This window comes from Onychomys torridus, chromosome 2 (genome assembly GCF_903995425.1).
Source record: "Onychomys torridus chromosome 2, mOncTor1.1, whole genome shotgun sequence".
Classification (NCBI taxonomy): domain Eukaryota; kingdom Metazoa; phylum Chordata; class Mammalia; order Rodentia; family Cricetidae; genus Onychomys; species Onychomys torridus.
Genome location: NC_050444.1, coordinates 151,865,822 through 151,937,262, shown reverse-complemented (window position 1 = coordinate 151,937,262; position 71,441 = coordinate 151,865,822). Strand labels below are relative to the sequence as shown.

The 71,441-nt window shown below is 48.6% G+C and overlaps 2 protein-coding genes across 2 annotated transcripts; both read left to right on the top strand.

Moving 5' to 3' along the window:
* The first annotated feature begins 4,055 nt into the window (after positions 1-4,055).
* Fam43b (family with sequence similarity 43 member B) lies at positions 4,056-6,514 on the top strand. The gene has a single exon (XM_036178434.1). The coding sequence runs from the start codon at positions 4,569-4,571 to the stop codon at positions 5,559-5,561; it is 993 nt and encodes a 330-aa protein (XP_036034327.1). The 5' UTR covers positions 4,056-4,568; the 3' UTR covers positions 5,562-6,514.
* A 29,975-nt stretch (positions 6,515-36,489) lies between these two features.
* Cda (cytidine deaminase) lies at positions 36,490-60,610 on the top strand. The gene is made up of 4 exons (XM_036180161.1): positions 36,490-36,843; positions 47,945-48,056; positions 55,974-56,031; positions 60,129-60,610. Exons 1-4 carry the CDS (start codon positions 36,690-36,692, stop codon positions 60,243-60,245), a joined length of 441 nt encoding a protein of 146 aa, XP_036036054.1. The 5' UTR covers positions 36,490-36,689; the 3' UTR covers positions 60,246-60,610.
* The last annotated feature ends 10,831 nt before the right edge of the window (positions 60,611-71,441 follow it).

The following is a 71,441-nucleotide window of genomic DNA, read 5'->3' as shown; positions in this document are numbered from 1 at the left end:
AACTTCCGGCCTCAAAATACATCTGCACTTGATTATACACACACATACCACAACACACACACACACACACACACACACACACACACACACACACACACCAAAATGCTGAAAGAAAGTAATGATATAAATTAACAAAAAGACATCCTGTGTTTATAGGCTGAAGACTTAGTACTGTCAAGAGGTCAACACTATTTGGAGCAATCTACAGATTAAATGGGAGCTCTATCAAAATGCCAATGGATGCCAAACAGCAAAAGGAGGACAGTGCAGCAGTGGTGGTGCACGCCTTTAATCCCAGCACTCAGGAGGCAGAGGCAGTAGAGCTCTGTGAGTTCGAGGCCAGCCTGGGCTACAGAGTGAGTTCCAGGACAGCCAAAGCTATTGCACAGAAAAATCCTGTCTTAAACACACACACACACACACACACACACACACACACACACACACACACACAAAGTTGTCCAACAAGAGAAAAAGCATCACTGCACACACTGGGACTCTGCTTTGAACATTATTTACCTTATTATCATTAAACACTAGCTACCAGTACATACAACACAACAAAATGTTCTAACTAGTATAAGACAGGGGCTGAAGAGATAGCTCAGTCTGCAAAATGCTTTCACAGCAACCCCTTGGAGACATCATTTCCATCCCTAGAACCCACACAAAAGAGCCAGGTGCTGTGGCAAATTGCTTATAATCCAAGCAATGGGGAAGGGAAAGACAGAGGACCCCTGAGGCTCACTGTCCAGCTGACCTAGAGTGAGCTCCAGCTCAGTCAGAGACCCTGTCTCAAAAATAAACACAAGCCAGGCATGATCGCCTTAATCCCAGAACTTGGGGAGACAGAGGCAGGAGGATCACTATGAGTTCCAAGTCAGCCTGGTCTAAACAGTGAGACCCTGTCTAATTAATTAATGAAAGATGGAAAGTTCCTGAAACAGGTTGTCCTCTGGCCTCTACACACATGCACACTCACCTGTGCTGGGACACACACATGCACACACAAACAAAGAGAGAGAGGGAAAGGTGAAATAAGGAGGTGGTGAATGATGATCTTAAAACAGCATAGTCAAGTTAGAAATGTTATTTAGAAATGGAAGCCGATAGGTATGATTATACATGTGTTTGGTTTTTTGTTTTGTTTTGTTTTTGTTTTTGTTTTTTGGGTTTTTGTTTTGTTTTGTTTTGGTTTGGTTTGGTTTTGGTTTTTCCAGACAGGGTTTCTCTGTGTAGCTTTGCGAGGTCCCTGGAACTCACAGAGATCCGCCTGCCTCTGCCTCCTGAGTGCTGGGATTAAAGGCGTGCGCCACCACCGCCTGGCATACTTGCCTTTAATACCAGCTTTTAGGCCACAGGTAGGTCCCTGTGAGTTCAAGGACAGCCTGATCTACATAGAGAAGTCCAAGTCAGCCAGGACTACATAGAGAGACCCTGTATTAGTTTGGGTTATTATTACTATGATGAAACATCATAACCAAAAGCAAGAAAGGGTTTGTTTGGTTTACCCTTCTGCATCCATAGTCCATCTGAAGGCAGTCAGAACAGGAGCTCACATAGAGCAGGAACCTGGAGGAAGGAGCTAATACAGAGACCATGAAGAGAGGGGGATCCCCATCCTGATTAGAGGCTTGGTCCCCACCTCTTGCTCAGACTGCTTTCTTATAGAACCCAGGACCACCTTCCAGAGATCACACCTCCCAATGGGCTGACTGCACACCTGTCTATGAAGCAATGGTGACTAGCTCTGGGAGCTCTTCCCTGAAACAGAAGCTTCTGAAAGCCCCAAGATCTGCTTTCGTTAATGGCGTTTCCTTGTATGTGAATGGACATGAGGTTGTGTCTGCAGCAGCTGACTCTTCCAAAACCATGAGCAGAGGGAGAACTGCAGAACGTTCAAGATCATTGAGCACTGTAAAGAGTCTACGGAGGAGCCTAGGGAGACAGGGAACTGAGTAGGGAGAATCCAGGCATTGTAAAGGGTCTAAGGAGGAGCCTGGGGAGACAGGAAACTGAGTAGGGAGAATCCAGGCATTGTAAAGGGTCTGAGGAGGAGTCTGAGGAGACAGGGAACTGAGTAGGGAGAATCCAGGCATTGTAAAGGGTCTAAGGAGGAGCCTGGGGAGACAGGAAACTGAGTAGGGAGAATCCAGGCATTGTAAGGGGTCAAGGAGGAGCCTGAGAGGACAAGATGGAGTAGGGAGACCCTGGAGGCTGGATGAGTTGCTATCCATGTGCACAGGATTAGCAAGTATTAATAGAATAATTGGCAATACCAAATGTTACCTGTGGGATGGAAAGATGGCTCAGTGGTTAAGAGCACATACAACTCTTGCAGAGGACCCGGACTTAGTTCCCAGCTCCAACCTTGGGTCACTTAGAATCACCTGTAACCCAAGCTTCCATGGGAAACTGAGGTCCTCCTCGGGCCTCCAAGAGCACTGCATCCAAGACACATACCCACAGGTGAATACGCGTAATTAAAATCTTTTTTTATATTTTTTTCAGTATTGCATTTGCTGTGTTTTCATATGGTCCCAGATGGGCACATCCTAGGATATGTTTTAAAGGGGGTGGGAACAGAAGCCACACCCCAAGCATGAAGAAAGGTGAGCCAGACTGGGAATGGAATGGGGGCTCTCCAAGTGCAACTCGTCTTAAATTCTCTGGTAGGAGGAGCTGCCAGGCAAAAGGCGAGGACAATCGGGGCATTCTTTTTTCTTTTCTTCTTCCTCCCTCTCCCCAACCACCTATCCTTTCTCTGAGGCAGGAGCTTACTATGGAGTCCAGGCTGGCCTCATACTCACAGAGATCAGCCTGCCTCTGCCTCCCTAGTGCTGGGATTACAGGCGTGCACTACCTTGCCCTGGCCATTCAACACACACACACACACACACACACACACACACACACACACACACACGGACTCAGTCTTGTCACTGTGCCTACATACATTCCACGGGAGTTTGGCTTGGTTTTGAACTCAGCCAGACTCAGCTGGAGCTCATTTGGGATCTGGAGGGTACCTCCGTGTGACCTGTCCCCAGACCCAATGGAAAACTGTGTTGACAGTAGGAAGCCTAAGGCAATGGGCTCTTGGACCCACGTGGGAGCCCTCCAGGAATTCTGGAAGCCTGAGAATTCAGGCTTAACAAACTCAGAAAAAGGGAATACCTATCTTGCCTAGTAGGGCTGTTTTCTAGTACTCTAGACCATCTCCCCAGTAAGAACCAGTCACTCCCCAGGGGATGGAGCTGAGTGCCTAGATCCTTTGCAGCAGAGGGACAAAGGTTGTAGGGAAGGACCAGCTCTGGGGTCACTGGGGTCTAAAGGGACCCATCTCCTTCCAGCCTTGTGACCCTGGACTATCTGTCTGGAGGATTTGAAGAGACAATGAGTGCTGAACACCTGGGACCTCAGAAGGCATCTCTGCAGATAGGACATTCATTATCAGTTTAATCTTCAGAGAGCCCGAGGCTGCACTTTGACCAAGGGAAGAGCTTTTCTGCTGCAATTCCCACAGACTCAGATCTGCCCTGGGAAACCCCTCCCCACCACTAAAAATCCTCTCCTCGCTTCTGACCTGACCACTAGCCGCTGGTGTTGCGGTATGACCAGTCCCTCAGCTCAGGGGAAGCGGCCTGGCCCACGACCTTGGAGGAACCTGGGAGAAAGCTTCACCAAACGACAGTACTTTTCCACTGCACTGCGCGGCCACCTCAGCAGGCTTTGTGCTGTGCAGAGAAGAGGCAAAGGGCACCAGGCCGGCCCCCGCAGGAACCCACCCCAAATCTCCGCTCTCAGACATGGGAGTAGTAGGGTCGCTCTGTGGGTGAGGGGCAGCAGGCAGGAATCCTAGAAAGAGGAGGGGCTCTCCCTGGGAGCCCGGAGCCCACGAGTGAGGCTGGAGAAATTTGCATCCGTAAATCCCTCCGCAATGTTTTGGGGGATTCCCACTCCGTAGCTACCCTTCATCCTTACAAAGATAAAGCTTAAAACAGTTCCAGGCCGCCTGTGCTGGGAAGCTCGAGTCTGCGTGCGTGGGGGTGGGGTGGGGGGAAGAAAGGGAGGGGACAAGAGAGCTAGCGGTCCCGCCCGGTGATGTAGGCAGCCCAGGGAGGTGGAGCCGCGACGCCTGAAGGAGTTCCCACCGCAGCCGTGCTCTTGGTCTACCTCATCCACCAGCAGCCCCGGCTCCAGAGACGTCCCTGCCGCCGCCCGATGGGCGGTAGGGACCGTGGCAACCCCACCCACCCCCATATTCGGACCTGGGGGACATCCATGCTCCAGACCCCTATCCCTTCTTGCTTCCCAGACGGCTGGAATCATTCCTGGGGGAAGCTGTTTCGGGCCGATCAGCCGCCGTACGGGCATCTCGGCGGCCAGCCCGGCTGGGCACCGGGCATCTACGAAGCCAGCCCTGCCGGACACTGGACATCTCGCAACGACTGTCTCCGGCCTCCACCCAGCTTGTCGCGAGTCCTGGGCAGTGGGCTTCTGAGCTCCTTTGGCCTCCCCAGGACGCGGGTGAGCTCCCCGCGATCCCAGCCCTTGGGGCCGCCGCGATGCTGCCCTGGAGACGGAACAAATTTGTGCTGGTGGAGGACGAGGCCAAGCGCAAGGCGAAGAGCCTGAGCCCCGGGCTCACCTACACGTCGCTGCTCTCCAGCTTCCTGCGCTCCTGCCCGGACCTGCTACCGGACTGGCCCCTGGAGCGTCTGGGCCGCGTGTTCCGCAGCCGGCGCCAGAAAGTGGAGCTTAACAAGGAGGACCCCACCTACACCGTGTGGTACCTGGGCAACGCCGTCACCCTGCACGCCAAGGGCGACGGCTGCACCGACGACGCCGTGGGCAGGATCTGGGCGCGCTGCGGGCCGGGAGGGGGCACGAAGATGAAACTGACGCTGGGCCCGCACGGCATCCGCATGCAGCCGAGCGAGCGCAGTACCGGGGGTTCGGGGGGTCGCAGGCCGACGCACGCCTACCTGCTGCCGCGCATCACCTACTGCGCGGCGGACGGGCGCCACCCGCGCGTCTTCGCCTGGGTCTACCGCCACCAGGCGCGCCACAAGGCCGTGGTGCTGCGCTGCCACGCCGTGCTGCTGGCGCGGGCTCACAAGGCGCGCTCCCTGGCTCGGCTGCTCCGCCAGACCGCGCTGGCGGCCTTCAGCGACTTCAAGCGGCTGCAGCGGCAGAGCGACGCGCGCCACGTGCGGCAGCAGCACCTCCGCGCGGGGGGCGCCGCCGCCTCGGTACCCCGCGCCCCATTGCGCCGCCTGCTCAACGCCAAGTGCGCCTACCGGCCTCCGCCGAGCGAGCGCGGCCGTGGGGCTCCGCGGCTCAGCAGCATCCAGGAGGAGGACGAGGAGGAGGATGCGGAGGAGGAGGATTCCCGGGACAGCGAGGGAGGACCCCTGCAGCGCGAGCGGCCCGAGGTGCTCAGCCTAGCCCGGGAGCTGAGGACGTGCAGCCTGCGGGGCGCCCCGGCGCCTCCGCCGCCCGCTCAGCCCCGCCGCTGGAAGGCAGGCTCCAGGGAGCGGGCGGCCCAGGCTCGCTGAGAGCGCAGGGCTAGGACTCGGGCCCTAGACCCGGCCCAACAGACTGACCAGGACTCTAACCCGGCCCTGCCCGCTTCCGCCCCCCTGGTCCCTGGCCTGCCGCCCTTGCGGTCTCCGTAGTGGTCGCCTTGCTTCTCATCCTAGCTCAGGGTGAAGCCGGATATGCCCTTGATTATTAGGGGTGGAGAGAAGTCCACACCTCCCCACACTGGGAGTTTCCCTGGTCCTCCATTGTGGAATTGCCCCCCACGCTTTATGCCAGGTCTCCCCATAGACCAACTTGCTCTCCTCCAAAACAGCGTCTCAGGAGAAAGGGGGAAATGTTTGCGTAACCCTGGAGGGTGGACTTTGAACCCAGGACCGGTCTAGAGTAGGGGTAATGGCCCTGCCCTTGGTCTCTTCTTACCTGTGATAAGAACACCCTGGGGAGATTTCAGATAAGGAAGAGAATGGAGTGGGTGGGAAAAATTGAGGAGAGCCCCACCTGGGACCATACACACAAGGAGGAATTCTTGGTCATACTCTTTACCCTTTGGAAGGCTCCTGACACTTCACTGCTCTGCCTGGGAAAGGGACTGGGATGGTCCTGTCTACTTGCAAAAGACAGTGGGACAGTCTACCAGCCCTACACTAGGTATCTATCCAAGCCTCTGCCTTGGCATTCCTACAGGGCTTCACTCATCCCCTGTCTTGCAGACAGATAACTGGTCTACCTAGGTACCCTGGACCAAGATGGAACCTCCAAAGGTGGTAAGGACACATGCCCCAAACAAGCCAAGGCTTTCAGGCCAAGCAGGTCCTGACCACAGCTGTACTTCCATGCAGGATGAGGGAGGAAGAGGTGTGAACATAGGGGAAGGGAGTTCCTGCCCGGGTATCTCCACAAGGCCATCAAAACCCAAAGATCTATGTCATCTACTGATCGATGTAAATAAAGTGGATATGCTTTTTCAGCTCTGTCACCCCTCCTGTGTTGTGTTTGCCAGGCCTGCAGCGGGGAGACTTGTCCCGAACCCCAAGGACAGAAGGGCCCAGAAAATAGCCCTCTTTAGCATCTGCAGCCACCTCCCATGATCCCCCGGGTTGGGGATCGCTGCCTGGAAGCTGTTCCCGGAATGTCAGGGGAGGAGGCAGTCACATATGCTTTGTCTGAAAACTGCACTAGCCAAGTCCCAGAGGAGCAGCCCCTGTCTATCCATCTGTCTGTCTCTGCCTCCCACAATGTCTGTACACCAAGGCATTCAGATGCAAGTCTCTGGGGTATTTGACAGGGTGTGTGTATGTGTGTGTGTGTGTGTGTGTGTGTGTGTGTGTGTGTGTGTGTGTGCTGAGTTAGGGGGCTTCTCTTTAGCCATGTTATGTGTCATAGCCTGTGGTATAGACCATGGCCACACCAGGTGGTTCAGGGATGAGAGGAAGGCAGAGGATAGAGGAGGATGAGCCGCCCAGATTTCTTTTGAAAGACTGGAGAAATGTGCCCAGCCCCTGTGACAGTGAGGCTTGCTTGAGCTCTGGTAGCTTCAGCCCTGGGCTGAGCTGGGCACTGATCCCAGAGCTGCTGAGAGCCTACACAAGTAGTCTGGACTGTGGCTGGTGTTCAAAATGACTCTTTCCCAGAGCTACTGGAACAGAGGGTACAGCGGCCACCGCACTATGGCTGAACCCTTATAGGGTCAAAGGTCAGAGAAAGTCAGAGCTGGCTCTTCCCATCAGGCTGACAATGACCAACGAGGCAAAGATGTCCCATCTGCTGCTTCTCTTGTACAACTAGTCAAGGCTTCTGCTGGTGTTTTTCCCCTATAAACAAAAGAAGCATGACATGTTACCCATGGAGAGGTCTGTGGGTTTCAGGGGAAGCGCTGGAGTTGGTTAAGACAGCCTCACCAAGTAACAAGGTCACAAGCAAGCCCTTCTGAACCCAAATGGTAAAGCAGATATTCCTAAATGTGTCCCAGCCATGGGTACCAGGGCTAGGTGCTGTGGCTGCTGGCGCCCTCTCCTGAAGTTGGGATACTCTCACTCAAAGTGCTTAGAACTAAAGGAGCAGGCACTGGATGATAAAAATTTACAGGCTTGCTCCCAGCCTCTGGCTCCCTCTCCCACTCTCCTCTGGCAACCTCCCAACACCAAAGGCATATGCACACACACTTGTACAGCACTCAAGCGGTGCTTTCCAGACCTGGAATGAAAAGGCCTGGGAGTGGTTTTCCTCCCTTTCCAATATGTGTAGTGGAAGGAGGATTTGACCAACATCTATCCTCCACTAGTAAAGGATGAGGTAGGACACCACAGGCTAGTTAGCATGGCTCCAGCTGCCACCTGGCCAGGATCAGGCCTTTGGGGCTGCCCCAGAACCCTGGCAGCCCTGCTATCCACAGAGGGGGTGTGTCCTGAAACCACACCCACTTCTCTGATCTACCCCAGCAGTCCAGCAGCCTGATGCTCTAGTATCTTTGTAAATCAGGAGTAGGTTAAACCAGCCTAGAACTCACTAGATAGCCTAAACTGACTTAGAACTGACAGCAAATCTTCATGTCTCAAGCCTCTTAAGTGCCTAGATTATATGATGGTACACACCTTTAATCCCAGCATTCAAGGAGGAAGAGCCAGTAGAACTTGGTGAGTTCACCGGCAGCCTGGTCTACATAGCAAGCTCCAGGCTAGCCAAGGCAACATGAGACCCTATCTCAAAAACAAACAGTGGGGGTTGGGGATTAGCTCAGTGGTAGAGCGCTTGCCTAGCAAGCGCAAGGCCCTGGGTTCGATCCTCAGCTCCAAAAACAAACAAACAAACAAACAAACAAACAAACAGTGGCGGAGCAGTGGTGCTACATGCCTTTAATCCCAGCACTTGGGAGGTGAAGGCAGGTGGATCTCTATGAGCTCAAGGCCAGCCTGATCTACAGAGTGAGTTCCAGGAAAGGTGCCAAAGCTACACAGAGAAACCCTGTCTTCAAAAACAAAAAACAGTGTAAGCCACCACACCCACTGGACTATCGGTTTATTTTATTTTATTTTTTTTATTTTATGTGCATTAGTGTTTTGCCATGGGAAGTTTCCCCTGAAACTAGAGTTACAGACAATTGTGAGCTGCCATGTGGGTGTTGGGAGTTGAATCCAGGTCCTCTGGAAGATCAGTCAGTGCTCTTAACAGCTGAGCCGTCTCTCCAGCCCTGGACTATCCATTTGTAAAACACACTTTTCCAGTCTTAGATCTGTTCCAGGTGCACGGGAGCAAAGGGGCTGATAGAATGTGGGGTCCTCCCCATCCTGCTCTAACTACAACAGTGCGCACTTGTGTAAGCACCCCCTCCCTTTTTTTTGGCTGGGGTAGGCTCAAACATATTAAGGCATCACTCTACCACTGAGCCTGTATTTGGTGTGGTCTCGGTGATATGAGTCTAGGATTTTTAAAAATTGATTTATTTTAAAACAAGATCTCACCATGTTAGTGCTGGCTGGCTTGAAACTCACTACATAGACCAGGCTACCCTACCCTCAAACTCATCAAGATCTGCCTGCTCTGAGTGCTGGGATTAAAGACGTGTACCACCACACCAGGCTGTGTGTGTGTGTGTGTGTGTGTGTGTGTGTGTGTGTGTGTGTGTGTGTGTGTGTGTGTTGAGAAAGAGAGAGAGACAGAGAGAGAGTTTTGTGTTTTGTTTTGTTTTTTTGAGACAGAACCTCTCTATGTAGTCCTGGCTGATCTAGCTCTCACTATGTAGACCAGGCTGGCCTTGAATTCACAAATCCTCATGTCTCTGCCTCCCAAGTGTTGGGATTATAGATGGTTGTGAATCACCATGTGGTTGCTGGGAATTGAACTCAGGATCTCTAGAAGAACAGCCAGTGCTCTTAACCTCTGAGCCATCTCTCCAGCCTTGGATTTCTCTCTCTCTCTCTCTCTCTCTCTCTCTCTCTCTCTTTCTTTTTTTTTAAGATTTATTTATTTTTGTTTTGTTTTGTTTTTTTGTTTTGTTTTTTGAGACAGGGTTTCTCTGTGCAGCTTTGCGCCTTTCCAGGAACTCACTCTGTAGCCCAGGCTGGCCTCGAACTCACAGAGATCCGCCTGGCTCTGCCTCCCGAGTGCTGGGATTAAAGGCGTGTGCCACCACAGCCCAGCTATTTATTTATTATGTACACAGAAGAGGGTGCCAGATCTCATTACAGATGAGGTTGTGAACCATCATATGGGTGCTGGGAATTGAACTCAGGACCTCTGGAAGAGTAGTCGGTGCTCTTAACCTCTGAGCCATCTCTCCAGCCCTGTTTTTTTTTCTCTCTCTTTTTAAGTAATTAGAGGTCCTCTGAACTTTCTAGCCTGAGATTTGGGCTTGTTGGCTGACTTGGCCTAAGATATACTATCAGAGCACTTTAGAGGTTCTCAGACACAGCAATGGTAGGTGGGAAGTGTGGCCTGAAACTTGAGGATGGGTACCAAAACTCTCCTGAGAACTCTGGAGCCTAAATCCATCTCTCCTGATGTCTCCTGAGGGACTGATCAGTGTGATGTACCACATATATAGGTCAATGTATATACCAGCCAACCGTCTTGGCTCCCCAGTGTGTGTCTCCATACTGCTCCCCGGTTTCCCAGATATCATGGTCCATTCTACCTCTAGGCCTTTACACATGCTGTTCATGTGAGTGGGGATGGTTTTCACTTTGGCTGATGTTTTCAATCCTACCCATCCTTCAAGGTTCAGCCCCACCTACTGGAAAATTTCCTTAATGTATACTCTCTACTCCTGCCTCTCTAGGGAGGATCTCTGCCCTCAAACTTAACCCAGGGCTTGGTATCTGCTTTCCCCACGGTCCTTGAACTACTGCAACCAAATGTCTCATCCCTCCTGCTCATCCGCCTTCAATTCTGCAGTTCCTTGTATATGCATACCTTGTTCACCATTGGGCAGAGAGTTGGTAGCGCTCAGTAATTACCTGTTGAATGAACACATGAATGAATGAGCCAGATGGAGGAGCCATCATAGGCCAGGAAACCAAGTGGGTGGAGGCACAGTCCCTTTGCCGAGCTTCTGCTGGGAGATATCAAAAGGAGAACTATCCTCAGATGCCCTGTTCAGACGGACGGTGCCTGGGGAGATCCACAGTCTAAGTGAAGCCTCTGCTCACATGTCTGCTCAGCTCTCTAAAGCCCTAGGTTGGGGTTCTCTCCCTCTCTGAGCTGGGCTCTCCCCCATGCCGGAGCTGACCTTTCCCAGAGCAGGCCCTGGTGATGGCAACTGGCCTTCCAGACACACTGGCTGAGATTGGTACTTGGGTGGGTGGAGGAATGACCACCTAGCCAGATGAAGTCTCTTGATTAATACACAGGCAGCAGATCTCAGCTCAGACTGGGTGAGACAAGGTGAGCACCAGCCTGGTGGACTTGAGAGCTGTGTGACTTCAGACAGGTTCCTCAAGGCTTCTGGAGCCTTGGTTTCCCATCTCTAGGTAAGCTGACGTCTTAGATGGCTGGAGGGTAATGTAGCTTGTGTAACAGAATACCTCTAAGTGTGAGGCAGCTATTGGCATTACCATTTTACCTGGAACTCTCCTAAGGCAGAATTCAATATGGGTTAATTTAAAGGTAAGAGCTAGCTAGTAATAAGTCTAAGCCATTGGCCAAGCACTTATAATACAAGCCTCTGAGTGGTAATTTGGGGAGTGACTGCCAGGTATAATCAGATGTAGAGGACAGAAAACTCCACCTCCAGCTACAGCCTTGTCTCCGGAACACCACAGTGTCAGATCCAATACCTTAGACCTTTTTCATGTGTCTGTATGTGTGATGTTAGTGTGCCTGTGTGCGTGTGTGTGTGTGTGTGTGTGTGTGTGTGTGTGTATGGATGTGTGTGTGTGTGTGTGTGTGTATGGATGTGTGTATATGGATGTGTGTGTGTGTGTGTGTGTGTGTGTGTGTATGGATGTGCGTGTGTAGGCCTGATGCTGATGACAGGAATCCTCTTTCATCCCTCTCTCACCTTATCCTTTAAGTCAGGGTCTCTCAGTTGAACCCAGAGTTTTCCATGCCTTAGGGATCCCCTGTCTCTGCCCTCCAAGGCTGGAGTTACACGTAGGTTATCACACCCAGCTGACATTTATGTGGGATCTAGGGATCTGAACTCTGGTCCTTACACTTTCACAGCAAGTATGTTAACAACAGAGTCATTTCCAGAGCCCTTGCCTGTCTGTCTCATTTTAGTACCCAGGACAAAGCCAGATTCGTAGTAAACACTCAGAGGTAAGTGAATGAAGGAATGAATGAGTATGTGCTCGGGCAGCAATGCTGATTCACAAACTCCCCAGTCAAGGTATGATGGTGCAACTGGCCTGGCAGAAATGAAAATATTCTAGAGACACTTGTGTCTCTCAATCTGACTGTCAGGCATTTGAAACAATGGATTCCAAAGAGATGGGAATTTTTTGCAGGAATCTCAGGCTGGCAGAAGGGAAGGGAACTAGCCAAAGGGAGTCCTCGCCTCAGGAAAGAGACAACTTGTCAAACCACCTGACAGGATGAGACTAAAGCCACAACAGTGACCGGCGATGCCTTAGCCAGGCCGCTTAGTTATGCAAGTCTTTCCCTCCTGTTTACACGGTACATCATTTCAGGGTCAGGAACATTGTTGGGGAGAGCCATTGCATCTTGTTCTGGTTAGTTTTGTGTCAACGTGACCCAAGTTAGAGTCATTTGAGAAGATGGACTCCCTTTTGTTTGGAGGGGTGATGGGGAGGTTCAAGACAGGGTTTTTCTGTGTAACCCTGGCTGTCCTAGAACTTGCTCTGTAGACCAGGCTGGCCTTGAACTCAGAGATCTGCCCCCCTCTGCCTCCAGAGTGCTGGAACTAAAGGCGTGTGCCACCTCTACCACCACCACCCAGAGAGAAGATGGACTCCTAATTGAGGAAATGGTGTATAGGCAAGTCTGTAGGGATTTTTTTTTTTTTGATTGATTGATGTGGGAGGACCCAGCTCACTGTGGGTGGTGCCACTGCCTCTGGGAAGTTTGTCCTGGGGTGTATAAGAAAGCAAGCTGAGCCAGCCATAAGAACGCCAGATAGCTATAGCGTTTCCTGCCTTGAGTTCCTGCCCCGACTGCCCTCAGTGATGGATGTGACCCGAGAGTTGTGACCTGAAATAAACCCTTTCCTAAGTTGCTTTTAGGTCATGGTTTTTTATCACAGCGATAGAAACCTGCCCTGACCTCTTTGTCCCTGTTCCTCATGTGGTCATAGAATATACATCTCTTTTTTCTGCTTCTGCTTTTCACTATCAACTTGTCTCTTTTGATTGGCTTATTGAGAACTGGACTTGTTGGCCAGGCTGTGTGGTGGTATGAATGAGAATTCCCGTATAGGCACAGATGTTTGAATACTCAATCCCCATGTGTTGGCGCCATTATGGTAGGTTTAGGAGGTGAAGCTTTGTTGGGGGAAATCTTTGAGGTTTCAAAACCCTGTGTCATTACCAGTGTGTTCTCTCTGCTTTGTGCCTGAGGTTGAAGATGTGAGCTCTCAGGACCCAGATTCTGTCACCATGCCTGCTGCTTGCTACCATGCTCCTCTGACATGACAGACTCTTATCCCTCTGGAACCGTAAGCCAAATAAACCCTTTTGGTGGCTTGAAGGAGAACGCCCCACACAGGCTTCATGTTTGAATACTTGGCCACCAGGTGGCAGAACTCTTTGGGAAGGGTTAGGAGGTGTGGCATTGCTGGAGGAGGTGTGTCACTATGGGCAGGGCTTGGAGGTTTCAGAAGACTCATGCCACTCTGAAGAGGGAGTTTTTTGTCAGACCACTGGCTCCCAGATGCACAGAGACTTATTAATTATAAATGCTCAGGTGATAGCTTAGGCTTGTTACTAACTAGGTCTTACAACTTAAATTAACCCATATTTCTTTTCTACGCCTTACCACATGGCAGTACCTTTTCAGCACAGCATGTTCATCTCCTGCTTCCTCTGTGTCTGCTGGTGAAATCCCATGACTCCGCCCTTCTTCCCTGCGCCCTCTCAGTCTGGCTCTCTCACCTAACCTCTTCCTGCCTAGCTATTGGCCAGTCAGCTCCTTTATTAAACCAATCAGAAGGCACCTTGGCAAAGACACATCTTTACAGTGTACAAAAAGATTATTCCATAACACATTCTAGTGTGTTTCTCTGCCTTGTGCTTGTGGGTCAAGATGTGCGCTCTCAGCTACTGCTCCAGCTCCATGCCTGCCTGCTGCCATGCTCCCCATCATAACAGCCATGGACTCCAACCCTCTGAAACCTTGAGTCCCAAATTAAACACACTTATTTATTTATTTTTATGTTTTTGTTTTTTCAAGATAGGGTTTCTCTGTGTTACAGCTCTGGCTGTCCTGGAACCAGCTTTGTAGACCAGGCTGGCCTCAAACTCACTGAGATTTGTCTGCCTCTGCCTGCCAAGTGCTGGTATTAAAGGTGTGTGCCACCACCACCCAGCAAACACTTTCTTTTATAAATTGCCTTGGTCATGGTATTTTTATCACAGAAATAAAAAGATAACTTTATGGGCTATAACTGCCATATTTAGTAACAGTTAATTTTGATTGCCAACTTAACTAGATTAAGAAATGCACAGGGTGTTGGAGAAGCACACCTCTGGGTATGTCTGTGGTTTGATGGATATGATGATTACAGGGACAATTAGATCCTTTGGGATCTGATCTAATCAGTGAATGCACTGGTGGTGCCATTAGGAGGTGGCGAAAGTCCGGAGAGGGGACCTGACTGGAGGAAAGAGGTCACGAGAGGTGTCCTTAGAGCTGCGCCTCACTCTGACTCCTTCCTGTATCATCCCCCTGCTGTCTATTGCCTAAACCACCATGAAGTGAACTGCCGCACTCTGCCATACCCTCCCCACCATGACAGACACAACCCTTCAAAACCGTGAGCTAAAATAAGTCCTCCCTCCCTCAGTCTGTTTTTGTTAGGTCTGCTGTTCACACAGGTGAAAGAAATTCCCCAGTGCACAAATGCTTCAGAGGCAAAAGGAAGTGTCAGGGAGAGGTGAGGATCATAGCTGTCATCAAGGTGACCCTAGCTAGGAAGATGAGGCCGACACTGTTGCATGCTGGGAATCCTTGAGAAAGAAGACCAAGTGTCCTGGCTTTAACAGGAAGTGTGGGCAGACCCCTGTTTGACCGCCCAGCATCATCCCTTTCTGTTCTGTAGTAGAAGGTGTGGCTGCTTCTTCCGAAACCCACAGATAAAATCTGTCTCCAGCTTCCCCTCTACTTGGATGTGATCATGTGGCTGCATTAGGCCGCTAGACCAGTGTGTGCAACTCTTGGACCTGGATCCTAGGTGTGTGTAAATGGTAGTTATCTCCTTCCCATGACCGCCTGCTAGGCACCTTCACCCAGGGTGTCCTTGGAAACCACACAACAAGCATGGCAGAGACTCTCTAGCCAGGCCCCTCCCACCCTCCCCTGTGCCCACCACCACCAAGAACAGAATTAGTTTTTATCATGTAATGTCACAGACATGTGGGGCTTGCTTTGTTTTGTTTGAGACAGTGTCTCACTGTGTCATTAGATAGCCCTAGCTAGCCTCCAGCTCGCTATACAGACCAGGCTAGCCTCAAACTCAGAGAACAATGTGCCTCTGCCTCTCAAGAGCTAAGATTAAAGGCATGTGCCACCAGACCCACTGAGCCTTGTTTAATGAAGTCTGTAGCTGACTGGCTAAGGAGAGCCAGCTCTTACCCTCCAACCAGCTGCCAGGGTGTCTTTGATGAGGCCAGTCTTCCTGCAGCCTCAGACCCTGTGGCTCCAGGGAGCTGACTCTCCATGGGTTCCAGAGGAAGATGTGCCGTCTCCTCTGGGCAGTCAATGTGTTTAAATCTCAATGTTGGTTCAGGAAAGGGCCAGTGTACTAGTCACTTTTGGCATTGCTGTGACCAAATCCCTAACAAGAAGCAGTTTGAGGAGGAAAGGTTTATTTGTCTAACAGTTAGAGAGGACACAGTCCATTATGGGGGAGGCTCTGTGAGTATGGGAGCATGGACTGTAACTTCTCATTTCTTTACATCTCAGTGGAACAGAAAGCAGAGACTGGACAGGAAACAGGGTCAGGGTGTAAACCTAAGGCCCGTACTTCCCGCCCCACCCACCCACCCCCACTACCCAATGACCCACTTCCTCCAGTCAGGCTCTGTCTCCTAAAAGTTCCACAACCTCAGGCTGGGGGGGAAGGGGGGGACAATGCCTTTAATCCCAGCACTGGGGGGGGGGGCAATGCCTTTAATCCCAGCACTCGGGAGGCAGAGGCAGGTGGATCTCTGTGAGTTCAAGGCCAGCCAGGGCTACCAAGTGAGTTCCAGGAAAGGTGCAAAGCTACACAGAGAAACCCTGTCTCGAAAAACAAAACAAAACAAACAAACAAACAAAAAGTTTCACAACCTCATGAGACAGAGCTGCCCAGCTGGGGACCAAATGTTCAAACAGATGAACCTATGGTGAACACTTCCCACTCAAACCGGAATAGCATGTGGTCACATTCAGCACCCAGGGGACTTAGTCCTGGGACTTTTGTTGAAACTGTTGGGAAAAGAGATGTTCACTTTCTGCTAGAGTTGCTGAGAGGGTGGAAGATATGTCTGGTGCCTTTGGTAGCCACCTTGCTACCATGAAGAGGAAAGAGAACTTAGACACAAAGGACGCACAGGGAAAAGCAGATGGGACACAGAACACAATACCAGGTCCTGTGGCAGCCCTGGGTCTCACCAATCCTGTTCAAGTCCAAAGTTCTCTGTTCCTTAAGACAATAAATTCCCGCACACCTTTAATCCCAGCACTTGGGAGGCAGAGCCAGGCAGATCTCTGTGAGTTCGAGGCCAGCCTGGGCTACCAAGTGAGTTCCAGGAAAGGTGCAAAGCTACACAGAGAAACCCTGTCTCAAAAAAACAAAAAACAAACAAACAAACAAAAAAAGACAATAAGTTCCATTACCCCTGCGCCCCACCTCCCATCAGTATGAGTTAGACTTTCTGTCTCCCATGTCTAGGAGAGTCCAGGTCCCATCCACCATTGCTGTTATCATCCAATGGCACTTTTGGAAAAGGAAGATTGCCAAAGCACTCAACTATAGAATATCCAGCCAGTCATAGGCTCTAGGAGTCCCAGACCCCTTCTCTACCTGAGGCTACCTGGCCTTCCATCCCAGCTGCCTCTCATCTACCTAGACCAGCTTCCTTTGCTGTGTTAGTTACTTTCTCGTCACTATGACAACTCCAGGGAGAGAGCGCAGTCCATCATGGCGTGGGAGCTCTGGGAGCGGGCGAGATGGCAGCTGGTCACCTTACATCAGAAGTCAGAGAGAGAGAGAAATACCAACACTGTCCAGCCACCTCTGTTGTATTCAGTCCCAGCCTCAGCGCATGACATGGTCTACCCACGGTCTACCCACCTCAACTGATCCAATCTGGAGACTCCCTCACGGACATGATCAGAGGTTTGTCTTCATGGGGATTTCAGATCCTGCCAAGCTGACTATCAATAGTGACTGTCACAGGTGTTCACAGCACCCGCCACTCGTATTTTGACAGCACCTCCCCCACATCTCCTGCACACACAGTCCGTCACCCCATCACAGCCTCTAACCTCCATCTGGATGCAAGAACACCTGTGGTCACAGCTCTGGACAGCCACCGTCATCCATTCTGTGATGGCTGCAGGGCGAGCACTGGGTGTTCGCCTGGCTGGGGAAGTCATTCTCAGTCTACATGAATTCCTGGTGCTAGGGTGCCTCAGGACAGGAGCAGAGCAAGCCAATCTTCCTACCCAAGCCTTGGAACCTTGTACCCTTCCCAGCCATGGGCTATTCAGTGGCTCCCTACTGGGAGGCAATGGCCTCAGCAGCTTGACTTTAGAAGTGTCTGGACAGGCCACACAATGGGCTGGCCTACGAGAGGACTTGAAAACAGCTCTAAGACAAGACAGCTGAGCTAGGCATGATGGCTCAGGCCTATAGTCCTGACACTTCTGAGCTAAAGGCAGGAAGATGAGGCCTTCAAGGCTATCCTCAGCTATACAGTGACTTTGAGGCCACACTTGGCTACAGGAGACCCTGTCTCAAAAACTAAAGACATAAATAAATCAAAGAAAGCTGGAGTGAGGTCAGCCGGTACCACCCTGGACTGAAGGGTTTTCTATCTGCTGGACAGAACTCGCCCACATAGGAAATGAGTCAGACTTGCAGAGGGGGTGGAAATAGACATAGCAGGGTTTTCCTGGAGAAGAGAAATGGAAAACCAGGAAAAGGAAATCTCACTCTAAACCACCCCTGCCCCCACCACTGCCCCATCCCTTCTGGCCACAACAGGCTGGTGGGGTGGGCATCTATTTCTGCAGCTTTCTACAATATGAGAAATGGCCCAGTACACCCCTGGGAAGGGCCCCAGCTACCTCTGAACCTGAGAGTGGGAAAGGTTTCATCATATGGGATAGTCTGCCTCCCAAATATAGTCTGCCTGTGATCTCCTGTCCTTTGGGGACCAAATGGGATCCTCCAGCAGCCTTGAGAATCAGACAGATGCTGGGGATCAAAGAGAACACTCTCCTATACCTCTCTGCCTTGCTCAGTCCCCAGACCACAGAAGACCCAGAGATTTCACTACCACATCAGCCAAGACCACACCCCGTTGCCTAGAGACCCTTCTCCCCACTTTGCAGGCTCAGATAGTGGTGGGTCCTGGGAATCTGTAAACAGGACCTCCATGGGGTAAGCACCACTCAGGAGGCAGCCTAGGCCCTTGGTAGAGACTGAATGCCTGTCTGCCAGGATGCAGCCTCAGACGTTAGACTCCTTAGAGATCTATTAAATTTCATTAAATTCCTCTCCCAAGATCATAAAAGCAACATGTTTTTATTTGAAACCAGAAAATAGCAAATACATAAGAAAAAGTGAATACCCTGCCTCTCGGGCACAGCTGATGTCCCATCCCCCATACCTCAGCACGCACACACCTACATAGTTGATATTACAGCCTGAACCACCCTCCTCCCTGCTCATGAACATAATACAGGTTTTGCAGTTTACTTTCACGAAAACAGAGTCCTTCTTTGACATTATCCTGCAAGGAGTTGTGTTTACACTTACCTCATGCTTGGCCCTGTAGCTTCCTGGATTTAAGTCTAGCTCATTCTTTAAATAGCTGCCAGTGTATTCGACCCTTCCTGTTTAGTATGCTGGGGCATCACTGTTTGAAAAGGTGTCTAGTAAGTGTCTGCTGCATGTAGATCATCAGAACACACTTGGGCTCTAGAGATGGTCAACACTTAAGAGCACTGACTGCTCTTCCAGAGGGCCCAGAGTCAATTCCAAGTAGCGACACCATGTCTTGCAACAGGGGGCTCTGATGCCCTCTTCTGGCCTCTAAGGGTACTGCACACAACTGGCACACAGACATATGCCAGCCAAACATACACATAAAATAAAATAAGTCAGGTATAGTGGTGCACCCCTTTAATCTCAGCCCTCAGGAAGCAGAGGTAGCAAGATCACAGTGAGTTCCAGGCTGCCCAGGGTGACATAGTGAGACCCTGTCTCTAGATAGATAGATAGATAGATAGATAGATAGATTTATTCTTCGGTTTCATAGCAAGCATGAGTCTATTCTATCCCACATGAGAGCAGAAAGTGGAGAAATGCAAATGTCTAGAGAAATTACCACAAATGTGAATGGTAATTATTAGGGTAACTGCTAAAAGAAGACCAAGAAATAATTTTCACGTTTTTTGATTATATGTTTTAATCATTTATATGTGAATAATAGGGAGGAGGCTGCTTGTGACAGCCTGCAGGTAGATTTCAAAGGATGGTTTTGTAAAACTGCATGCAAGAGGCCTTGGCAGGTTTGAGCCAAGGTGCCCCACAGCAGGCAGTGGTGTGGCCGGTGTAAAGTTACACCATGCAGACGTCATGTCCACGTGGGAAGGTTTATTATTAAAAGGGGAGGGGAGAGGGATAGTGAGGAGAGAGAGCCGGGTGGTGGTGATGCACGCCTATGATCCCAGCACTCAGGAGGCAGAGCCAGGCAGATCTCTGTGAGTTCGAGGCCAGCCTGGTCTACAGAGCGAGTTCCAGGACAGGCACCAAAGCTACACAGAGAAACCCTGTCTCAAAAACCCAAAAAAAGAGAGGGGGAGAGAGGGGCAGAGAGAGACAGGTGGGGAGGGGACAGGGGAAGAGAGAAGGGGAGAGTGGGAAGAGAGAGGGAGAGAGAGAAAGAGGGAAAGCAGAGGTGTGTACTACCTCCTGGTGAGAAAGGGAGGAAGAAGAACAGGGGAGGGGTTTTCTCTTGAAGGAGCCCTTAAGTAAGATGACATCAGGATGCTGGACGGTTCCCCAAGGGGTGGATCATAATGCTAGCAGCTCTATGGAATGGATCCACCTCCACACAAGTTTTAGGGATTGAGCCTCAGGTTACCACGGTTCTGAAACAAGCGCATTCACCTGCCAAGCCATCTCATTGACCAGAAAATGATAATTTTCAAATAAGCTATTGAAAAATATGTCCATTTCATAAAAAGAAAGACAACGTGGCAGCGAGGCATTTCAGGGAACAGGGCTCCGCTGCAGATCCCAGTCTACCCAGCAGGCGCAGAGGGGCCGGTGCATCGCTGCAATGAGGTTGGCTGTAGATGCATCAGGAAGGCTAAGAAGTAGACTGGTACTGAGCTACCGAGAACAGCTCTAGACCCTGGTGCAGAACCACCAGACAGGAGAGCTGCCACCACAGCCACTGACTCCAAACCTCGCTGCCCAGGACAGCTGCCAGGACATGAATCCATCCACCAATGCCCTTCACCACAGTAAGAAGCCAGGACCAAGCTGGCACCAGGGCCTGCCTCTCTGCAGCTGCCACAAAAGAACCAGAACATGTCTGCCACAGTGCACCTGGAAGAACCCAGGGCCACCTCAGCCTGGTACTCAAATCCCTTTCCCTTTCTGATTTATCTGCTCTTCTGAACAGAAGCCACATTGAGCAGAAGTCCTAGCTGCCTGGGTGCCAGGGAAGTGCCTTCTCTGGGCCTCAAGGCTCTAGAGCACAAGAAACCATGACGGCAGACAGCTGGCAGGGCACCGAGCAGGGGCATCTTTGGTATCTCTGGCCCACTCATCACTTAACCTCCATTTCCACCCCACTTCCCCTTTCTAGACCTCCAGGAAAATACCATAAAGCGGTGTCACCCAACCTAAGGTAAACCATGCCCATCAAATAAGAACTGTTTGAAACTGGGTGTTGCCAAGCACGCCTTTAATCCCAGCACTTGGGAGGCAGAGGCAGGAGGATCTCTGAGTTGGAAACCAGCCTGGCTTACATAGTGAGTTCCAGGGCAGCCAGGCCTATGTACAAAGAGCCTATCTTGAAATATATATATTAGAAGTTTTATTCTTTGCGCCTAAAGGATCATTCACCATCCCATTGATTGCTGCATCCCACTCCTGCATGGGGGATCCAGGGTGAGATCCCTGTCTCCATGTGAGTCGCAGATCCATCATGGTAATCTATATTTATGCACTGAATTGTAAAGTTTACTACCCAAAAATCTCCCCACCAAAAATGGCAAAGAATGAAATAAAGGGTTAACACCAGCAAAAAAAAAAAAAAAAAAAAAATTGAGCATGACAGGTCAAGAAGCGAGAATACAGATAAATTCTGGGGTGCTGGCCTCTGTAATGCATGCCTTGAAGCATGCAAGCATCCTCCCCCGCCCCTGCTCCTCACTCAGTGGCCTTGGCCTTCAGCATGCCACTTGAACAAGCCAAGGTTTGCCATCACGAATCACCCACACTTCACTCAGGAGGGAGCTGAGGCAGGCAGGAGCCATTCATGCTGAGCTGATGTCATCCTCTATTAACTTTTACAAGTGGCCAAGGAGGTTGAAAGCACTCAGGGAGTTTCAGAGCGTCCAGAGACAGATTTCTCTGTGTTTTCATGTGGAAGAATTGGTTACTATGCCAACCTAAAACTTATCTCAGAGCTATTCATTCTCTCTCTCTCTCTCTCTCTCTCTCTCTCTCTCTCTCTCTCTCTCTCCCTCTCCCTCTCCCTCTCCCTCTCCCTCTCTCTCTCTTCAACCAAGCATAAAAAATAAGGAATATGCAATTGCCAGACGTGAGTCTCAACTTCCAAACCAGTGGCTTTTTGTGGGGTACCCTGATGGAAACATAATTCCTTGACCACTAGAACCTCTAAAGAAGCAGAGACCATGGTCTTGAGAAGCGGGACACCCCAGTTCCACTTCTGTTTCTGTGATAAAATACCACCATAAGGGTTGGGGATTTAGCTCAGTGGTAGGGCGCTTGCTTAGCAAGCACAAGGCCCTAGGTTCGGTCCTCAGCTCTGGGAAAAAAAAAAAAAAAGAAAGAAAAGAAAAGAAATACCACCATAAAAAAGCAACTTAGCAGAGAAGGGGCTTGTTTGGCTTCCTACTCAGGTTATAGCCCATTGTTTCGGGAACTGAAGTAGCTGGTCACATCGGAGTCCCAGTCGAGAGCAGAGAGAAGTGAATGCATGCACGCTCGCTGCCCAGCTCTTTCTCTGCACTTCTCCAGTCCAAGCCCCAAACACAGAGACAGTGGTGTCCACAGCAGGATGGGTCTTCCCACCTCAAGAAACCCAATTAAAAAGAATTCCCTCACACACAGGCCAACCTGAGCTAGACAACAATGGGCATCTGTCACTGAGACCCTCGTCTCCAGTGATTCTGGACTGTGGCAAGTTGACAGTTAAAGCCGACCATTACAGACAACCAAGGTTTATGTTCCCTGAGCCATGGATTATGGAAGAGAAGTGTCTCCTCACACTGGATTCTGGCGAGAACATATGCCAAATTCTTCATTCCAGATACATTTGAGGTTGTCTTCTAGCTGATACTAAGCAAGTCTCAGTAGGTCGCGTCACTGACCTGGAAAGCCAGGGGACTCTGGTGGCGAGCGTGGGAAAAACCAAATGGGGCTTCTGTTCAGAAGCAATGCTGTTTGGATACCATGACACTAGATATTTGTTAATCTCCCCTGAGATCACTGGCCGAAGAATGGCAGGCAGAGGTAGAGTAAATGTCTGCTCCCTTGGGGACCTATCTGGGTAACTTCCATGAACTGGTTCCAGTGTGACCAGCCAGCCACCAGATGGCAGACTGGCCCTCTCAGGCCCTGGTAGCATGTTGAAGGTTGAGTTACTCTTCTTGGCAGTTGGACACTTAGCTGTGGTGGAGAGACTAAGGTTAGACACTAACTGCTAGACATCTCTGTAAGATAATCCTCATTTTATTCAGGGCACCCACATTCTCTGCCCAAAGAGTCTTCTCTGGCTTCTTTGCTACTAGAGAAAAGCTTATTTTAAGTTTGGTCAATGAGATGTAAATGATGGCACATCCTTCTTACCATTCCCCCCACATTTCCTTCCTGCTCCTCAGAATGAGTCTGTGAAGACCAGCACTTCAGTGGCCATCTTGGAGCTTGAGATGAATTTGGGGAAGGTGTGCCAGGGTACACAAGGGGAAGTCTCTTCTTTTCTTCTGCCATATGTGTTCCTGGGCTCAAATTCAGGGCATCGAACTTGGCAGCAAGTGCCTTTACCACTGAGCCATCTTACCAACTGTAAGATGAATTTGGAGATGGAAGGCAGAGGCTTAGAATGTGGAAACTGAGTCCCTGAAAACTGTGGGCACTAGGCTGGAGGAGAAATAAAGTTATATTTGATATAAACCAAGCTGGGCATGGTGGTGCACACCTTCAATCCTTGCATACCAGAGGCAGAAGCAGGATTGCTTCAGGTTAATAATAATAATAAAACCATTATTTGGAATTTTCTGTAATATAAGTTGTTTCAGGGCTTCTATTGCTGTGAAGAGACACCATGACCATGGCAACTCTTACAAAGAAAAATATTTAGTTGGGGTGGCTCACTTACAGTTCAGAGGCTCAGTCCATTATCATCATGGTGGGACATGGTGGTGTGCAGACAGATATGGTGCTAGAGAAGGAGCTGAGAGTTCTACATTTTGATCTGCAGGCAGCAGATGGAGTCTATGTCCACACTAGTCTATGTCCACATAGCTTGATCATAAGAGACCTCACAGCCCACTCCCACAGTGACATACTTCCTCCAACAAGGCTACTCCTACTCCAACAAGGCCACACCCCCTAAGAGTGCCACTCTCTGAGATTATGGGGGACAGTTACATTCAAACTACCAATTATTCACCCCAGTACTAACACGTAATAAATCATATGTCAGAAGAGAAATTCAAAATGTAGCAGTAACTGGACATGAGGGCCATCTGGCAACTTCTGTCACCAGGGTAGATTCAACTCATCTGGCTTGCTAGGCAGGTGTCTCTTTCCTCCCCGAGGCTCCGTGTTTGTCCCTCTCAATTCTGTGTGCTTGGTTGAAGAAAATGACTTTGAAGGAGGAGGGCTATTCTTCACTCCAGGATTTACAGCATCCACTCCAGAGTTTATGGAGTCCACTCCAGGGTTTACAGGCTCTCTCTGGGGTTTACTGCAGCTCCACTCTTGGTTGTGAGAATCTCAAAATACAGCAGCAATGCCAATAAATGTAAAAGGAATGAGGCAGCGAGGCATAGGCTTGGAATCCCAGCTACTCAGGAGGCTGAGGCAGGAGGAATGTGAGTTTGAGGTCCACCTGGCTTCAGAGTGAGTTCAAGGTCAACTGAGCTCAGCTCAGATGATGAGGACAAATGGCTAGCTCAAAGGCAGATACTGGTCTAGCACATACAAGGCTCTTAGTTCAATGTCCGGTGCCGAGAACAAAAGGATTAAGGGATTACATGTCTAATTAAAAGACATATTTCAGGATTTCTTTTCAATTTTCAATTTTTTTTTAAATTTTATGTGTATGAGCATTTGCCTGTATGTGTTTGTGCACTGTGCATGCCTGCTACCCATACAAGCCAGAGGAGGGTGTTCAATCGTCTGGAACTGGAGTTAGAGATAGTTGTGAGGTACCATGTGAGTGTTGAGAACTGAACCCTGGTCCTTTGCGAGAGTAGCTGGTGCTCTTCACCACTGAGACATTCTCCTGCTCTGCTTTGTGTGTTTGGAGACAAGCTCTCAGTACTTAACTCAGTCTGGCCTGGAGCTGGCTATGTAGACCAGGCTGGCCTAGAACTTGCTATGTAGACCAGGCTGGCCTAGAACTGACTATGTAGACCAGGCTGGCCTGGAACTGGTTTTGCAGACCAGGCTAGCCTGGAACTGGCTATGTAGACCAGGCTGGCCTAGAACTGGCTATATAGACCAGGCTGGCCTGGAACTGGCTATGTAGATCAGGCTGACCTGGAACTGTTTTTGCAGACCAGGCTAGCCTGGAACTGGCTATGTAGACCAGGCTGGCCTGGAACTGGCTATGTAGATCAGGCTGGCCTGGAACTAGCAATGTTAGACCAGGCTGGCATGTCCTTGCCTCCACCTCTCCAGAGCTGGGCTTAAAGGGTACTCTACCAGTTATTTTTATTTTTAAGATCAAAAGACTGAAAATAAGAACAAAGCTTCTCATCTTGGGACCCATCCGATCTATGACTTTGGAAAGAAAAATTTACTAACTAACAAACTTCTACCTATCATTTTATAAATTCGGGCAACAACTGGCATCATTATCAGTTCCAACGACTTTGACCCCAATACAAATTCTGTTTCCATGTCACTTTATTACACTGATTAAATTATTGACTGATAAGTATTTTTTATTCTGATTGTTCCTTCAATGTAGATGTAATGGTCTTATTAAATAAGAAACACAGAGTTAAAAGCCCAAGGGGTCAGAGCAGTAGCTAAGAGCTGAGACTTAAAACCACCTTCTTACCCTTCGCTGCCACTGTCGTCCTTCCCCTCAGAAAGAGACCTACTTCCTGTGTATCTGTCTTTTTATTGACTTTCTGTTCTGCCTTCTCATTGGTTGTAAACCTAACCACATGACCTCCTTGTCACTGCCTGTCTATACAGACCTCCAGGTCTTCTATGGTTGGTATTGAGATTAAAGGCATGTGTGGTGTCCTTGAACACACAGAGATCTGCCTGTCATGTGATCAGGATTAAGGGCATGTGCTACCACTACCAGACTTCTGCTATGGCTTGCTATTAGCTCTGACCCCTAGGTAACTTTATTTATTAACATACAAATAAAATCACATTTCAGCACAAATAAAATATCACCATATTTCAAAGAAATTAATAAGCCTATTTCAAGATCTTGCTATTTGGTGCATTCATTAAAATGTATATATATTAGCTGGGGTATGATGGTACAAACATTTCATCCCAGCACTTTGGCAAGTGAATCTCCGTCATTTTGAAGCCAGCCTGGTCTACAGAGTGAGTTCCAGGCTACCACAGGATATATAACAAGACCATGTATAAAACAATTATATACACTAATGCCACAAGTATTTTAACTACTTAACAACTATGTCAATATATTTCAGCATTTTCAAAATGGTTCCCTAGGCCTCACAAGACTCCTAAAGGGATCTACAGCACTATCAAGGTTGATGACTCCTAAAATAAAGACATTTTTACACTATTTATATCAACATCAGGGAAGGACTAACAATTTTAATTTATTTTTCATTTTTTAAAAGATTTATTTATTTATTTATTTACTATGTACACAGAAGAGGGCACCAGATCTCATTACAGATGGTTGTGAGCCATCATGTTGTTGCTGGGAACTGAACTCAGGACCTTTGGAAGAGCAGCCAGTGCTCTTAACCTCTGAGCCATCTCTCCAGCCCTATTTTTCATTTTTTTACATTTATTATTTACTTGGAGGGGATAAGCACATACCAAGGTGTGAAGGTCAGTGGACAAATTGCGAAAATCAATTCTGTCCTTCTATCACTGGGACTTGAACTCAGATCAGCAAGCTCCTTTCTCACTGAACCATCTCTCTGGCCCTGACTCTTTTTTAAGAATAAGAAATAGAGAAGTAGGTGGATCTTTGTGAGTTCGAGGCCAGCCTGGTCAGGATCCAGGACAACCACACAGAGAAACCCTGTCTCGAAAACACCAAAAAAAAGAAAAAGAAAAAAAAAAGAAAAGCAAAAGTAAAGAAATAGAGAAGTATGTATTTTAAATTGAGATATAATAATCACAAATACACACCCCTTACAACAGAAAGATATAAAGCAACATTAAAATATACATAAATTAATAGCTGTAGTCAGAAATCAAAAGCCTTCTCCCAGAACCTGATAGACTAATTAGACATAAATATGACTCTCTCTTTCTCTCTCTCTCTCTCTCTCTCTCTCTCTCTCGTGTGTGTGTGTGTGTGTGTGTGTGTGTGTGTGTGTGTGTGTGTATGTGTGTGTGTGTGTTAGATAAAGTCTCACTATGTAGCCCTTGAAGGCCTTAAAGTCACTGTTAAACAAGGCCAGTCTTAAACTCCCAGGGCTCTGCCTGCCTCTGCTTCCCAAGTGCCAGGGTTCAAGGCCTGTGACACCCTGCCAAGCTGAACATGAATATTTTTTTTAAAGAACATGATTAAACAATTCCAAACATCATATAGAAATTCATGCTTAGCATCTCTAAAATACACCTATTTTTTCTATATGTTACACAAAATAGTCACAAAAATAAGCTTTGTATTAAGTCACCAGCAAAATGATATCTTACCAGTGATAGAAAATCACAACATGTCCACACTGTTGGGCTTGCCCGGTGGACCGCCTAATTATTTCCGGTTCAAAATAGCCATTTCCGGGTCAAACATTTCACGGGACTGGGCTTTACGTGGTTGCGTAAAGCGCGCATGCGCGGAGTAGCCACACGAGTTCCTGTATCCATGCGCAGCCCAACCTTTAAAAAGCTGGCGCCATTTTGCACAGGTCTCTCTTCTCTTCTTTCTCTCCTCTCTCTCTTGTCTCCTCACTCACGTGTGTGCTTCACACAGTCCTGTCATGTCTCTTTCTATCCTATATTAATAAATGGCTCTTCTGTGGATTTGTCGTGTTCGGGCCGTGTTCCTCGTGGGTTAGAGCGCCACTAAATAACTAACATCCATGTTTTTTTTTTTTTTTAAGGAAAATACTTAAGATGGGTTTTGTGCTGCTTTGTTTTCCTGGGGACAAAACCTAGAACCTTCCACAGGCTAAGCAAGCTCCACACCACTAACTCCACCAGCCTCCTCAGGAGGATTTTACAAGGAAAGCTTACCCAGACGGTAAGAAGTAAACTATTCCAATCTTACACAAAATTCCTCTAGAAATTAGATAAAGGCATTTTCAGGGGGAATTGGAAAACCAATTCTAAAATAAATGCAGAAGAGCAAATTCCAGGGGGAAAATGGTGAGGATGTGTCTTTGGGAAGCAAACCTACTCCAAGTTGTGGCAAGAGGACAGACAAACGGGTGCAGTTCATGGCATAGCACTTGACCGGGATAAATAAAACTTTTATCCTTGGCACAAGGAAAAAGAAGAAAGGGGAAAGAAGAGGAGAAGGAGGAAGAAGAGAGGAAGAGAGAAGAGGAAGAAGACAGGAGGAGGAAGAGGAAAGAAAAAGAAGTGTTGGACCCTGGCCCTTCCACCCCCACCCCTCCCCCTAACTCCTCCCCCCCACCCCTCCCCCCTAACTCCTCACCCCGCACCACTGCCCCTCAACTCCTCCACTCCTCCCCCCATCCCTCCCCCCTAACTCCTCCCCCCCCACCCCTGCCCCTCCACTCCTCACTCCTCTCCACTCCTCCCCCCCACCCCTCCCCCCTAACTCCTCACTCCCCCACCCCCACCCCGTTTTGGGTAGCTGTTGCCTTGCTTGCTGACCTTGATCAGATGTCCTCCCTATGCTGATCCCCTGCCGGTTTCCCTCCTCCTGGATGCTCACTTTGTTTGTGTGTCCTGCTTTGGTGTAAACAGCTAGGATGCAAGTATGTAAGACATCTGTAGCGAACTTCTGCCCTCCGGGGTTCTCCCACTGTGCTGTAAGCCTGTATTTAAGACCTCTTCCCTCCTTCAATAAAGGGCATTCAGCATTCTACAAAGAGGAATGAACACCTGTCTTGTCTCTGGTTTTGTTTGTTTGTTTGTAGCTGAGGATTGAACCCAGGGCCTTGTGCTTGCTAGGCAAGTACTCTACCACTGAGCTAAATCCTCAACCCTTGTCTCTGTTTTTGATCCTCAGCCCCTCCCAGCTTGGACATGGCGGCTTGGACATGATGAACAGGTGTTAACACCGGCATTACCGCTACAAAGAAGGGCTGGATAGATGACACAGGGATCAAGAGAGCTTATTGCTCTTGCAGAAGACCCAGGTTCAGTTCCCAGCAGCCACATAGAGGCTCACAGCCATCTGTAACTCTAGTCCCAGGGGATCCTATAGCCTTTTCTGGTCTCATAGGGCTCCTGCATGTACATGGCGCATATAAAATCATGTAGGCACACACATATACACAAAAATGAAACTATAAATGAAGTAAATGTACAAGTAAACATGTTTAAGGGTGATGGAAGACAACAGGTATGGTGTGTGTAAGAATGAACACACTAGAGGGACAGAGAGTCCCGAGTTATTCAGATATAACTGTGTTAGTTACTTTTCCGCCGCTATAAGAAAATACCACAGTCAAGGTGAATGACAGAACGAAAGGGGAATTTTAGCTTATGGTTTCAGAAGGATTAGAATACATCATGGCAGGGAGGTGTCCATCAAGTGGCAGGAGAACAGGAAGTGGGAGGCAGCTATACAATTCTCAAAGCCTGCCTGCCTCTAGTTACACACCTCCTCCAGCAAGGCCACACCTCCTAAGCCTTCTCAAACAGTGCCACCAACTGGGAACCAAGCATTCAAATACCCCAGCCTATGAGGCTATTCTTAGTCAAACCACCACATCCCAGTCCCTGGACCATACACAGCTGTACTGTCGGTCTCCAGAGAACGGAGAATGTAGTCTGTTACCGGTGCCAAGGTAAGTGGGTACACACATGGGAAGGAGTTAACTTAGACTTTCGTTGCACATCAGAATTAATAGAAATCAATTCTCGCCAGCAGTGAGGGCTGGGGCTGGGGCGGGGCAGGGGTGCATGGCTTTAATCCCAGCATTCCGGAGGTGGAGGCAGGTAGATCTCTGTGAGTTCAAGGCCAGTCTAATCTACTAATCCAGTTCAGGACAGCCAGGACACAGAGAAACCCTGTCTCAGGGGGGAAAAGGAAAGAAAGAAATTAATTCTCAGTGAATGAAAACTTCCAGGTGAAGATTTAAAGCTTCCCAAAGCGCACCCTCCCATGTATGGTCTTGCAGATCCATGCACAAAGGTCTGGGATCTCCAGGTTTCAAGGTCAACAGGTCCCTCATGTCACTAGTTCCCAACAGATGGCCCCCAGTAAGGGGGACCCAGCTTCTAACTCAGGAGTTTGAGGCTTCTGGCCCTCATTTTGTTGTTATTTTTTAGACAGAGTCTCGCTGTGTCCCCCAAGACTGTCCAGGACTCGATATGTGTAGACTAGGCTAGCCTTGAACTCACAGAGATCTGCTTGCCTCTGCCTCCTGAGTGCTGGGATTAAAGGTGTGTGCCACCATGCCCGGTTCCCAGTGGTGGAACACTTATCCAGCTTCTTTCTCTGTGCCACTCCGATGGGTGCAAAGTCACGTCACAGCCTTTCATTTCTGTGAGAACTGACTAAGGATGTTGACCAAGTGCTTCCTGTGCACACACATTATCCTTTTTCCTAATGCGTCCTGCTGATTTCCCATGAGTTACTGTATTAAACTGTTATAAAGTGCCGGTCATGTTTTTCTCTTTCAGTTTTTCAACCTTTAGCTGAATTTGTTTCCTGAATACAACTTGAGTTTTTTGTGGCCAAGTTTGAAGGTTTTGAAAAGCTCTTTTTTTGTTGTTGGAAACAGGTGCTTTATCTACGGCCCAGGCCAGTCTCAAACTCCCATCCATCCCCCTGCCTTAGCTTCCCAAGCCCTGGGACTACAGACATAAGCCATCACTCTGGCTTCCTCTGTGGAATGCCTGTGGAAGGCTTTCCTCTGCTTTCCTATTGGAATGTCTGCCTTCTTGTTGAGTTTAGGGGCTTATATATTTAAATATATATTAGAGATCCTCATCCTCCAGGAGGTGTTAGCTCCCTGATATTCTGGTCTACACAGGAGTTTTTACTCCTGTGCCTGGAAGGCTGAAGGCAGGGGTCACAGCTATATCGAGGACTGAGTCCTAAAGCTGGGTGGGGGTGATCGCAGCAGGCTGAAGGTGCCAGGAGCCTCTGATAGCATCTTCTACCACACCCTCTGTCTGCCATAAACAGCCTGTCCCCATCATTTAGGAGCCTGTGATCTAGGCCGCTTTCCCAGGCTACCCAGCCCACCCTCCCTCGAGACTATTAGTTCTTCAATACTGCCACAGGCTCCAGGTCCTAATTGTGTGTCACAGTGTCTTCTACCTGTTGATGTTCCGTCTCCTTCACTAGAGTGACAATCTCAAGGCAGGCACCAAGTCTCCAGCACCTCTCATTGCCAGGTGGTGCCCAGGGCAGGGCCTGCCTCAGGGCCTTCATTATAACAGGAATTAACACTTGTTAAACCCTTGCTGGCTCCAGGCACCACCCGAGAGGTGCATGTAGCTCAGCTTGGTTCTGGCAACCATCCTGTGACTAGGGATGGCTCAGTGGCTAGAATGCTTCCTGTGCTTTCAGAGTTTGGTTCCTAGAACCCATATCCAGCGTCTCACAACCACCAGTAACTAATTCCAGAGGAGCTGACATCCTCTTCTGGCCCCCACATGTACCCACACATGTGTAGCACATACTCACACAAAGACACATCAATAAAAATCAGGGGGAAATGGTACAAAAGAACAACAGTCCTAGGAACCAGTCCATCATTCGGTGCTGCGAGGTTGACTGAGACAAAGCTCAGACAGGTCTAGGCTAGCAGGGAGTGTATTGGCTCCACTTAGAGGCAATCTAGAAGTATGCCTGCAGGCCTGGCTAGACTCAGAGACAGTTTCTTCCCTCTCCCAATCTCAGCCCTGTATCTCTGCAGGTGGCTTCACTTTGCAAGCAAGCTCTCTGGACCAGTGGAAGCTGGCTATGAGCAGTAGCTGCATCTCAGCTTGCCAACCACAGTGGCTAATACATCCCCGCCAATTCAGCAGAAAGAGAAGGCTTCTGATTGGCTCGTGCTGACGGTACCCGCTGACAATGATTGGCAGCCCACCAGGAGCTCTCCCCTGAAAGAACCAAAACAAAAGAAAAGTCTCTCTGAGCAGAATTGTGGCATGGTGGATCCCATCTCATGACGGGGACACCACTGTTATCCAAACTTCCAGTGAAGCAAGAATGGCACAGAGCTCACTCACCCCCATCACTGCAGCTGTATACCAGAAACAGAAGAATTACATGATTGTTCTCATCTACAGGCCTGCTGCCTGGCCAGCCCACTGCATCAGTTTCTCTGAAGTTCTGGAGAAGTTGAGAGCCCAGGACTCCAGTGGCAACAAACTAGTGTTCTGGTTTCCTTTCTGTAGCTGTGATAGAAGGCTGACCAGGCGGGGAATAGCAACGCAAGCCTTTAGTCCCAGCAGAGGAAGCAGAGGCAGGTCTGTGAGTTTAAAGCCAGCCTGGTCTATAAAGCTAGTTCCAGGACAGCCAGGACTGTTAGACACAGAAACCCTGTCTTGAAACCAAAAAAAGAAAAAGAAGAAAAGAAAAGAAAGGCAACTTGGGGAGGAAAGGGTTGATTTGACCCACACTTCCGTCACAGTTCATCATTGAGGGAAGTCAGGATGAGATCTCAAACAGAAGCTTACAGCAGAAACCAGGATGGAACCGTGCTAACTGGCTTTTCTATAGGCTTACACTTAGCTAGCTTTCTCATACAGCTCAGTGCCACAGGCCCAGGGAATGGTGCCGCCCACAGTGAGCTGGACCCTCCTCTGTCAATTAGTAATCAAGGCACTCCTCCACAGACATGCCGGTCTGCTGCGGGTAATCCCTCAGTTGAGAGTCCCTGCTCAGGTGACTAGGTCATATCAAGTTGACAGCCAAAGCTAACAGAGACAATCAAGTTCAGTGACAGTCAGCAAACATCACAAGGACACAGGACAGACAAACTCTCAGGCCTCCCTCCATGGCCCATAACCCATGCAAAGTATGATAATGTCTTTCTCTCCCCTCCCACTCTCCTAAAGACATCGGCTGTGTGACACAGACAACACAGACACATAGACACACGGACAGACAGACAGACAGACAGACACACACACACACACACACACCAAAGAGAGAGAAGGAAGGAAGGAAGGAAGGAAGGAAGGAAGGAAGGAAGGAAGGAAAGAAGAAAAGACTCTTATTGGATATTCTTCCAGCCAGGCAGTTGGCTTTTCTTAATTTTGTATAAAGTAGAAATAAGAGCATGTTTAGAAAATTCTGTTAATACTATTGATCTAAAGCCGGGTGGTGGTGGCACACATCTTTAATCCCAGCACTCGGGAGGCAGAGGCAGGCAGATCTCTGAGAGTTCGAGGCCAGCCTGGGCTACCAAGTGAGTTCCAGGAGAGGCGCAAAGCTACACAGGGAAACCCTGTCTTGAAAAGCAAAAAAAAAAAAAAAAATTATTGATCTATAATTTATCTCTAAGTTGTGAAGTCTACTCAACAACCATTCAAACGTCCACCTAATCCCTTCTACAAGGAATCCTTGAGTCGTGGCTGCTTCCCAGTCTCTGCACAACTGAGTTTGCTATGGATATAGTCCCCATCCCTGACCAAGTGCATCTCAAGAAAGACAGTAGCTGTTGTGTGCATGTGTGTGCCTGTGTGTGTATGTGTGTGCATGTGTGTGGTGTGTGTGTGCAGGTGTGTGTGTGTGTGTGTGTGTGTGTGTGTGTGTGTGTGTGATATTCTGTGGCCTTTGAGACTACACAGCCACAATGCTCAAAGGATTTAAGGTTTAAGTGAAAATGTTTTTGGTATACCTATTTTCTTTTTTTTTTTTTTTTCTTTTTTTTTTTTTTGGTATACCTATTTTCATTGTAAAAACTTTAGTATATGACATCATAAGGTTTTATTGCTCAGGCTTTTCAAACTTCTAAGATAAAAAAATATGTTTTAAAAAAGGCCAAGGGAATTCCTTCTTTCTTTATTTTATTTATTTGGGATAGAGTTTTCCTACGTAGCCCTTCTAGCCTAGAACTCTCTGTGTAGACCAGGCTGGTCTCCAACTCACCTCTGCCTGCCTCTACCTCCCAAATACTGATTAGCAAAGGCATGCCCACCACCCCCAGCCCTTGGAGGAAGTAAAGGCTTACATTCTGACTGTAAACAAGGTTTAAAATTTTGCTTGTGAAGTTATTAGAAGGAAAAGTACAGATTCAGAGACAAGAAAGAAGTACAATTAATCCAAAGTTGACATGTTCTGACTTAAGAATGGTTCATTTCTCAACACTTTGGTTTGAGATAGTTCTTTGAGAGAGAGGAAAAAGAGAGAGAAATCGGTCTTTATGTCGGCAACCTTCACAGAGATTTTGTTGTTATTGTGTCAAAATTCTTGACTGTTGTCAGATGGCAGTGGCACATGCCTTTGATTCCAGCACTCAGGAGGCAGAGCTAGGCGGATCTCTGTGAGTTTGAGGCCAACCTGGTCTACAGGGCGAGAAACAGAACAGACACCAAAACTACACAGAGAAACCCTGTCTTGGGGGAAAAAAATTCTTGACTCTTGCCAGGCAGACATGGAGGCAATTGCCTTTGATGGTTGCTCTTTGGGAGGCAGGCAGATCTCATCGGAGGCTAGCCTGGTTTACACTGCTCTACTAATCTTGCAGAGGATCAGAGTTCAATCCCCAACGTCCATACAATGGTTGACAGCCACCTGTAACTCCTGTTCCAGGGGATCTGATGCCCTCTTCTGACCTCCACAGGGGCCAGGCACACACATGACAAACAGACATACAGACAGCCAAAACATTCATACAGTAAAAACAGAGATATAATTTTTTTTTAGCTGAGGATCGAATCCAGGGCTCTACCACTGAGCTAAATCCCCAACCCAAGATATAAAATTTTAAAAGAGAAGCCCAGTGTCAGTGGTGTATGCCTTTAATCCCAGCACTTGGGAGGCAGAGGCAGGTGAATCTTTGTGAGTTCGAGGCCAGCCTGGTCTACAGAGCAAGATTCAGGAAAGGCACAAAGCTACACAGAGAAACCCTGTCTCGAAAAACCAAAATAATTTTTTTTTTAAAGAGAGAGAATAAAGCTGCTACTTAAAAAAACAACTTTACTCTCAGCCCTCAAGGGTTCCTTTCCTTCCACACATCCCCTTAACTCCCGCTCTCGAGTGTGTGTGTGTGTGTGTGTGTGTGTGTGTGTGTGTGTGTGTGTACATGAACACATGTGTTTGTAATATGTGACTGTGGGTGCATACTTACTACGGCAAGCACGTGGGGGTCAGCGGGCAACTTTGTTGTGACAGCTTCCTCCACCTTTGCATGCCAGGGCTCTAACTCGGGTTGTCAAGCTTTTGGGCAAGCATTTGACCAGCTGAGGCCTCTTGCCAGGGCCCTTCCTCTTTTTACCTTCTCAGAGTGGGGTGCATAGACAAGATTGCCTACTGAATTCTCTGAGAGGCCTGCTATGCCGAGGACACTGTCAACCTTTTCCCAGTAGGCATTGCACTTGGCCCCTTAACGTTTATCAATCAGTTCACTGACCTATCTTCACACTGCAAGTCCCCATCCCAGGAGAATGTGCAACTGAATGGTTGGATGCTCAGTGCCAAGCTGGAGGGGTAGGAGCCTCTTGAGATCTGGATGTGGTGCATGGGGGGACCAAATGGAGGGAGATGTAGGGAGAAACTGAGGCAAACCTTGCCCACCAGGCACTGACACTGCCAGGTGTGGCCTCATCTGTATACGGTTGAGAGCTAATGGTCCTGGATGCAGAGGTATCTTCATGCAGGGGCAGATGCTGCCCCATTCTCCACCCCACCCCCACCCCCACCTTCTTTGCTCCAGTCATCAGAAGTTGCTGATTCACTCCTGCATGCTGGCCATCTGGGGACACACGGACGTGCCTGGCTGCACTGCCTGGAATTCAGCCCATTCTATATGGTCTTGGCCAGGTCACAATAACCAGGATGGTTTAAAGTGTTCGCACAGGCCATTTCTAGATCCTCCCATCAGGCTCCCTGTACAGCATTATCATCTCATGTTCACAACCACTGACAGGAGATGCCAACGCACATCCATTTTGTAGCTAGGGAAACTGAGGCTCAAAGAAGTAGTGCAGCTCTCCCCGGGACATAGAGAGAGCTAATAAACAGAGACTTGGAGTCCAAGCCAGAGCCCACTTTAATCGAAAGTTTCCGGGCTTCTGTTGCTCTCCTATAGACAGAGGAGACTGCCAACCTTCATCAAGGAACCAGCTAACATTTGTGTGAGAGAAAAAAAAGAAAATAAATCCATTTCCACTACCACCAACCCAAAGTCCATGAAGAGAAAGAAAGGAAGGAAGGAAGGCCCGGCTTCCCTTCAGCTGAGATGTTTTAAATGCTGGGTTAGGACAGGGCAGAAATGAAGGCAAACCACTGAAAATAGAGACAGTTCCCAGGCTTTGTACATCTTCTGACTTGGCACACCGTCGGGGTTGCCTTTCAGCCTCATCCTTTATCTCAGTTAAAAAAAAAATAATAAAAGTCTTTGCTATTCTACGGGCTCTGGACCCTTTGAGCTTTGGCCTCAGGTCACACAGACCCACCCAGAATCCTCCTCCCTTGGACTGGGTATCTTCAGCCATCTACTGAATTGGCACCCGCCCTGTGACCACTCATGTTCTGTGTTGGCAGTGAGTGAAGTTCTTAAAGGAGACTGACTCACTCGTGGGCACCACACATCGGTCCACCCTGGGACTCCCCAGCTCAGCCCTAAGCGCCATATCCTCCAAGCTCCAGCCCTGGGAGCCTCAGCTGCCAAGTCCTGGCCAGCACCCCACCAGCTGGGGAGCCTCTAGGTCTCTGGACTCGCGCAGGGACACACCCCGGGGGAGGAGCCACCTCTCCTGGCCTGTGCAGGCAGCCAGCCAGCATTGGTTTCCTCTCCTCTGCTGCAACCAGCTCAACCCACGCCGGACCGACATGGCCCAGGAACGCCCCTCCTGTGCCGTGGAGCCCGAGCACGTCCAGCGGCTGCTGCTGTCCTCTCATGAGGCCAAGAAGTCAGCCTACTGCCCCTACAGCCGCTTCCCTGTTGGGGCTGCCCTGCTCACCGGAGACGGGAGGATCTTCTCTGGTAAGGGCTGGCGCCGTGGTCCCCTCCCTGACAACCTGCATGGGACCCTGATACAAGTGGAGAGTAGAGCAACTCGGTCCGGTCCTCACTGGGCCTTTCAGGCCTCCCGCCCAGGCTGTGGGACAACTCAACTGTTGTTCTACACAGTGGTTCTCTGAAGTCTGGGGTGGGGAAGGGAGTTTGCAGGTGAGGCTGGAGGGAGCGGCCAAAATCCAGCGCACCCCGGACCTGCAGGGCAGGAGAGGATTATCCGTTTCAGAACGTCCTGTATGCCTGGTATTCACCTGTTTTTCAGTAAATTCTTCCTCTGACCTCCTGATCTAGGTTAGATCCATATTTAGATGAAGAAGCTGAGGCCAAGAGACAGGTCCTAAGTCCCTGGTGATGGGACCTAGGGCTGGAGCCCTCCATTGCCTCACCTTCTTCCTGCAGGATGGGGTGCTGAGGATGGCTGGTGATCTGGCAGACAGCATCTTAGAGGATCCAGGCACGGTCTGGGTGTCCAGTAGTCTGCACTGAGTTAACACGGATCTGCCCTGAGCTCATTCTTTAGTTTCTGGTTTTATAGACACCCACCTAGGCCAGAGTGGGCTGCAGCTGGCGGTGGGGTGCTTGTTCACATGGACGAGGGTCTGGGTTTGGGGCGAGGGCAAGAGGAGAGAAAAGAGAAGGAAGGGAAGAGGGAGGGAGGGAGGATCTTGGTAAACTTAAGAACACTCTAGTTGGGATATGTCACGGACAGGAAGCAAGGACAATGCCCCTTTGTATGTCTTGGTGGCTAAGGTTCTGTGGTTTCTCTGAATCACCTGGGCATTGTGTGACCCTTTTTATAGGGAGCCTATGGCAGACCAAGACCTCCAAAGTCCAACTTGGTGAACCAGTGAGTTTTACTGGGGTTGCTTACAGGAATATGGGTCAGGGATCACTTATAGTAGCAGAATTGACTCAAAGACAGCTGCATCACCAAGGCCCATCCCAGCATGGGTGACAGCTCACAACGCTGGGAATCTGGAGCACACGTCACAGCCTGCAGGCAGCTCCACACGTTGGAATGTCCTTTTCATGTGGCTTGGTTGTTCTAAACTGCTTTCAGGCAGCTGGTCTGGTCTTAGAGTCTTCTTTGAAACTTAGCTTCCTTCATCAATAGGGGGAACTCTCATTTTTTATTGTTTATTCTGGCAGGAAGGGTCCCAGTTAATCTGGTCAGTTTCAGGGACTTCCTGAAGTTGTTCTGAGTTGGTCTCCAGATGGGGTTTATGGAGTACATTAGTTTGTGGCTCCAGGACTGTGAAAACAGGAAGAGGAAAGAGATCTGGGGTGATCTCTCAGTCAGTAAAGTGCTGATCTCCAGAACCTACATAAAAAGCCAGGTATGGTAGCTCTCATTTATAATCCCAGTGCTGGGTAGATGGAGACAGATGGATTTGGGGGCTCTCTGGCCAGATAGCCTAGCCTAATTGGCAAGCGCCAGAATAGTGAGAGACTATCTCAAAGAACAAGGTGGATGGTGTCTGAGGAATGATCCCTGAAGTTGACCCAGTCTGGCCTCTATACACACACATCTGTACACACACACACACACACACACACACACACACACACACACACACACCTGGAAGAGGGGGAGGAGGAAGAGGTGGCATTGTGAGAGACACAGGATGGAATGAAAGGGAAGGCTTTGGCCCAGGATTTTTCAGGTGAAGCAGGGGAATGATAAGGTAAATGGCCAAAGGCAGAGCTGGGTTGTGCTGGGAATGAGGTAGGCAGGGGCCAAGAGCAAAGTTACAATAGTATAAGGAGCACTCTGTAAACCGGGTATGGGAGATCTCTTGAAATCCCACAGCCAGTGCAGAGTGGGAGGCAGATGAGTGTCCTGGGCATTGGTCAGGAAGCTTTTCCTTGTTGGTAACAAGCCTGCATGGTTGCTCCAATTTCAGGGCAGACTGGCTCGGGAACTCAGGTGCCATTCTTTGTTTTTTGAGACAAGGTTTTGCTGGGTAAACCTGGCTGTCCCAGAACTCACTCCATAGATCAGGCTAGCCTCAAACTCAGAGATCCACCTGCCTCTGCCTCCCTAGTGTTGGGATTAAAGCTACGCACCACTACACCCAGCATGCCACATGTCATTTTTATGGGTGTTTGCTTTCTGTTACTTGGCAAGTGGGTCTCTACCCACTAGGGAACAAGGATGCAAGCAGCCTCTGCTCTTCGTTCTGACAACCTTTTCACCCCACTTTAGACCTCATTCCACACTCACGCTCTTTGGGCAGATCCTTGCTGCAGGGCGGACGTGCAGAAATGTTACCGCTGAGCTGAGGGTCCTTTTGTCCACTGGGATGGAGAAATCACAAGTAGACAAGGAGGGATACTCTTTTAGCTTGGTAGTGCTGGGCCCTCTAGTGCCCAAGGTTTATGGTGTGGACAGACTGACAGACGGGCTTAGCACTCCAAGTCCAGAGAATGAAGTGTGCGTGGCTCCCCACCCTAAAACTCAGAGACTTAGTTTCAGCTGCTCAGATGGGAGGCTCACGGCTCTGGGCTTTGACTGCCCGAAGCCTGGCCAGTGCTCAGCAGCTAGTGAGTTCTGTTATGGCACCCTTGGCTTATTTAAGGCTTGTCCACTACCTGGAGCTCTGAAGCCTGAAGCAGGCGGTACTTCATCCTGGCTTTTCCCCAAGCCTCTTTCTGCCTTCTCCACACTCTTCCTCATCGTCCGGGTCCCCTGAAATGCTTCAGCCACCTTTTCTGTCCCCGGTGTCACTGCCACCTCTGTTTTTGTTGTCTTTTCTTTGCATGACCAACTCATCTTGCTCTACCAGTGATAGCAAGCGACTCTACCTGTCACAAATACTGCAAGAAGGCGCGCGCACGCGCGCACACACACACACACACACACACACACACACACACACACACACAATCCTCAATATAAGCCTTTCATCGACAGACTCAGGAGGAGGTGAGTTTTCACAGGTGTGACATGCAAACTGAAACACACCAACCACAGCTGCTCCAGGTTTTATCAAGACCAATGCCAGCCCTTTCATCTGTCAATCACAAGCCTTCCTGAGTCATCAAGGGAGTGTCCCTCTTTTGGACTTGTTGGGTGAGAGACTCTGCAGGGTCCAGAGCAGGCAGAGGTGGGTCACTGGAAGAGCTGTAGGTGGGGGTCAAGGGCCAAGTGTGTCCAACCTTTTGACATTACAAAGGAATGTTGTAATTTACATAACAAAACACACACACACACACACACACACACACACACACACACACACAAATCTCTCTCTCTTTCTCTCTTTAGTTTTTCAAGACAGGTTTCATTGTGTAGCCCTGTCTATCCTGGAACTTACTCTGTAGACCAGACTGGCTTCGAACTCACAGAGATCTGCCTGCCCCTGCTTCCCGAGTACTGTCATCAAAGGTGTGTGCCACCACCACCTGGCCCAAAAAAAAAAAAAAAAAAAAAAAATGTTTTTTAAAGATTTTTGTTTTTTAAAGATTTTTGTTTGTTTTTTTGAGACAGAGATAGGGTTTCTCTGTGTAGCTTTGCACCTTTCCTGGAACTAGCCTTGTAGACCAGGCTAGCCTCAAACTCACAGAGATCCGCCCGCCACTGCCTCCCAAGCACTGGGATTAAAGGCATGCGCCACCACTGCCTGGCTAAAGATTCTTTTTTAATTGTATGTGTCTGTCGGTCTGTGTTTTGTGTGTCTATGAGTCTGTGTGTGGGTATGAACAGTGAGTGCAAGGGCCCAAAGAGGCCAGAAGGTATCAGATACCCTAGACCTGGAGCTACAGGAGGCTATGTATATATTGGGAATATACACAGTATATATAGCTGGCTGTTGTATATACTGGGAATCAAACTCTGGTTTCCTGCAAGTGTGGTATGGACTTTTAGCCACTGGACCATCGCTTCAGCCCAAAAAATCTCATAATGCTTTCAAAGACTACAGTTTTGTATTGGGCCACCAATCCTAGCTATCCTTGGCTGCAGGCAACCGCACACTGCCCATGGGCTATAGGTTGGATGTGTATGAAAGTTCACTGAGGCGTGTCTTACCTGGAGTAAAGGTTTCTAGCTGAAAAACGTGACCTGAAGCAGAAGTCATGCCATCAATGGGCGTGGTTAGGATAGGCTTTGTAGCTAGGGTGCACGTTTCTCTGAAGAGCTCCTGCTCTAGACTGCAGGAAAGAAGGGAGGGTCTGCTGAATGTTGAGCATTCTTGACAGATTCCCTCATTCACAGAGAAACATCAAAGAAGGCTCCCAGAAAGAACCTAAAATCTCAGTACAAAACTAACAATCTCAAAAGCGTTTAAAAGAAAAAAAAAAAGTGTGTGTAGCTGGGCATAGTGGCCCACATCTTTGATCCCAGCACTTAGGCAGAGGTCGGCAGACCTCTGTGGGCTCAAGGTCAGTCTGATCTACAGAGTGAGTTCCAGGCCAGCCAGGGCAACATAGTGAGAATCCTGTCTCAAAAAACAGATTCTTTAGTGGGGTACAGTGACACATGCCTTTAATTCCAGCACTCAGGAGGCAGTGGCAGGCGGAGCTCTAAGTTTGAAGCCAGCCTGGTCTACAGAGTGAGTTCCAGAGTAGCCAAGGCTACACAGACAATCCTGTCTCGAGAAACAAAAACAAAAACAAAACAACAGAAAAGTGTTTGTGTGATATGCACAAATGTTTATATGTGTGTTCAGGTGCATGTGGAGGCCTGAGGCAGATACCAGGGGTCTTCATCCCTGTCTCCCTTACTCACTGGGAGCAGGGTCCTGCAATTGAACCCAGAGCTCACAGAACCCAGAGCTCACCACATTCTAGTCTAGCTAGTCTGCTCTGGAGACCCTAAATCTACCTTCTGAGTGAGTGCTGGGATTAAAACCCTGGTCCTCATGCTCGCACTGATGCTTCCTTTAGGCACTGAACCATCTCCCCACACATTACAAGTGTTTAGCCTCTGCCCCAGAGACCTAGGCTCCTCTAACTGTCTCTGAAGAGACAGAATTTTTGTCAAAGATGAACAATTGGAAGACATTAGCGGAAGTCCTGGATCTCTTTCTTCGTGACAGAAAGGGGGCCAGGTGAATAAATGGAGGGCCCATGAAATCAGGTAGGGCTTAGGGGGAAGAGGTCTCCAAGCTACCAGAGGAAAACGTGGAGCATCATGGGGTGAGTGGAGAGACTAGGGAGCAGAAAGGGCACAGCCCACTCGAGACACTGAGTTTGTAACTTACAGCAGGATGTGTATGCTCAGCTTGGCGATAGCTCCAATAAACAACAGGCCAGGCTCTCGGCAGCTTCCACTGCACAAGAAGGCGGTAGCATCCCACACAATTCACAAGCAAGTCTGCCTGCGGACAGCCTTGCTGTTACCACCTCAGAATAAGTTACTCCCGACCCCAGCTAGGGCCTTGTGCCCCTCACAGATGGGCCGCCAGGCGCGGCAGTTGATAACTATGATTGTGTTGCAATGATGTACCAACTGGCAACCTTCTGCAGTTGCTGGTGAGGAGAATGAGACAGACAGAGAGCAAGATCTGGGACGAGGATGGACACCGGTGTCAGGACAGGAGTGGTGAGACACTGAGGAGGTTGGGAAAATGGAGCCCATTTTGGTCCCACACAGGGAAGATGCTCCACCTGTGTTCATGGAAGGAAGTTGGGTCAAGGAGAAGCAGAGAGGACCACTCCTGAGCCCTAGGCACATTTCAGGAAGTGTCTCTGTCCTCCTATGCTCCAGGTGATGAGGCCACCACAGCACCAGAAAAGTCTTGGGATATGACCCAATAAGTCTTGGGATTTAGCTCAGTGGTAGAGCGCTTGCCTAGCAAGCGCAAGGCCCTGGGTTCGATCCTCAGCTAAAAAAAAGACTTGCTTGTGGTTCCTGCCAACTTTTTGCAGGCACTATCTAGGCCAGCAGTTGTCAACCTTCCCAAGGCTGCGACCCTTTAATACAGTTCCTCATGCTGTGGTGACCCCCACATAAAATTATTCCATTGCTACTTCATAACTGTAATTGTGCTACTGTTGTGAATCATAATGTAAGTATCTGTGTTTTCCAATGGTCTTAGGCAACCCCTGTGAAGGGGTCACGAACCACAAGTTGAGGACCGCTGACTTAAAGACTAGCATTTTTCTTTAGTGTGTGACCTTGGGACATTACTGTCCCCTCTCCTCTACTCACCCACCCTTTAGGAAAGAAGCAGTTTTGCTGGATGGAGATGAATGCTAGAACCTTAAATTCAATCCCCAGCACCCATGTAAAAAGAAGCCAGTGGTGCGCACCTTTAATCCCAGCACTGGGAAGGCAGAAGCAGGCGGGTCTCTGTGAGTTCGAGGCCAGTCTGGTCTACAGAATGAGTTCCAGGGCACCCAGAGCTACACAGAGAAACTGTGTCAAGAGAGAAGCAGGTGTGTGTGTGTGTGTGTGTGTGTGTGTGTGTGTGTGTGTGTGTGTGTTTTAACCCTCCAGCTCTGCTCTCTCCTCTGGGCAAGTCATCCCATTGGGAGTCTCTGGTTGCTGGTGTGGTGGGAGTGCCCTACCCTGGCACCAGATCAGCTTAAAACAAATGCCATGGCAAATAAGCACGGCCCTTTGGATGGGACAGACCAGCAGACCAGCACATGCATCCTGACTCCTGGCTTTTCCCTTCTGTAAATGGGATTCATAGTGGTACCAACCAGGGTCAGGAAAGGACTCACTGACATACAGAAGCCGAAGTGCTCCAGAGGCCTGGTGGGCACATGCTGAGGCCATGGGGACACCAACAATCTCATCTTCGAGCCAGAGATGGTAACTTAGCCTCTCTCTAGCCCGTCTCTCATGTGGAGATGACGGTGGCCTGTTTTGTGTCTGTAGGGAAGCAAAACAAGATTGGGAGGTCTTTCAGGAAGGATATATATGTATATATATAATGATTTGGAATTTAAGATTATGGAGTTTTCTGGAAGCCCTGAATGCAGTTGTTTTCATTTCAGAAATCTGACTCTGGAGCTGTACATTCCACTTGCTCAATATTAGTAAATCATTTTAACTCTGGTCACTAGAGCCAAAGGCCACAGGCTGGGGAACAATGACAATGTACATCGATAGTCTCACAGTAGACAAGTCTGGAGGCTCACAAGTCCAAGGTGAGCATGCCAGCTTCCAGTCTTGGCTACCTTCTCTTGATGTCCTTGCACGGTGGGAGAGAGCAATCTGGTGTCTTCTAGGGCACCTTGTGGGGCTACCCTCCATTATCCCATCATGGGAGCACCACCCTCAAAACTTCATACAAATCTAGTCACTTGCCAAGGCCTCTCTCCTGTTGGTGTACACCTTAAATCCCAGCACTCCGGAGGCAGAGGCAGGCAGATCTCTGTGAGTTCAAGGCCAGCCTGTTCTATAGAGGGAGTTCCAGGACAGCCTGGGCTACACAGAGAAACTCTTGTCTCAAAAAACCAAAGCAAACAAACAAAAACAAAAATCCACCAATGCTGGTTAGAGCTTCAACAAGGGAATCAGGGAGGCATGTAGACATTCAGGCTGTGGTAGTGGCTGAGAACCTTGCTGATCCTCAACCGTGGACATCTACGACAGCAACACAGACCAAGATTGTCCTCACAATCACTTCAGAGTTAAATAACAGGAAGATGGGTTTCAGTTAAGAAGCTCCATGAAGAAACTTCAAGCTGGGTGACTGGACAGCGAGGGTGGGAGATGGAAGATGGAGGAAGTAAAGTAGCAGGTTTGGGAGGGTTGTCAGGGAAGACTTCTGACGAAGCTGAGGTGGGGAGCCACGAATCTGGTATCCGAGGACAGAATGACAGCACATTAGGACAGAGGTGCTAATTGGCTTTATCTGGGGTTCTAACAGTCATTATATTAGTATTAATATTATATTAGTATTAATAAGTGTGTTCATGGGCTGGAAAATGGGTCATCAGTTAAGAGCACATACTGCTCTTGCAAAGACATTCAGTTCCCAGCACCCACATCAGGTGACTCACAACCCTCTGGTACCCTAGTTCCAGGGGATCTAATGCCTCTGACTTTCTGGTACACGTGTGTGCACATCCCTGAGGACACTTGCACATACATACACATATCCACACACATACACATTCTTTTTAAAAGTCAAGATAAAATCTAAACAAATAATAATTAGTAGAGTGCTCTGGAAGCTGGAGATGGAGCTTGATTAGTAGAGCACTTGTTTGCTTAGCATGCACCAAGCCCTGGGTTTGGTCCCCAGCACCATGCATGTGCACACCCCAAAAACAAAACTCAGGAGGAGTGTTGTTGTGACACTTTTCCTGGGAAAATATAACACACGTCTACTGACCCCAGATAGGGAACCCATGACAGACCAAAGCACAAATACTACCAAAGTCTAACTTGATGAGACCATGAGTTTAATAAGAGTAACTTACAGGAACATGGGCGAGGGGTTACTCATAGGAGCAGAAATGACTCGAAAATAGCTGTATCATCAAAGCCCATCCTAGCATGGCAACAGCTCACAAAGCTGGAAACCTGGAACACACTGCACATCTTGCACAGGGCTGAACCTGTTGGAGTGTCCTCTCCAGGTGGTTCAGTTGGTCTAAACCTCTTCCAGGCAGCTCCATTTGTAAGAGAGTGATTCTCAGCATGCTTTGCTCTTTACCCTTGGGGAGGGAGGGGACTAGTGAATCGCGTCGGTTTCAGGGACTTCCTGAAGCTATTCTGAGTTGTTGACTTGCTGTCTTAATGAACTTTTCAGGAGAATGGAATGTTTCAGTCAGGGAGGAAACTACTACACAACTTCGGTAGAGGCAGGTTTCTGGGTCATCCTTAACTACTTATCTAGTTGACTTAACTAGGTCTCAGAGAGAGAGAGAGACAGAGAGACAGAGAGACAGAGAGAGAAGAAAAAGCATATGTAGGTGAGCAGAGCAGAGGTGGCTAGTTTGCAGGCAGAGAAAGGCTGAAGCAGAAACAAAGGCAAAGAAAGCCTGGCTGGGCCTTTTCAGTTACTTTCCTGGGGAGGTATGTTGTCCCACAGTCTTGCAGCATGTAATGAAATACAGTTGACTTTACAGTAAAGGTTCGTATGTTGTGTAATTTCACATTTTATTCTCAGGCTAGTTGGAAAAAGGAAGGAGCTCCTAGTCATAAAATTTCAGTACTCTGCTGTTTTCCAGTGGGTGAAAACTGATTCAGTGAAGGCTTGCTTTGGCACCTAGTTCTGCAGGTCCCTGTCCAAGGTCCAGCAGCCGGCGCTCTGGGCCTCTGGCCAAGGCCGCACACACAACACAGAAGCTCCCCCACAGGCCAATAGCAGCAAGACAAACAGTTGGTTCCCCACAATCCCCTCCTCTGCTAACCTAAGAAGCCCCCACAAGGTCCCACCTCCTACCAGACACAGAACCTCCTGATGTGCCACCCTGGGGAGTACTAAGACTTTGGGGAGTAACACTCAGAACCTAGACCGTAGCAGAAAGATCAAGACAATAGACAACAGAACAATAAAACAAACAAGATGACGTTACTCCAAGTTTGATCATTATTTTTCTCTTTTGGAGATAGGGTCTCATGAAGCCCAGGCTAGCCTCCAACTCTATGTAGCTAAGGCTGGCCTGGCTGATCCTCTTGCCTCCATCTGTATATTTCTGGAATTGCAAGTGTGCGCTAACATGTGTCTCTCCTGACTTCTAAGAAGGTCAGATGAGAACTCAATTTGATTTGGCGACATGGAACTTCTCAGCATGGGTGACATCAATAGAGGTTCAGGACCTAAAGGGGACTCACACACACGGACTTGAGCACAGGTAGCATGACAGGCAGGAACAAATACAGACCCAGTACCTGCAGGAAGATGGTGCCTATCTCTCTCTCCTCTGGCAGACCAGGAGGGGGCTACAGTCCAGACTTGTGGGCTGCATTGCTCTGTTCTGCAAGGAAATGAGAACCCTGTCCAAGTGTCCAACCATCACACTAGAGTGTCCTCATGCACAGGTTCAAACTGGGATCTCTAGCTTAGCTCCCTAGGAACCTCTTCCTTGGTCCCATCATCACTGGTGACATATTTGCTAAGAGTGTTAGGGCCTGGAAGGATGGCTCAGAAGTCAAGAACACTGGCTACTCTCTTAGAGGCCCCTGGTTCAGTCCCCAGCACCCACACAGTGGCTCACAACCATCTGTAACTCCACTTCCAGTGGGTCCAGCGCCCTCTGTGGGCACCAGGCACACATGTAGTGTTCATACATACATGTAGGCAAAACATACACATAAAATAAAAAATGAGTAAGACTTAAAAAAACAAAAGCATTCAGACCCATGCCAGCCCTTCCTGTTACTTCCATCTCTTAGATCCAGACCTGAGGCTTCTATGTTTTCTCCTCTGCACACTGGAACACAATCCGTCTCTTCACACTCTGCCACAATCAACTCTCTGTTGACTTTGTCAAACCTCAGCATCTCCCTTCGCCTTCACCTTGACCTTAGAGGCGGTGAGGCTACTCACCAGCCCAGTTGCAGTATCTTCTGCTTGGGAACCAGGATGAGACCTAAGGGAAACAAAGACGTGAGCATTCTCGGAAAATCCTCTCCACAGTGTGCCCCGGTGACCCTCAGTGCTTCTGGACACATCTCCCCTCCCTGGCCTGGGTTAGGGTCGTGTCCTTCTTAGGGTTTGGTTTCTATTGCTGGATGACGACCATGAACAAAGCAACTTGGGGAAGACAGGGTCCACTTCACCCACATTTTCACATCCTAGTCCATCATTAAGGGGAGGGAGTCTGCAGAAACTCAAGGCAGGAACTGGAGAAGAAGCCACGGGTGGGATGCTGGGGGTGGGGTAGTGCTTACAGGCTTGCTCAGCCTGCTTTCTTAAAGCACTCAAGACCACCAGCCCACAGGTGGCACCACCCACAATGAGCTTGGGCCTTCCCACATTAATCATCAATCAAGAAAATGTTCCACAGGCCTGCTGGTGTGGGCATTTTCTCAACGAGGGTTCCCTTTCCCCAAATGATTCTAATCTTGTGTCAAATTGATATAAAAGGAACCTCTTACAACATCCACATCAGGAAACAGTTCTGTTGCCTGTACCACTGGTCTCTTCTCTCCACTCAGGTTGCAACATAGAAAATGCCTGCTACCCACTGGGTGTGTGCGCCGAGCGGACTGCCATCCAGAAGGCCATCTCAGAAGGATACAAGGAGTTCAGGGCTATTGCTATCTCCAGGTGAGTGGGATAGGCCAGACAGGCAGAACATCATTCCTCCAGCTAACAGTTCCCAGCTAACAACTCATTCATCCAACCATTCACCAGACCCCTGTCTAATGTACATGTTCTTCTTGGCAGACATGGGTAGGCCCTGTGGCTGAGTGCTAGGGATAAGGAGGTAAGTAGGAAACAGAGTCTGAGGCTGAGGACATGGCTTAGTTGGTAGAGTGCTTGCCTAGTATGCAAAGACCCTGGGTTTGACCCCAGCACCAGAAAAGACTAGATACAGCCGCACACCCCTATAACCCCAGCACTCATAGATAGAAGCGGGAGGGTCAGAAATTCAAGGTCAGCCTTGGCTACATACTGAGTTCAGGGTCAGCCTTGGCTACTTGAGACCTTGTCTCAAAAAAGTCAGGGGGGTGGGGGTGGAGGGAGCTGGGTCAGCCAGTGGCACACTTGATGCATACGCTTGAGGACTTGAGTTCAGATCCTGAACAAGGTAAAAAGGGCCATGGTGGCTTGCACCTGTGACCCAGCACTGGGCGGGTGGAGACAGGCAGATCCCTGGAGCGGGCTGGCCAGCCAGTCTAAAGAGTGAGCTCCAGGTTCAGTGAAAGAACACCTTTCAGAAACTAAGATGGGGGCTGGAGAGACGGCTCAGTGGTTAAGAGGGCCGACTGCTCTTCCTGAGAACCTGAGGTTTGGTTCCCAGCACTGACATGATAGCTCACAATCATCTGTAACTCCAGTTCCATAGAATCCAACACCCACTTTGGTCTCTGAAGGTGTCAGAACATGCACGCGGCACATAGACATCCATGCAAGCAAAATACTCATACACATAAAATAAAACAATTAAATACATATATAAGATATATGTACATATATATGGTGGATAGCACCTGAGGAAGACATCTGGAATTGACATCTGGACTCCATACATGCATGCACACAAACTTGCATGCACACATACAGGGACACATAGATACCACAAACATAAGGAAAAGTAAAAATAAAACAAATGGACTCAATTGGTGGTAGTGCGACAGGAGACGGCCCAGAACTCCACCAGTAGCTTAAGGCCTTTCCTTAAACTTTTAGTAGCTTCCATATTGGTAAAGCCAAATTCTTGGCTTTGCTGAGGAAAAGCATTTTAAGACAAATCACTGCAAAGTGGAATTGGAGTTTATTAAAAGACATTTAAAATGTTTCTTAGATATATCTTATGCAGATAGGTATTTTGCATGAATGTTATATATAACCACACTCATGCCTGGTACCTGAGGTCAGAAGAGGACATCGGATCTCCTGGGGGTGGAGTTACACATGGTTGTGACGCACCATGTGGGTGCTGGGAATCAAACCTAGGTCCTCTGCAATAACCACAATAAGGGGTCTTAACCACTGAGCCATCTCTCCAGTCCTTTCAACGATGTTTCAAATGTGGACTTGAAGCACAACAGTTACTAGAAAAAGAGGTGCCCAGGGGGAGAGTGAGACATACCCGAGAGCCGGAAATTCGCACCATATTGTCCCAGTGGTGACAATATGAGGGATTTGGAAGTTTTGGGATCTCATCGCTCAGGCTGGTTTCTGGGGGCTCCTCCCTTCCTCTAAATTTCTCTCTCTTTTCTGTCTTTCTCTTTTGTTGTTTGTTTGTTTGTTTGTTTTGAGATAAGGTCTCACTGTACAGCCCTGGCTAGCTACACAGCTCTAAAACTCACTGTAGACCAGGCTGGCCTCGAACTCAGAAGTCTACCTGCCTCCCTTGGGACTAGAGGTGTGTGCCACGCCTGGTGCATTCTTGATTCTCAGCCCTGAGAAGCTTCAGACTCCTGAGTGAGCAGCCCCTATTCCCTTTCATGTCCCTATCATTTTCCATTTCTTTCTGGTCTGCCTCAGACCCCACCCTTGGGGTTAGGGTACAGAGCAGGTAGACCCAGGGTGACTCTGCCACAGCAGATATGTTTCTGTCCCAACAACAGCAAGTACGACACAATCCCCCGAGGTACAGTAGAAAGACATTGCCTGTTCACAGAGAAACAGCCAGAGTTACCTGAAAGTCACTTGGTTGGTATAGACTCCCTTCAACCACCCTACTTTTTAAAAAATTATTTATTTTATTACATGTGTATTGGTGTTTTGCCTGCACTGGGGTTACAGACAGTTGTGAGCTGCCATGTAGGTGCTGGGAATTGAACCCGGGTCCTCTGGAAGAACAGCCTCTTAACCGCTGAGCCATCTCTCTAGCCCCCAACCACCCCACTTTTATAGACAAAAAATAAACAAAGCCCCAAGGCCTGAGAAGTTAAAGGACTTTCTCAGGAGTTAGCAATGAAGCTGGGACAAAATCCAGGTCTTACAGTCAGAGTCCAGGGCACAGTCCACTGTGTTATATTATGCCAGGAGACCAGACACTGTTCCCTTGCTCTCCTTATGTGGGTCCAGAACCAGCTGTTCAGCTCTGCTAACTTCAGAAGGCAGCACCAAGGCCAGGTGGTGGTGGCACATGCGTTTAATCCCAGCACTTGGGAGGCAGAGCCAGGCGGATCTCTGTGAGTTTGAGGCCAGCCTGGGCTACCAAGTGAGTTCCAGGAAAAGGCGCAAAGCTACACAAAGAAACCTTGTCTTTAAAAAAAACAAAAACAAACAAACAAACAAACAAAAAACAAAAAAAAAAAAAAAAACAGAAGGCAACACCCAGGTATAAGTGTTAAAACCAGGGTCTAAAACCAGGCTGGGGCTGTGACCTCGTTATGATCATGTAGGCACTGACTCTGATTGTGTTTCAGGCTAACCCAGCTCCAGCTAGGATCTGGCTAGATAGAAATTCTAGTCACGGGCTGGAGAGATGGCTCAGAGGTTAAGAGCACTGGCTGTTCTTCCAGAGTTCCTGAGTTCAATTCCCAGCACCCACATGGTGGGTCACAACCATCTATAATGAAATCTGGTGCCCTCTTATGGTATGCAGGCATACATGTAGGCAGAATACTATATCCATGATGAATAAATAAATACCTCCAGCCAATGCTGACTCCTCCAAGGGGAGTGTGGTGGGGTCTTGTTGGTGCTGAACCTAGACTGCGTGGCTAGGACCAAAGCCTGTGTGAATGGGTTCCTTTACTGGTTTAGAGTCCAACAATTTAATGCTTTTGTGGTGAGATGCATTGGGGTGCCCCTTTTATGTTGACTAGGCAGAAGTAACCTTGGCAAATTATTGGTTGAGGAAACTGACACAGGAAACAGTGAACCCAGCCAGCAGAGCCACTGACCAAGATCAGTCTTCAGCAGTGTAGGACACGGAGTCTGGAAGAATCCTTTCTTCCTGTGAAGGGAGTTGCAGCCTGGTAGAGAAACAGGGGCTGTGAGAGCAAAGCTGACATGGCCTGTAAACCAGGAAGGACTTTGTGGCTTTTCCAAAACCCTGTGCTCTGTCCTGGTCTGGCCCAGAGGGGTCCAAGAGTTCCTGAGTGCCACGTTGGAATGACTAGAGCCAGGTAAGCCCTTGAGAACCGAGGCAGCAATTCCCAGCTTTCTCCAGAGCCGCGGGCTGTCCAAGCTTCCCTTCGGCTTCTGGAGAATAAGCAAGGCTGTGCTAGGAACATTTTGTGCAGCTGAGGACAGATCGGGATGTGCATTGTACTTTATGAAGAAATGGGGAGAAATAATTTCAAAGCTGGTCCAAGAAAGTAATGATGTTCTGGGGAAGAGAGCAGAATGGTGCAGTAGCCTCCTGGCTCTGTTAGCATTTGCCCAGTGAAAGGCTTTTTCTCTTGCCCATCACCTGCTTTTAAATACGACCAATGGGGTCATGCTATGATCAGTAGATGTCCTCATATGACACCTGCAGTTTCCAGCACCCAACTGGCCTACTCTGGATTTTTAACCGTAATCATATCCCCCAGCCAGCAATGCAGCCATTATCATACTAATGACTTATTAAATGGAGAACAAGGATTTAGAGGAGGAATGGGAAATGCCAGCCAGCTCTTATTGGCACAGAATGGGGCTGAGCAGTTCAGTCCCCTCCCTGGGATCACAAAGGATGGAGATGTGTAGGCGTTGGCAGAGCCAGGTAAGATTCTGGGGCCTCACTAGACTCCTAGCCTCTGTCCTCAGAGTCAATAGGCTTACCAAGCTGAGCATGACCTTAGTGTGTAACCAAGGTCTGTACAAACCACAGGAAACTCTTGATCGCCAGCAAAAAGAACCCAGGTGTGGTGGTTTGGAAGAAAATGGCCCCCAAAGGGAGTGGCACTATTTGGAGGTGTGGCCTTGTTGGAGGAAGTGTTCACTGTGGAGTCAGGCTTTGAGTTCTATGCTCAATCTACACCCAGTGTCACAGACCGCTTTCTGTTGCCTGCAAGATGTAGGACTCTCAGCTACTTCTCCAGCACCATGTCTGTCTACACACCACCATGCTCTCCTCCATGATAATGGCCAAAACAAGCCACCCTAATTAAATGTTTTCCTTTGTAAGAGTTGCTGTGGTCATGGTGTCTCTTCACAGCAGTAGAAACCCTAAGACACCAGGGGCAGAGAATCAGGAAAGCGTGGGGGAGGTGTCCAGATGCAGCCAGCATGTTTGAGAGTTAGTGCTCACTCTTGGCAGCAATGTTCAGTGACACTTAAAAGTCCCCGTTCCAGGGTCCCTGAGCCCAGGTTTCTTCCTTCCCCACTGTCCACCTAAGGGGTTTAAAAGCCTCTGAACCTGGCTTTTTTTATTTTGCCTTATTTTTTTTAGACTAAGTCTCATGTGAGCTAGGTCGGCCTCGAACTCACTTTGTAACTGAAGCTGTGACCCCAAAATTCTAATCTTCCTGCCTTCACTTCTTGAGTGCCGGGCTTGTGGGTATGTACCATCATTCCTGCTTTATGTGACACAAACCCTGGTCTCTTGCCTTATAGTCAACCCAGCTACAATCCCAGCCCTCAGCTTGGCTATTTTTTTTTCAAGACAAAGTTTCTCTGTGTAGTCCTGGCTGGCCTCGAACTCACTCTGTAGCCCAGACTAGCCTCGAATTCACAGAGATCCGCCTGCCTCTGCCTCCCGAATGCTGGGATTAAAGGCGTGCTCCACCACCACCGGGCTTGTAACTGCATTTCCTGACTGTGTTGTTCCACTTGTCAGATGGTGAGGGGCCTGAGGCAGAGGTACTCTGAGGGTCTCTTTTCACAACTGCCTGGCTTAGAGCAGGCCCTAGATCAACACAGGAAGAAGGAAACTTAAGACGGTCTAACCTGCTGACACCTACCACCCAGAAACCACATGGGTGAACTTGATTCACAGAGTGCACTGGACAGGGGCCCCCATTCTCTCAGGTTCCCATGGGTTTTCTTCTGAAGCAGGAAGTCTTCTCAGGGAGAACCCTACTTTTCATGGAGCAGAACCTTTTTTTTTTTTTTTTTTTTTGGTTTTTTCAAGACAGGGTTTCTCTGTGTAGCTTTGGTGCCTGTCCTGGATCTCTCTCTGTAGACCAAGCTGGCCTTGAACTCACAGAGAGCAGCCTGGCTCTGCCTCCTGAGTGCTGGGATTAAAGGCGTGCACCACTGCTGCCTGGCCAGAACCATTTTTTCATTTGCCAGGCACAATAGAGAACTTGGGAGGCAGAGAGGTAGGTGAATCTCTTTAAATTCTAGGCCAGCCTGGGCTAGAGAGTGAGTTCCAGGACAGCCAGGGCTACATAATGATACCATGTCTCAAAAAAATAATTAATTATTATTAATTAATAAAAATAAAATGTAAAGCGAACATTCTTTGACTGGCCCCTCAGCTCTCACTCAGCCATCGCAGAATCTAAAAGCTGGTCCCTGACTGCTCTGTCCTGTCTTTGTCGCCTCCACTTGGTCATTGCCGCCTGGTGAGTTGGCCTTCTTTCATTAGTTTAGAAAGTCCTGATCCTTGAGGGTTTGGGGACTTAGCTCAGTGGTAGAGCGCTTGCCTAGCAAGCGCAAGGCCCTGGGTTCGATCCTCAGCTCCACATACAAAAAAAAAAAAGTCCTGATCGCAGTGAATTTGTGTGTCTTGTTCATTGTTGTACCCCTAGCACCAGTGGTAGTACATAGTGCCAGGCACATAGTAAGTGTTCAAGAAATATTTGTCATCTGAAATGAGCCAGTGCCTCTAGAATCCTTTGCAGGGAGCTCAGCGTGCTAGGCACACAGTACACGGCACAACAGCTACTGTTAACACGCAGTCAGATTAATTATAAACAGCACAGAGCACCGGGTATGTAATAAAACTACCTGATAAAGTACTGAAATTATGACAGGGATTGCCTCTGGGAGGGAACAGACGTGCAGAAATTAACCCAGGCAATAACAATATAGCATTCGGAGGCTTATAAAACCCTGAGGCTGGAGATTTAGCTAAGTTGGGAGAGCTTCTACTGAGCATGTTCCAAGGCCTGGAGCCCATCCCCAGCACTGCATAAAACCAGGCATGGTGGTGCAGGCCTGCAATGCATGAACTCAGGAGATGGAGGCTCACAAGGTCAGGGTCATCCTCGGCTATGTGACAAGTCAGAGGCCAGCCTGGGCTGCATGAGACCCTATTTCAAAACTAAAGTTTACACATCCTTTAGACATGTTATCTCATTTTGTTGAAATCCTGCCAAGCAGATGACATTGTTACCCACATGTTACAGACAAAGGAACAATCCCCGAATGACTTAAGATGACTCAGAGCCACACAGTGAACAAAACAGGGAGTTGGCCAAGAGTCAGAATTTAAATCCCATGTTCTTTCAGAGCATTCACAAAGTTGTGGGCTCAGAAGGGCAGGGACAGTGGCGGCAGACACCAAGGCCCCTACAGTCAAATCTGTGTTCTCTAAGCTGCATCCTTTGTCCTCTGTCCAAGCCAGAGGACTGCTCAAAGGTGCCTGAATTTCCACAGGCAACCCTGGCTGGAAGTATGTGTCTGGCTCTGTCTCTCTAGATGCCAGGAGCCCATTTTCTTTGATACACATACATGGTATTCATCCATGCCCAGGGCCGTTGTGTGTAATCTTTATCCTTTTTTCTTCTATTCCCTTTCCTTTTTTTCTTTTCACAGACACTTTTATATATGTGGTGTGTGTGTGTGTGTGTGTGTGTGTGTGTGTCCGCGCGTGCACGCGCGCGCGCCCAAGGAAGACGCAGGAAGGTTTCAATTTCTTTAGAGCCAGAGTTCCAGATGGTTGTGAACCACCCTGTGAGTGCTGAGAATGGAACTCAGGTCCCCTGGAAAAGTAACACATGCTCCTAACCACTGAGCCATCTCTCCAGTCACCCACAGCTTCTATCTTACATTTATTTCTTTAAAACACAGAATGCCCCGCCCCAGGACTTTAGAATCACCATTTTGTTATCCACCTCACCAAATCTGTGACTTCACCAGTGAAACCGATATCCTGATACACCACTTGTCCTGAAAATTAAACCAAATGACATAGTTAAATGCCTGGGACGGTGATTTTTCACTAAATGGGAATGTGTAGCTCTCTTCCTCCTGTGAGGACTGGCTGATGCCATCTTCTGTGTGAGGCATTGTCTCCATCCAGTGGTGGGCTTATTACTGGGCATTCTTAATGCATTTTACTTAAAATAGTAAGTCATCCTGTTTTGTGTCACCCACTGGGCCGAGCCCTCCTATGAAGGACAGAGACAAGCTCTCCTTTGCCCTGTGTCCTGGAGTGTGGGTGCCAAGATAGCCCCTTAAACATTTATGAGCGCACTGATGAGGACAGCGTTGCCACTGTGGCTTTGCTTTCGGAAGTGTGCCAAGTCGCCTTCCCAGCTCCCAGGACATAATGCTTCTGGGAATCAGGAGTTGTCTGATGAGGTGTGACCTGATTTGCAGCGGGACAGGGACTCAGCGTGTGAATCTCGGCCACCGGTTAAAAGCCTTGTGATAGACCGACCGCTCTGAGTCCAGTCTTTGTTTCCCTAGTGACCTACAGGAGGAGTTCATCTCTCCGTGCGGAGCCTGCCGACAGGTCATGAGAGAGGTAAGAGCGTGGTCCCTCCCTGGAAAGCAAGCCTGAGGTCTCTGAGGGCCCACAGCAGACTGCTAGTGTGGACACTTACTGTCCAGGCTACTCAGCTGGTTGACTCCTGAGGCCTTCCTGGGTTCACGTGAGTCACTGGAAATGAACCCCTATTCAACATACACATACTGACCATTCTCTGTTGTTGATGCCAGGCCAGGCTTGCCCTCACTGAGCTTCGAGCAGCTGTGGGAAAATACAGGAAGAGAAGTCGGGGGACAGAGGGGCAGCAGAGGACAGAGAACAATAAACTCCAGCCTGCAGGCCAATCCCAGTGTGCTTTTTGATTGTAGACAAGTCTGATAGGGGCACAGCTATGCCCAGTCACTGCTGCATTCACGGCGACCACTCCGGCCCTGTGGTAGCAGGACTGAGCAGTTACAGGAAGGCCACACAGCCTGGAAACCCGAAATACTTCCTATTTGTCCTTTGTCAGCAAAAGCTTTGCCAGCTTCTGCTCCAGGTGGCTCTAGAGAAGAATTCTAGACAGAAGGACCAGCGGGTTTCACACCGGCCTAGATGTTTGCTATGTGATGAACAGCAGAGGGACAAAGGACAGTAGTAGGAAGAGCATGAGATACAGGATCACAGGCATAGTCTAGGGCCTGCTCCCATGCTGTACCCGCCAGGGAACAGAGGGCATGTTTATTCCAAAGTAAAGGGAACTTAGTTATATGCTTAAAAAGGACAAAAATGAGGCTGGCAAGATGGCTCAGAGGTTAAGAGCACTGGCTCCTCTTCCAGAGGTCCTGAGTTCAATTCCCAGCAACCACATGGTGACTCACAACCATCAATAGTGAGATCTGGTGCCCTCTTCTGGCCTTCAGGCATACATGCCAGCAGAACACTGTATACATAATAAATGAATCTTAAAAAAAAAAAAAAAGTGTACACTGATCAGAAATGGAAAGTCAGGGGGAAAAAATGACAAAAATGGCAAGTTTTTCCTAATGTGTATTTTACTACTGGTTTCAGGAAATCAAAAGATGATTTGGAGGGTGGGCTGGCTGGCTGGTTGATTTTGCTGTCCTGGGGATAGATGAAACCCAGGGAATGTGCTAGACAAATACTCTACACCGAGCTACGGCCCATCCCTGACCATGGGTACTTATTCAGGCCCAGGGGAGCTCTGATGTTAATGTGTGCATTGGGGAATTGAGTCAGGAGGACTTAACTATTCTCAGAGAAGCCTGTGCCCTCTCTAATCTCCCCAAATGAAAGCCACAAGCCCAGAGAGCCCCAAGCATGGCCCTTGAGCTGTAGCTTGCTATGAGAATACTCAGAACCTGGCAGCTCCATCAGCCCCACCCTAGCCCAGGACAGAAACAGCTGTCATCATTTTGTTTTCAAGACAGGGTTTCTCTGTGTAGCCCTGGCTGTCTCGGAACTCACTCTGTAGACCAGACTGGCCTTGAATTTACAAAGATCCACCAGCCTCTGCCTCCCGAGTGCTGGGATTAAAGGCGTGTGCCACCACTGCCTGGCTCAGCTGTTACCATTTTTATCTCCAGTAGCGGCAAAGGAGAGCGACCAGCCCATGAGGGGCTGGTATCAACGGCAGACAAAGCTGACTCCAGACTCCCTGCCCCCTCACTGCCTCTGCCTCCTACATCCACGCCTGGGCCACATGCAGAGGAAAGTCTGTGGGGTCTTGCCTCAGGGTGGGTGTGTGCTGCCCATTCTGGGAGCATTCCTGCTTTGGAACTCTCGCTGGGAGAAGGGCAATTTAGCTTGTTTATCTGTCTTGTGTTTCCCAGCCCTGCACTTCACAGAGCTCATCTCCCAAGGCCAGATGGAGAAGCCACCCCAGATGCATTTCATTCTCACAGTGAATTTCACCTTACCACAGAGAGGTGGTTAGCACAGTGACCATGTCTGAGGAATCTATCAGCATGCACCAAATCTCTGGCTCCCAAGGCCCCAACTTGACCCATTTGCTTATGGCCATTTTCTCCAAACACATTAGATGCTGGCAAAGGAGAGAGAGAGAGAGAGAGAGAGAGAGAGAGAGAGAGAGAGAGAGAGAAGAAAAATATCTGGAGGGGAGAGGGAAACATGAAACCAAATGTGAACAGTGAGCCATGGGCCTGGGAACCAGGAACCTGGCATCTAAGCCCACCTACATCTAGCTTACACCCTTAACCCCAGGCACAACCTGCCAAGCAGGAAAATTTCCTCCCTTGAAACCTTAATTCTGTAAACCCCCAAAGATTGATAGTGTCCGGTAACAGCTCAGTGATTCAGACAGATGTGTGGAAGAAGAGGAAGCCATGGACCAGCCTCGGCTGGCAGCCCACACATCACACGATGCCACAGCCTCTGTGAACTGGGCACCTACTAAGTGCCAGAATGTGTGAGTGTCAGCATGCCTGCCAGGAAGAAGCTGGGTCTGTTGACTTCATCTCTGTCACTGACTTAACTCTCCACCTACCCACTGCAACCCCAATACCCTTTTCTATCACTAAGTACCTCATAGATGAAGACAGTGAGTCCCAGAGGACCCACAGCAAGGTGTGTGTGGGAGAAAGTTCTGAAGATGTGTTCATCTTTGCTGATGTATTAGTTACTTTCCTCATGCTCTGATAAATCACCAAATAGTTATTTGGGGCTTATGGTTCCAGAGGGTTAGGTTCCATAATGGAAGAGACAGTAGATGGCAGATATGGTGGCTGGAGCTGGAAGCTCAAGGCTCACATCTAGAACAGTAAGCAGGAAACAATGAGTGTGTTGGAAACCATAGATTTTGAAACCTCAAAGCCTGCTACCAGTGGCACTTTCGGCAAGGCCACACTTTCTAAACCTCTCCAAACAGGCCTAGCAACTGGGGACCAAGTGTCCAAATGAGACATCACTTCCAAACCACCACAGCTGACTTGATGCCACACTGATAGCAACCACCTCCATGAGTAGATACTGCTATACTGCAAACATAGTATCTTGAGAGTCGTCAAACAGAACAGACTCCTCCTGGAATGAGGCACACAGGTGAACTTGTAAGGGGCAGTAGATGCTGGCTGTCAGTGTCCTTGAAGAAGGAAGCCTAGCTCTGGCACAGAGTTTTTTAAATTTATTTTTAAAGCTGGGCAGTAATCCCAGCACTCAGGAGGCAGAGGCAGGCAGATCTCTATGAGTTCGAGGCCAGCCTGGTCTACAGAGCTAGTCCAGGACAGGCTCCAAAGCTACAGAGAAACCCTGTCTTGAAAAACCAAAAAAAAAAAAAAAAAATTTTTTAATTATGTCTGTGTGTTTGTGTGTGGGTATGTGCATTCCAACACAGTTGCCCACAGTGGCCAGAAACATCAGATCTGGAGCAGGAGTTACAGGAAATTGTGAGCTTCCAGTGAAGAAGCTGGAAATCAAACTTGGCTCTTCTGCAAGAGTACTGTGTGCTTTTAACCACTGAGCCATCTCTCCAGCCCAAGGTGCAGGTATTTCAACAGCAGCTAGGAAGATGGCTCATTTGTGTGTAACCTTGAGGACTAGAGTTTGCATCCCCAGAAACCCACGTAATTGCGAGGTGGTCTAGGCAGACGCCTGCTATCCCAGTCTTTGAAGGCAGAGACGGGATCTCCAGAGCAAGCTGGCTGGACTAGCCCTATGGGTGAGCTCTGAGTTTGATGGAGAGACCCTGCCTCAGTGAATAACATGGAAGAGCCATAGAGGATGATTCGAGACCCTTGAGTTTCCACATGCATGTGTTCCCATGTGTGCCCCCCCACATGCATACACACACACACACACACACACACACACACACACACACACACACGTATTCCACACATACATGAAAATGGAGAAAAGGTATTCGTTTTACAAAAGCTCTTGGGCATCCCCTAGGGAATGCTCATGGCCAGTTGACAGCAGGCCATGGACTGTGCTGCTGACCAGTGCTTTCCCCCATCTTCCTCAGGCTCTATGAATCAGGTGTAATTATTGTTATATTTGACAGGAGAGGAAACTGAGGCACAGAAGACCATTAGACAGAAAACAGTAGAGTCAGATTCAAACCCATACCCTCAGTCCCCTGGCATCTCACACGATTTTGCTCTCTTTTCCAGTTTGGCACTGACTGGGCCGTGTATATGACCAAGCCAGATGGCACATATGTAGTCAGGACAGTCCGGGAGCTGCTGCCGGCCTCATTTGGGCCTGAAGACCTGCAGAAGGTTCAGTGAAGCTAAAGAATAGAATGCCTGCCTGTGTGAGCCTGGGTTCCCTACCTAAGGGCCAGGTCCTGGAAGATTTCATAATGACGCTGTCCCTGGCTGGGCCTGGAGACACCTGCCACCTGGGTGGTTCCAAAATGGCTAGGCAAGGGTGACCTTGATTCATACACACCACACTCTCCCCTAGAGTGATGGAAGCTATCACTCAGCCTGGGCCAAAGCCTGCATCCTCCTGGAGACTTGGACCACTCCACCCCACCTCTCCCTCCTGCAGGCCGACATTCCAGGCCTGGCCTGCCTCCCTGCCAGCCTCTCAAGGTGCTGTCCTGTTCCGTGTGACTTTCTGATTACAAACCACAGAACATCCTGACTGAGAACCTGTTTTGCTTTTAGTCTCTGTATACAGCTCTTAGGGGGTGGCTCGTCTCGTGGGGCAGGCTTAGCTGTTTCCTTCTGGCAGAGGATATAGGTGATTCCCAGTGCACCTCTCTAAGTGGCATCTGAAGTCAGAGTCTTCTTGCCCCTGTGTTCTTGGGTGGGAGGCCCCTAGGCAGGGTTTGATTCCAGGAGCCCACTTGCTGTAGTATAGACACCGGATGGAAGCTGGGTCATTTGGGGGTGTGTCCCTGAAGGATATGGAGGTATCCAGACCTCCTCTTCCTACTTCTCCACTTCCTAGCTATGAGGTGAGCTGGTCTTTATCACACATTCACAATAATATGCACCGACCCAGCCAGAGCCCCCTAAACTAAGCCCAAATAAACCTCTCCTCTTCACAAATTGATTCTCCCAGATATTTGTTACAGGTCAGAAAGCTGACTGACACACCATTACTAGGGGCTGGTTTGGACTCAGTAGAGACCTGGGTCTTGATGTTACCTGTGGTTGGACTTTTCTTTGGGCTACCAACTCACACAAATAATGACATGGGGACTTTTTATTAATTATGGAAGTCCGGCCTTAGCTTAGCTCTTATGACTTAAATTAACCCATTTCTATTTATCGACATGCTGCCACCCACATGGCTCAGGGCTTTTACCTCACTCATCCTGTGTGTCCTCAGTGTCTGACTGGCAACTCTCATACACCTAGATTCCTCCTCCTCTTCCTTACTCTCCCCAGAAATCCCACCTACACCTCCTGCCTGGCTACTGGTCGTTCAGCTTTTTATTACACCAATCACAGCACTACATCTTCACGCAGTGCACACATATCCTACAACAGACACCCACTGCCACCGCTGTAACAAGCACAGTGTAAGGGGACGCGTGGGCAAGGTAGAAAAGACAGTTCTCGGGACCCACTAAGTGCCACCCTCTTTTGAACTACTCTTTGTTTTCAGTGCTGGGTGGTTCTGGGAGTTGGCTGTCACCTCTCTCTTTAGGTCATGGGGCAGAGTAGCTGAGAGCTTGCTCCACAGCCATGGGAGGGCTCAGCAGAAAATCCAGATCCCTCCAGGTGCGGTAGTACACACCTTTATTTTTTTTATTTTTTAAAAATTTATTTATTTATTATGTATACAGCATGTATGACCAGAAGAGGGCACCAGATCTCATTACAGATGGTTGTGAGCCACCATGTGGTTGCTGGGAATTGAACCCAGGACCTCTGAAAGAGCAGTCAGTGCTCTTAACCTCTGAGCCATCTCTCCAGCCCCCAGTACACATCTTTAATCCCAGCACTCCAGAGGCAGAGGCGGGCAGATCTCTGTGAGTTCGAGGCCAGCTGGGACTACATAGGGAGTTTTCAGGCCAGCCAGGGTGACAAAATGAGACTGTCTCAACCAAAAGGAAAAGAAAGGTCTGGATCCCTTGACCCCACAGTGACCTGGAAGCTATGCACTCTACTGAGGGTTTTGACATATATCAACTCCCTGCACCCTCACTATCAAACCCATAAGTGGTTGTGTTTTTAGTTTATCAATAAACGCATCAAACATAAGAGAGGTTAAATCATTTGCCCAAAGTCAAACAGCCAATAGGTGGCAGAGCCAGAATGTGAGTCCACTCTGTCTGGTTCTTCGAGGCTTTTCCCCATACTCCCACAGCCAGAACTGTTTACTGAGTGTCTTTCGAATGTCAAATATGCTGAATTCTGCAGAGAGAACAATGTAGAAGAAACAGTCTGCTCTTGAGAAATGCTCAGTGCGAAGAGAGAGAGAGCAGGAAGATTTAATGCACAGGGATGAACACCATGACCAGGGAGGGGCAGGGATGAACACCATGACCAGGGAGGGGCAGGGATGAACACCAAGACCAGGGAGGGGCAGGGATGAACACCATGACCAGGGAGGGGCAGGGATGAACACCATGACCAGGGAGGGGCAGGGATGAACACCATGACCAGGGAGGGGCAGGGATGAACACCATGACCAGGGAGGGACAAGCATGTACACTAACCAGAGAAGGACTGGCTGCTTTGTGCATTGGTAAGCACGTGCACGCGTGTGCACGGACACACACACACACACACACACACACACACGCACACACACATGCATGCACTAAAAAATAAAATACAATGTTTAAAGACAGTTTGTGCTTTGGATTAACCAACCTTCAGGGTGTGTGGTTTGGTGCAAGCTATTTCATTATTCTGAGACTCCATCTCCTCATTGCAAATGGGACTGTTGTGAGGGCCTGAATGAAATCATGCAAAATTAAAAGCCTCCTGTTTAAGCCACATATGGTGGTACATGCCTGCAATCCCAGTGTCTTAGTTGGGGTTTCTGTTGCTATGATAGAACAGCATGTCCAAAAGCAGCTTGGGGAAGAGGGGGTTTATTTCATCTTACACTTCCACATCACAGTCCATCCCATTGAGGGAAGTCAGGACAGGCACTTGAGCAGGATCCTGGAGGCAGGAACTGAAGCAGAGGCCATGGTCAAAAGCTTGCTACCCACAGCTTGCTCAGCCTGCTTTCTTGTACAACCCAGGACCAACCTGCCCACAGCAATCATTAATCAATAAACACTCTGCAGACTTGACTACAAGCAATCTGATGGAGACAATTTCTCAATTGAGAATTTCTCTTCCCTGGTGGCATACACCTTTAGTCTTAGCTCTAGGAGAGCAGAGGCAGGCAGATATCTGTGAGTTCAAGGCCAGCCTGGCAACAGAATGAAAGTGTTAAAAATCAACAGCCCAGTATCAGGTCCTCAGCAAGAAGTCACCAAGTGTCAGCTGTTTGCCTGACAGGGGAAAGATTTTGGTCCTTTTAGAATGAATTTTTCAATCAGGCAACAATGCTTACGACCAATTTGATTCATTCTCTCTCTCTCTCTCTCTCTCTCTCTCTCTCTCTCTCTCTCTCTCTCTGTCAGGTCTCATGTCACCCAGGCTGGGCTCAAACTCACTCTGTAGTCAAAGACAACCTTGAACTTCTGACCCTCTTGCCACTTCTCCAAATACTATGACTATAAGCATACACTATGGTGCCCAGTTGTATGGGGTGCTGGGCTGTGTGCATGCTAGGTATACACTCTAGCCACTGAGCCACATGCCAGCCCATGATTCCCTTAACTATATGGTAACAGCTCTGTGCTGGTGCTGGGACACAGCAGGAGACAAAATGAAGTCCCTACCTTCCCAGAGCTCAGTCTCACGGTATTTCGTGTCAGTCAAGGGGAAGACAATGGCAGGGGACAGATGGCAGAGAGCTCCCCAGAGAAGACAGCCATATTTCAGCCAGGAGTTAAGAAAGGTCAAGACAGGTCTTCCAGTTCGGAACATAGAAAAGATTGTTCCGTGAAGATCTGGGGATCTGGGGATCTGGGGCGGGTAAAAGACAAGGCACAAATATAGGCACTTAGTGAAAGCAGGCAGAGAAAGGCATTACTCAACGGAAGCTTCTAGAAATTAGTTGAACACTATTCCCTCGGAAGAGCTCTAGTTACTGGCCCAAGAGAGGCTGGGATTGTTAAAACCCAAGCATTTTCACTTGGCAACTAGCTGCGCAGCACATGCGCTGACAAGCCGAGTTTTCAGAGCTCCACATGTTCTATTGTTCAGTGTGCTGGTGTCTTCAGAACCCTAAGGCGCAGTCCCAGATTCTGATGGAAATAAATAGAAGCTCTTGCCAGCTGCTGCCACCTGCCTCCTTCAGTCCCACGATGCTTGAGGATTTCCTCTGGGCAGGAACAAGGTCACAACTACAATGACAGACACTAGCGGTACACAGTGCCCGTGTCTCAGATGAAAGCTACTGTTCATGAACAAGAAGCTGGGTGTGGTGGTGTGGGCCCAGAAGCTTAGCTACCTGGAGGCTCACTTAGGAACAACATGAGTTCAAGGCCAGTCTGGGTTATTTGGTGATTTGAGAGCCAGCCTTGGAAATTTAGTAAGATCCCACCTGAAAAAGAAAGATAAGGGCTAAAGATTTGGCTCAATGGTTAAGAGCATTTGGCATGCACTGCTCTTGCAGAGGACTGGGGTTCAGTTCTCAGCATCTACATTAAGCGGCTCACATCTGCTTGTAACTCCAGATCCAGGAGATCCAACACTCTTTTCTGGGTACACATAGGCACCCATGCACATGTGATGCACATAATGTCACACAGGAACATGGATATATACAGAAATAAAAATAAATAAAAAGGCCAGGTGGTGGTGGCATATGCCTTTAATCCCAGCACTCGGGAAGCAGAGGCAGGCAGATCTCTGTGAGCTCAAGGCCAGCCTTGAGTGAGTTCCAGAAAAGGTGCAAAGCTACACAGAGAAAACCTGTCTTTAAAAAAAAAAAAAAACATAAATAAATAAATAATGAGGCAGGTGGATCTCTGTGAATTTGAGGCCAACCTGGTCTACACAGTGAGTTCCAGGACAGTCAGGGCTATGTAGAGAGATCTTGTCTATAAATAAATAAATAAATAAATAACTAGTTTTGTTTAAGGGCTAGGGGCATAACTCAGTGGCAGAGTACTCACCTAGCATGTGCAAGGCTCCAACTTCAATCCACAATATTGCAAAAAGAAAGAATGATGGGCTGGTGAGGTGTTGGGGGTGAGAAAGAAGAAACAGAGCTGGGGATGTAGCTCAGTGGTAAAGTACTTGTCTAATATGTATGAGGCCCTGGTCATTCCCACCATCACAAAGATAGAGGGTAGAGAAAAAGATCATAGAGATAGATGATAGATAGATAGATAGATAGATAGATGATAGATGATTGATGATAGGTAATAGATGATACAGATTCTAGATTATGATAGATAAATGGTAGATGGTAGATAGACAGTTAGAAATAGATAATGATGATAGATGATAGATTAATGATAGGTAGCTAGCTTACCGAGTCTCAGACATGTTCATTTCACAAGTGATTACATGAACACAGAGGCTGAACTAGAGACTGCTGATGTTTGATGAAAAACATAAGAGAGGAAAAATTAAAAGCTCTGCACATGCACAAGAAAATATAGGGGCACAGGGGTTCTATCAGCTCCCTGCCACTCTGTGAAGATCACCCTGGGACAGCAAGTACGTATTACCTCAGTTTCTCAGGGTCAGGATTCTGAGCTGAGCTGAGTCTTTGGCTCTCTCAAAAGGCTTCAAAGAAGGTGTGATCCTGGGTTACCATGTCATCTGAAGACTAGACTGGTGCAGATCTGCAAAGCTGACACACACAGCTGATGACAGGATTTGGTTCCTCACAAGCAGCTGGGTTCGTTGTTCTTGTAGGGCAGTTAGTTCATGGCAACTGGGTTCTCTTTGAATAAGCAAGAGAGGAGCTAAGAAGCACAGAAAGCTGAATCTCTCTGTGGGCCACATACTGTATCTTTCCATGCCACTGTGGGTAACAACTTTTTTTTTTTTTTTTTTTTTAAGTTTATTCATTTATTAGGCATACAGTGTTCTGCCTGCATGTGTGCCTGAAGGCCAGAAGAGGGCACCAGATCTCATCATAGATGATTGTAAGCGACCATGTGGTTGCTGGGAATTGAACTCAGGACCTCTAGAAGAGCTGCCAGTGCTCTTAACCTCTGAGCCATCTCTTCAGCCCCTGGCTGATGACAACTTAGAGGAAGAAGAGTCTATTAACGTCTGATCTCAGAGGTCAAGTGCACGGCAATGAGGAGGACCCAGTGAGGCTGAGCAGGTCACTGCTGTGGTGGTCAGGGGACAGACAGGGAACACGCCTGCTCATCTGGCTTTCTCCTTCTTCCTTTCACTCTGTGAAGTCCCCAGCCCCTGGGATAGTGGTGAGCTTTCCCTCCTCACTTAATCCTCTCTGGCCACACCTTCATGGACACCTAGAGGTGAGCTCCACCTGCGTGCTTCTAAACCTGTCAAAGTGACAGTGAAGATTAATCACACCTCCAACTGTTTCCACACATCCTATGCTAGAAGTGATTCCCTGAGGCCCAGTCCCTATCCTTTGTGCACACACAGAGGTCCTGGGCATTCTAAAAATACAGGTGTTGAAAATGTACGTGGGCAAGGAAAAGAAAAGGAGACAAGAATGGATACACAGTGGCAGGAGGGTCAGCAGAAGCAAGCATGGCTGGCCGTGTGGGAGTCTACCTGACTGCAAAGGACACCATCCGTTCCAGGACAGGGAGGCTGTGGCATGGCCAGCCTAGCCCCTGAAATAGCTCTCTCTTCTAAATCAGGATTGCTCAGCTGCGGGTGTAGCTCCATCTGAAGAATTTTATCTATAAGCACAAGGCTCTGGGTTCTCTCCTCATAGCCACAGTAACCAGTTGAAGTAAGGCATGCCTGTATTCCCAGCACTGGAGAGAATCAGAAGTTCAAGGCCATCCTCTACTACATATACAAATATGAGATCTGCGTGGGCTACATGAAACTCTACTTCAAGAAAAAATGGGGTGGGGGAAAGCAGTAACAATGTAGGGGGAACTGGTGATATATTGTGTACCCCAATATATTGTGTGCCCTAATAAACTTATCTGGAGATCAGAGGACAGAGTCAGCCACTAGTTTAGACATAGAGGTCAGACAGTGATGGCACACACCCTTAATCCTATCACTAGGGAGACAGACATCCGGATCTCTGGATCTCTGTGAGTTCAAGGCCACACTCAGATCACAGCCAGGCGTGATGGTACATATCTTTAATCCCAAAGCTTGAGATCTCATGCCTTTGCTTGGGAAGCACATACACCTTTAATCCCAGGAAGTGATATAGCAGGACACAGAAAGGTATATAAGGTGTGAGGAAATAGGAACTCACTTTCTTTATTTTCTTTTGTTTTGTTTTTTTTGTTGTTGTTGTTGTTGTTTTTCAAGACAAGGTTTCTCTGTGTAGCTTTGTGCCTTTCCTGAAACTCACTCTGTAGCCCAGGCTGGCCTCGAACTCACAGAGATCCATCTGGCTCTGCCTCCCCAGTGCTGGGATCAAAGGCTTGCGCCACTGGTCCAATTATTCTCTCTTTTTAGCAGAGGATTTTGCAGGGGTAAGAACTAGTGGCTTGCTCTCTACCTTTCTGACCTTTCAGAATTTACTCCAATATCTGGCTGTGGGTTTTTTATTACTAAGACCGTTTAGCAATTTGTGTTACAGAAAACTATTTTTAAAAATAGTTCAAAAGTAAAATGCCATTGCCTCCGGGCTGGAGGCTAGGCTTGGGGAGAGTTGGGACTGGAGATAGCTGCCACTTTTTCCTTGATGTAGCAGAGAAAGTGCGTCCACTGAAGGCTTGTGTTCCCAGAAGACTTTCAAACAAGGGCTGAGGACCCAGACAGGGAAGATAGGTTTAAATTAAACACTACAACACCCCCATGCCCACCCCGTTCTTAAAGAATTCACATGTTACAGGAGGAGAGAGAAAGAGCTTCCAGTCCATTCCAGAGAAAGTAAAGGGAGGCTTTGGGGCCCCTGAGCGTGAATGGAGACCTGGAGAGGTAGATTAGACCATCAGGATCAGAGAGCTGACTGGGAAACAGCAAATGCTCCTAGTATTGCTCAGCCTTAAAGGGAAGGAGAGGGACAGAAAGATGCCAGATAAATAGTGAAGAACGTTCTGTGCCTAGATGAGGATCTTGGACTTTGTCCTAAGAGCAATAAGCCAGGACAGAGAGCCTGGAGTGGACTTTGCAGCAGGTGGCACAGCTGTGTTTTGTCCATGAGTCGTCATTACAGGGCAGCCGAAATGAACAGCACAAACCACACACAGCCCAACTTCTCAACAATATGGTGTCTCCCTGTTCCACTGCCCACCATGTCTCCGTCTTGGCCCAGGCACTATGGTGATGCTTACTCCCTGTGAAATGTCACTGTCTGTCCACTGTGTTCTGATGGTAACCTCTAAGGCCTCCAGCCAAGGAGTTTTAGGGGGCAGGATTTTGACCTGGTCTCAGCTTTGCTCTGTCAACAGTTCCAGCAGCCTGCCCCCCCCCCCCCCCCAGCTCACAGATAGCTTTTCTGTAATGGGCTGTGGATAGAGGACATTGCCACTTTGGGAAAATATGTCCATCCCTGCCAGGAGGGGACAGAGCGATGAGCTGGTGAGCCGATGAGCCAGTGCCAAGGGATGCTGCCCAGAAAGGAAAGGACAAATGCACTCAAAGGCAGGTTTTTTTTTTTTTTTCAACTCTTGCCTTTTCCGTTTTTACATTAGCATCAGCTTTTCCTCTCATGTCCTTTGGGAGAAGGTTAAACGATGCTGCTTAGGAATACTATGTACTTTACCAAAACTCAGATGTCCCGTGTGCATGGAGGGAGCGTGCTGTGCAGACACAGGATGCCCATGGCAGGGAAGTAGACCAGAGATGGGTCCGGTGGCCTCCCCAGCACCCTTCTGTCCTCTCCTTCTTGTCTCTGCACAAATCAAAACTAACCTGGCACATAGCTACTGTCTGATGTGCCGTGGATGAACGGCTGTCTCATATAAAATAGTAAACCTGCATTGTAAGCAGGTTTCTCCACAGAAGGCCATGTCCCACGTCCCCATTTTGACCTCCTTGGGTATCAGTGCCGAGCTGGGGAGACGTTATAGGGGACTGGGGATTAGCCACCTCTGTGACTCTTGGTGCCATAGAAAGGTTTCCATCAGGACAAATGGGGGCTGGAAAGATGGCTTATGGGGTAAAGTATTTGCTGCACAAACATGAGGACCTGAGTTCAAATCCCAATGCCTACATAAAAGCTGGGTGCAGCAGTGTATGTCTGTAAGACCAGCATTGAGAATGGAGGGGCAGAGAGAGACAGGCAGATCCCAAAGCTCACCGGCCAGTCACTCTCGGCAAATGGGTGTGCTTCAAGCTCAGTGAGGGGACCATGTCTCATAATAAATAAATAAATATTGTGGACAGCAAAAGAGGAGACTATTTGATGTTGGCCTCTGTCCTCCACATGCACAGAGAAGCACATAACTCCCCATAAATTTAAAAAGAAAATAGAAGAGAGGTGAGGAGGGTTGGAAGAGAGGTACCTCCTGGGCCCCTATCACTGATGACAGGTGGAGAGCACAGAGGTCTTCAGGCCCTGCCAGGAGCTACGTGCAGACATTACCTTTCTATACAGATCTCTGCCCAGGAATCAGGCTTCACGCTGTGCTTGGTCCAGACCTGTCAGAAGCAGCTAAGACTTCCCCTAAGAAGGAGACGTGAGTACATCCAATTTACAGCAGCAGGTTAATTAGCAATGTCTGGAGAATTCATTTCCAGCAGGCGAGTTACCTATCCCAGTGTAGTGAGGCTGCCTGCAGTTTAGAAGAACAAATTCCGAAGCTTATAACAAACGCGCTCCTGAACTACAAAGGATGCCCTTCTGGGCTAAGGACTCATCACAAGCCTCGTGGGAAAGGATTATGCTACAGGAGATTAGGAAACAAATCCTGCTGGAGATGAAGCAGAACGGGTAGAGAGCTAGCCTACCACAAATGAAACCAGGGATCTGATCCTCAGCGCCGCATCCTGTAGTTGGTGTGATAGGGCGTCTATAACCCCTACTGAGGAGGTGGCCCACTACAAAATTCCTATTGAAATCCTGTACTCAGGGTCTGGGGCTCTGGGGTAGAGCATGTTACAGGAGGCAGGGAGAACAGAAAATTGCTCTGCACAGATCCGAGTGTACATGAATTCATTACATGGGCACACAGGTCATGGAAGAGGTTACCAGCACTCAGCATCCTGACTCCTAACATTACAGACCAGTCTCACTGCCTTTGAACATTATGTAAATTGAATATCAACACTTGTCCTTTATTTATTTATTTATTTGTTTGTTTGTTTGTTTATTTTCAAGACAGGATTTCTCTGTGTAACAGCCCTGGCTGTCCTGGAACTCGATCTGTGGACCAGGCTGGCCTCAAACTCAGAGATCCACCTACTTCTGCCTCCCCAGTGCTAGGGGATTAAAGGCATGTGTCACCACACCTTGCTGGAATGACTCCCCCCCCCCCCCAAGACAGGGTTTCTCTGTAGCTTTGGAGCCTGTCCTGGAACTCACTCTGTAGACCAGGCTGGCCTTGAACTCACAGAGATCCACCTGTCTCTGCCTCCCGAGTGCTAGGATTAAAGGTGTGCACCTCTACCATCTGGCTTGGAATGACTTTTTTATGTCACTATGTATCCCTGGCTGGCCTGGGCCACCATATCCAGTACTCTGAACCTTCTTAAGGAGCATATGTATGCATTCAGTGAGTCTACAAGCAAGTGTGAAACTACTGGGTTTCTAATCTGAAGGTACATATCTTTTTTATACATACTTTGTACCTATCATTCAAATATGGACCCCTTGGCAGTTCCCTGATTTCTATAGGTAAACTTCATACATACACACACAAGTATGCAAATAAGTTCACTTTGCAAACATAAGAACCTGAGTTAGATCCCTGGACCTCAGGGTTTTTGTTGTTGTTTTGTTTTGTTTTATATGCATAGTTTACCTGCATATATGTCTGTCCACCACTTGTGTACCTGGTGCCTGAGGAGGCCAGAAGACAGTGTTGGATCCCCTGGAGCTGGAGTGACAGATGATTGTGAGCCAATATGTGGATGCTGAATATCAAACCTGGGTCCTCTGGAAGAGCAGCAGCCGGTGCTCTTAATGGATAGGCCATCTCTCCAGCCTCCTGGGATTTTTTTTTTTTTTTTTAAATCTGGAAAGCTGAGTGTGGGGGTACATGCCTTTAATTCCAGCACTCAGTAGGCATAAAATGTGGCTTTGGGTGAGTCCTAAGAAGTTCTGGAACCTGCTGCTGTACAGGAGCATGAGGGCATTTGGGAGTGAGGGAGAAGAGACAA

Bases quoted from the DNA above. Each gene is read 5' to 3' on its own strand.
- Cda (XM_036180161.1), top strand. From the start codon at position 36,690: ATGGCCCAGGAACGCCCCTCCTGTGCCGTGGAGCCCGAGCACGTCCAG. The intron at 36,844-47,944 runs GTAAGGGCTGGC...CTCTCCACTCAG, and splicing joins AGACGGGAGGATCTTCTCTG to GTTGCAACATAGAAAATGCC. The intron at 56,032-60,128 runs GTAAGAGCGTGG...TCTCTTTTCCAG, and splicing joins GCCGACAGGTCATGAGAGAG to TTTGGCACTGACTGGGCCGT.
- Fam43b (XM_036178434.1), top strand. From the start codon at position 4,569: ATGCTGCCCTGGAGACGGAACAAATTTGTGCTGGTGGAGGACGAGGCC.